Source organism: Saccostrea echinata, unplaced genomic scaffold (genome assembly GCF_033153115.1).
Source record: "Saccostrea echinata isolate AGI-Se365-2 ecotype Australia unplaced genomic scaffold, CSIRO_AGI_Sech_v1 ptg000046l, whole genome shotgun sequence".
Classification (NCBI taxonomy): domain Eukaryota; kingdom Metazoa; phylum Mollusca; class Bivalvia; order Ostreida; family Ostreidae; genus Saccostrea; species Saccostrea echinata.
In genome coordinates, this window is record NW_026889795.1 from 1382961 (window position 1) to 1436128 (window position 53168).

General features: G+C 32.2%; 2 protein-coding genes across 2 annotated transcripts; both read left to right on the forward strand.

Annotated features, from left to right (window-relative positions):
* Positions 1 to 11699: 11699 nt before the first annotated feature.
* On the forward strand, positions 11700 to 16000 carry LOC133202040 (uncharacterized). The gene is made up of 3 exons (XM_061337814.1): positions 11700 to 12337; positions 13460 to 13612; positions 14921 to 16000. Exons 1-3 carry the CDS (start codon positions 12115 to 12117, stop codon positions 15433 to 15435), a joined length of 891 nt encoding a protein of 296 aa, XP_061193798.1. The 5' UTR covers positions 11700 to 12114; the 3' UTR covers positions 15436 to 16000.
* Positions 16001 to 38876: 22876 nt separating this feature from the next.
* LOC133202249 (receptor-type tyrosine-protein phosphatase alpha-like) lies at positions 38877 to 48235 on the forward strand. Its single transcript, XM_061338045.1, has 11 exons — positions 38877 to 38903; positions 39271 to 39370; positions 40690 to 40957; positions 41045 to 41132; positions 41546 to 41622; positions 41893 to 41929; positions 44572 to 44672; positions 44825 to 44944; positions 45314 to 45462; positions 47687 to 47822; positions 47916 to 48235. Exons 1-11 carry the CDS (start codon positions 38888 to 38890, stop codon positions 48018 to 48020), a joined length of 1197 nt encoding a protein of 398 aa, XP_061194029.1. The 5' UTR covers positions 38877 to 38887; the 3' UTR covers positions 48021 to 48235.
* Positions 48236 to 53168: the final 4933 nt, after the last annotated feature.

Below are 53168 nucleotides of genomic sequence, written 5' to 3' on the forward strand. Positions count from 1 at the left end.
TAATTACTAAGGTCGAATGATAAAAGTAAAAGAAATAAACTTGAAATCAATTGAATTTACTCATGAATGATAGAAAATGCATAAATTAGATAATTTACAGAAAATATTAAATCAGATAATAAAATATAGAGTGCACTTACTATCTGTCAGTACATCTTTCAGGTCGGTCAGGATAATTCAAATATGGCAGACTTCACATAGATACAGTCACTACATAATTATATACTATAAGACCTTTCCTCTACGGAAACTAACTTTCTAATGAACAAAGGCAGTTCACCAAAAGCGGGAAAATATATAAAGTAAATCTATTGGTTCTTCAAACCACATGACATGTATCACATGTCTGAAAATGACCACATAGGTAAAATAACCATAGGCATTAAATACCAAAAAGTCATTAATTGAAGAAGTCAACTAATAATCAATGAATAGCACAATAAAAGAACCAAGGAAGGATAGGGCAATACAGGAATGTGTATCTAATTGTGTTTCAACTCAATATATACAAAGTGATGATGATGATGTAGATGATGATCAAGTGAAATAATCATAAAACAACAAGAAACACAATATACCTTTAGTATCATTTATTAATCATAATTATATTGAAAATGTCACCCTATTACATATGTAATATTTATGGTCCAAATAATGACACACTACTTTTCTTTGAAAACTTACAAAAATATATTGATGATATGCAGTGTAGTAATATTATTTTGTGTGGCGATTTCAACCTAGTTATAAATCCTGACTTGGACTATTATAATTACAAATCTATATATAATCCAAAGGCAAGAGATAAAGTTTTGGAAATAATAGAAAATAATGGTTATGTTGACTCTTTCAGACAGCTGCATGAAAATGAACGTAGATATTCAGGAGAAGGAAAACTCCATTGAAGCAAAGCCGTTTAGATTTCTTTTTAATATCTGAAACCCTCTTGTCAGGATTAGAAAAGTGCACTATAGATGCTAGTTATAGATCAGATCACTCCATAATATCCTTATCTATAGCTTTTAATGACTTTAAGAAAAGTAGGGGGTTATGGAAGTTTAATAATTCCTTACTTCATGACGAAAATTATCTAGATTGTATTAAAAATGCTATTTTAGAGGTTAAGAAACAATTCGCAATCCCAGTGTATAACTTTGACAACATAGATAATAATCCAGACAAAAATATTTCTTTCACTGTTAATGATCAGCTATTTTTAGAAACTCTGCTTTTAGAAATAAGAGGTAAGACTATTTCGTATGCATCATATATCAAAAAGAAAAGAGAAAACAAGGAGAGAGATTTCATAGAAAGTATTAAACTGTTGGAAGAAAATGTTTGTGAAAATAATATTGATGAATTATATAGTAAAAACAAGAATTAAAGAACATTAGAAAACATAAATTGCAAGGTACTTATATCAGAAGTAGAGCAAAATCGGTTGAGGAAGGTGAAAAACCATCACACTATTTTTGCACATCAGAATCTAGAAATTTTACTAGTAAGATTATACCTAGATTGGAGGATAATTATGGTAATGTTATTTATGACCGATCAGAAGTCTTAAAGGAAGCAAAATTATTTTATGAACAACTATATAAAAAAAGTGCAGTCAACCCAAATACTGATTTATTTAATGAGTTAGATAATGAAGAAATACCAAAGCTTTCAAGTAAAGAAGCAGTATCTATAGAAGGTGAAATTACTATGGAAGAAGCCTCAGATACACTTTACAGAATGAAATCTAATAAATCCCCAGGGTCTGATGGTTTTTCTGCTGAATTTTTGAAGATGTTTTGGAGATATATTGGCTCTTTTGTAGTTAGATCTATTAATTACAGTTATAAGAGTGGGAGTCTCTCTATCACACAAAGACATGGTATTATTACACTTTTACCAAAAGGTGATAAGCCAAGACAATACTTAAAGAATTGGAGACCAATCACTTTGTTAAATACCATCTACAAAATCGCATCTGGCACTATTGCAAATAGAATAAAAAGATACCTTGACAAAATTATCAACCAAGATCAAACAGATTTTATCTCTAATAGATACATAGGTGAAAATGCAAGGTTAATATATGATATAATGCATTATACGGAAGAAGAAAATATACCTGGGTTGTTATTACTTATTGATTTTGAAAAAGCCTTTGATACTTTGTCATAGAATTTTATTCAAGGAGCACTTAAATTTTTCGACTTTGGCCCCTCAATTAGGAATTGGGTATCGCTTTTTAATACAGACATTACATCTGCAATAAATCAAGGTGGTAATCTCTCATAGAATTAACATCCAGCGGGGTTGCAGACAGGGAGACCCATTGTCCCCTTATATATTCATTATATGTGCAGAAATATTAGCAATCCAAATTAGATTAAACAAAAATATTAAAGGCATAACTGTGAACAATATTGAAAAAAAGATTTCTCGATTAGCTGATGACACTTCTCTTATTCTTGATGGCAGTAAAGAATCCCTTACAGAAACATTGGAAACACTAAAGAGTTTTTCAAAAATATCTGGATTACACATTAATTATGCCAAAACTCATATAGTGTGGATAGGCTCCAAAAAGTTTAGCAATGAAATGTTACTGCCAAATTACAATCTTAACTGGGGAACTACTAGATTTACTCTTCTAGGAATACATTTTGAGGTGGAACTGGATAAGTTACAACAACTAAATCATGACCCCAAGCTAGTACAGATTAAATCAATTCTTAAACAATATGGGGAAAAAGGTATCTAACTCCAATAGTGAAAATTACAGTCATTAAGACATTAGTTTTACCTTTACTAAATCACATTTTAATGTCAATCCCAAACCCCTCTAAATCATACTGTAAAGAATTAGAAAAAACGTTCCTCTTATTTTTATGGAATAATTCAATTCACAGGGTTAAAAAAGAAGTTATTGTTAAAAACTATGAAGATGGGGGATTGAAAATGTTAAACCTTAAGTCTTTTATATCTTCTTTGAAATTATTTTGGATAAGACATCTCATTTTTACAAATAGGGGCATGGAACACCTCATCCCAAATTTTAACTTAGAGAAATTTATAAACTGTGGGACTGATTATGTCACAACTTTTCTGAAAACTTTGAAAAATAAATTTTGGATAGATGTTTTCAAATTCTGGTTATTATTACAAAATCATGAGAAAACGTCTGAGGTTACTGGTGACTCGCCTTTATTTTATAATCCAATGATTCATATCGGGAGAAAGCCTTTTTATAATAAAGAAATGTTTGACAGCAACATTAGACGGATTAATGATATCATTAATGAAGATGGCTCACTCTTAAGTTTTGAATCTTTTTGTAATAATCCAAAAATAAAGATTATTTTTTTAGAATATAGTAGTATTATTCATGCTACTAAATTTTGGATAAAAAATTCTGGTCTTGACAAACCTATCAAAAAGCTAGAAAATCCATTAGTTATGTCAAATATTTACAAGGTGATCTTCTGTGTCAACAGGTAAAACAAAGTGGAGTGAGATTTTATAAGTCGATGATAAAGAATGGAAAAAATTTCACAAAATACCCTTCAAAGTGACAAAAGACTGCAAACTCCAATTGTTTCAGTATAGAATTACAAACACGATTTAGCAACAAATTCAATTTTGTTTAAAATTGAAAAAAAATGACTCTGAGTACTGAAATTTTTGTCACTCGGAAGAAGAAACAATAGAACACCTTTTATGGGAATGTGATTATACATAATTACTTCTAGAGGAATTTGTAATGTTTCTTAAAGATAAGACTGGTCTAGTGATAAATATTACGAAGAAATCCTTTATTTTAGGTTATATAGAGAATTATACTGATATTCAAAATACTATTATCCTTTGGCTTAAGTATTATATTTATACAGCAAGATGTACTGAGAAACCTTTGAATTTATGTGCTGCAATATCACAAATGAATCTTCATTATGAAACACACAAATTTATTTCTTATACAAATGGTGGAAAGGAAAAGTTTGATGCCCAGTGGAACAGATGGAAGCAGCTTTTTTCATAACTCTCTCTCTCTCTTTTCTCTCTCTCCTTTATCTCTCTATTTATTCTTTTAAAAAAACACATATTGTATTAACTTCAATGTACCATTATGTAAAAGAGATGGGTGTGACCGGTTGGCAGGGGATGCTCACTCCTCCATTGCACCGGATCCCACTTCTGATGTTTTTAGAGGTTCTTCTTTGCTCTGCTCCCGATTTGTATTGTCTAAATGGACTTTGAGCTCAAATATTGTTCGTTATCACCATATTTAATCATACGATTATCGCCGAAAATCAGCACTTTCGAATTCATACATGGCCTTGATGTGAACATAATTCAGACTAAGCTTTACTTATCACCACAACTACCACTAAACCCACCGATTTCCAGAAATCCTTTGCTAAAATCAGTCTAAACATTTAAATATTTCAGCTTGTCTAATTTATATGATCTGTTAAAGATATACACGATATAACTTGCGCCAGTTAAAAATAAAGTTAGAAATTTATTTATTTTGTTTACCAAATAAAGTTACGAAAATATTGTAAATTACACAATTGAAAATGAACGCGTTATAAAGATGTCAAATTTATTGATTTTTGCCGTCACGGTAGCTCAGTCAATAGAGCGCTCGCTCCGTGATCGGAAGGTATTGTGTTCGTATCACGACTGCTACTGACCTAAGTCGATAAAAAAATAGGTAGCAACTATTCCTTCGCCAAGCGCTCGGCACTTTGAAGTGAAAGTTGTGGGTCCTTCGGATGAGACCTTAAAAACCGAGGCTCCGTGTCACAATAGGCGTTGGCACGATAAAGAACGGGACGTAAAACAACATACAATCAATCAATCAATCAATCATTTATTTATTTTCCTGCCAGGAAAGTAACGCCTCTGTTTAAATTAATGCATCACGTGACACCTCGCTACTCAAGAAAAGGGGGTAGGCCGTTTGGTTTACAAATAACTTTTGACACGGATGGCAAACGTCTAACACTTAACGATAATTATCCTTTAAAGCAACCAGTATTATCTATCTACTCTGTAATGACAGATATTAACCTTTTATTCATAATCGTAGTCAAAATGCAACGCACCTCGTCGTCTATAATTTCCCGCGGACATGCTTGTCTACATACTGTTTACGCACTTCCTTCATCAATATTCATGAAAAAAAATGAATTCTTAATTGCAGTTCTTGCTTAATTGTTTTTTAATTACAATGACTTATTAAGTACGGTAAAACTTTGTGAAAAGTATTATTTTTTAATTACACATCATGTTTCTCAAATCATTTAATCGTTTTGTTTCACGCATCTATGTAGCGTGTATATCTATTATTCCAAGGGGAGGGCATTCAGAGTCAAATCTCTAAAAAGCATAAATCTCATTTTAAGATAGAACATAAATATATTTCTTGTCTGTTGGATTCGTGAACATATCCTTACTAACAATTGAAACAATTTTAAAGCAGCAACATTGCAAAACATGTTTATTAGGTCACAGCTCGTCGCAACGTTTGATGGTTCGTTAGTGTTATATTTTATTCTGATTGATCGCCTCAAATGTAAATACAAAAAAAAATAAACAAATATTTAAAAAGCTCTCTGTGAAATGAATTTGGTCCGTACATGATCAAATCTACTGAGAAGCCCTTCGGTCTTCACAGGATTTGATCACGTGATCAACCAAATTCATTTCCCAGTTTCCCAGTAAACTTTTTAACATTGTTGATTATTTCTTGTTTATCTCTGACCAAGGAAGGCTATTAATAGCATTTTTTCCATAATGCAATACAATGTGCATTGGGCGGGCCTGTGGATAATTTTTTTTTATTTTACTACATTCAAAAAGTCTGCTCCATGTTTTAGCCCCCACGCAAATGCCCAACAATACCGTACATAATGTTTTGCAATTCCCAGTGTATGTATATTTATCATTTAAGTCGACTGAATTGTCCACGATTTTTTCCGTTTGCCCGATCATGACAAAGAGCAGGGTTGCTTACTCCTCCATGGGGTGTTGCTAAAACGCGGAACGGAAAGCGGAACAGAAAATTTGATGTCAAGTTTTCACTAAGCACAGGTATAATTCAGACTTAGGAAGCAATATTCTTTATCTAATACATGTAGATCATATCTACTTAAAAGTTATCGTAACAATGTAAATGTGATTTATTCATGATATTTTTTCCTCAAAACATATAGCATATATACATGCAATGGTCAATAAAATACACATTAATTAGACTCTTATCCCATTATCTATCAGAATGTCTCACTTCATGCGCGGATCTAGAGGGGGGGGGGGTCAGGGGGTCCGCCCCCCGGAATTGGCAGAGTTATTAAATGTACATGTATATACTGAACCAACTAAAAGTGAACTTGGACCCCCCCCCCCCCTCGAAAACGCGGATCTGTATAAAGTTGGTACGAAAAGTCATAAGTATTAAGCTTTAGAAGTCAACGACTACCCCCCCCCCCCCTCCCCGAAATAGGTTTTTCACATTATAAATTGGGAAAGGACTTTACGGGTTGTTTTTTTGTTGTTGTTTTTTTTTGCTTCAAGAATTTTCTAGGTTGGAATTTTTTTTTGACTCGGGTGGACCCCCCCCCCCCCCGGAAAAAATTCTGGATCCGTACATGCACTTATCACTCATCCAAATCTGAATTTAAAAAATGGCTTATTCGTCAAAGACAAAATCATCATTATTGATTATAAAAGGGGCAATGTTGTTTTGAAACAGGCGAAGGAGAAAGACAGTGTATATATACATTTGTGCTAGAGACAACGATCACTGGCATTAAGGAAGCAATTAATAAAAAAAAAAGTTTATAACAACTACAGGAGTGTTGATGCAGTCCACAGGGACCTGAAACGGATTTAAGAAAGATAGAATACATGTATATGACCAAATTGTGCAAAACAGCACAAACTGATTGCGCAGAATAACGTGAAGATGAAATTGATGGGGAAATGATATATTTTCGAGAAAATATAGAGTTGTTATTTATATTTTAGTGGGGGGAGGGGTTACAGAGATGTACGTTATCCAAACCTAAGGTGCATGGGTACATATGCATTGAAAATTATGGAATTTTTCGCTCAAAACATGTTACATGTATATATGTACGGCATTAGATATTTTCTGTTCCGTTTTCCGTACCCTGTGCTCTGTCTATGTTCAGACATCTTCATAAATAAGAGAATGAACATGACTAAATCAACTCGTATTTTAATAATTAAGGATTAAATATGAAAAAAAAAATATATGATATTTAATGTTTCTGGTATTATTTTTATATTTTAAGGGATTTAACCTGGAATCACGCTTTCCGTTCCGTTTTCCGTTCCGCGTTTTAGCAACACCCCTCCTCCATGGCACCTGGTCCCACCTCTGATGTTTTTAGAAGACCGTGTTTGCTCTTCTCTAAATTTGTATTGTTTCAATGGAATTGTGAGCTTGATTACTGTTTGTTATCTCCATATTTCATGTATTTCCACTTCAGTTTCTGAAGCTATTATAGTGCAGCACCGGAAATCACTTCACAGAAATCGTGATATTTCATTCCTGATAATGATTTTATCTTTCCGAAATAAAAATAATTGCCGAAAATCAACATATAGTCTTCTTTGCTCTACATGTACTAACTTATGTCTGCAAAATTTTTTGCCCCCCCCCCCCTCCCATCACAGTGAACATGGGAAATCATTTATAGTTTAAAAACTAAAATTGAATGATTCTGAGTTCGTGGTAATAAATGGCGTTGTTAAATAGCCTCTTTTAAAAGTTGACTCAATTTTTAATGTACCAGAACAATATTTCAAATTCAAATGTTTAAAATCCTGGGTCCGAATTTACCCTACTCGTTTTCAGTTTTCAGCGAGTTTCTTGTAAGCGTGGATGTCCTGCCGAACCCTTCCAGTGGTTTACTGAAACCTAAATATTTTCTTTGTTAACTGACACGATAGAATTTAGAAATCTGATATGATCACATATTTGTTATGTGTCAAGATTCCAAGTTTTACCGAAAGTTCAACTCGGGAGTTATAACCTTGAGCGACCTTTTAATAGGCCTCTTGGACCTAAAACCAAGTAGGGAAGTAAAAGTAAATATTAGAGAAAACTATAGGAAAAAATGAACACCGTATTTCAGGAGAAAAAAATTCATGCTTTTAAAATGTTAAACAATCAGACATAAACAGAGTAGAATGCTGATTTTAACTATCGCCGGTCTAGTGTTCAAATATATTTACTTGTTAGGGATGACTATATGGTACGTCTCTTCAAATTCATATCCTTGACACCTACAAGATATCCACGAGAAAACTGATTTCATAAAGTTTTATGGAGTAATTTCTTTTTTCATTTCTTTAAGTAAAGGTACATTCATTTACCTTATACTATGTATCTAGGATATATACATTTATTTACTCTTGACTGACTCGGACGTTAATGTGTTGAGGAGAAGGTTAACTGTAGTGTACATACAAGGTTAACGGTCATTACTTAGCGCGGCTGTAATGATGGTGTTAAGATGACCAGCCTACCGCGATGATGAATGTACCGGAGCGGAAAATAAGGTGTCTTTTGTATCACTTGACCCATCCCAGGAATTTTCAATGCATTTTTTTAAGGTTTGAATTAAAAAAGCGTAAAAGCAAACAGACCATGCTGATAATGATACACACACAATAAGGGAAGTTTGCTAGGGGTCACATTCCTTTATGATTAACTAGTAAAACTCCTATTTTCACAATCTACTTTTTCATAAAGAACCACAAAGTATAGAATTTCAGCATACGCGTTATTAAATACATGTAGAGAATATTCTGTAATATAATTAAACATTTTGTTGATATTTTATTGCGTGCAGAATGTTATTGTACAATGATTCACTATATCCATTTCTTCAAGCGCAGATGTAAATATTTATTTGTAGGTGTATTTTTTTAATATAAACAAATAATTGAAAAGAGTTAAAAGGGTAATCCCACGCGGAGTTAGTATTATAGTACTCATTACTTGGCTGACTGTATAGGAATATATATCGGTTAGGAACCAAAAAATTCAAATCGACTAAAATTCGTTCAATATTTAAGCGAATCAATCACCTGAATTCATGGAAGGGTCATAATACGTGCAGTGGTATTTAAAAGGAATTCAGTAGCGGTTTTACGTGCACGCACCTTCTGTGAGGAATTCAAGACCCCGCCCTGTTGGAATATAGTTCAATGTATCTGCGCATTTTGTGTAGACAAACGGTACCCAAGACAGAATAAAAATTGAGCTGTAATTATCTTTCATTTCAATCAAATACTAGCCCCAGGCGTGTTAACATGTTCCATCTTTCTACATATAGGCCGGGTATTTTTTTTATTTATACATAATTTCATTCACATAAAGTGAATGGGATTAGGCAGCAGGCATAGCCTATTTTAGCCCTCTCCCTACAGCAAGGTCAAGGTAAATACACTGCATAACATTAATAAAACATCTTTAAAAAATGCGAGGAAAAAAAACGGGAAAAAAACACAATGAAGTACCGGTTTGGAAAATATATACATTTACATGACAGTCTTCAAGTAAAACGTTTTGTTGCTGCTATATATGCATGTACTGCTTCAAAAATTTGTATATTAATATTGAGTCCATGATCAGGACTACCATATAATAATAATTTAAGTTCAGAAACCTGATTACAGTCAATAATATTTTGAATTCTTTGAAAAAGTATATCTCTATAAGATGCATATTTTGAACAAGGAAAAAGTAATGATAAGCATCTTCAACAGAATCAATACAGTGTTTATACATTGGTGTTTCTGATAAACATTGGCTATATAAGTCTGCCTTTAAATTACTTGCATTGTTCCTTAACTGACAATGTATTATATTGTATTTTCTTATTCCAATATGAAATAGTTCATTACTTTTTTTTTTTTTTTTTTTTTTTTTTTTTTTTTTTTACAAAAATAAGAATTCAAAAGACTTTTGAATGATGATATTCCAGAAGCATTTCTAATAGGCCGGGTATACATTGGACGGAATGTTTTCTAACCTGCTTCTTAATTCTTTTAACATTACAGTTGATTACATCATGAGGTGTATACATTACACATCAGCGGTTTAATTCCAGTAATTGAAATGGGTTTCATTTATTGTTATCATTCTTTAAATATTTACTAAGGATGTATGGTCAGAAATGTGTGTCAACTTGTAGGTGGCTGATTGACCAGCCTTGTACAGGTGTGTGGTTTTAACACTTTGATGTACCTGTAATTTATGACAAAAGCAGACACCTCAAGAATTTACCTGCCCCAGGTAAAAATTACCTGGTAATGTAGATACTGTTATCTCATAATGATAATTAGCTAGATTCTTTGTCACTTTTCTGATCCTGTTTTATACATACAGTACATTGTACATAGAAATGAGAAACACGAGATTTTAGAAAAAGAACGGCTTTAATATCTTAATGGCAGTTACGTATGAGGACTCCACACTCTTTATTTAACCTGCAAGTAGATAAATGTTATTGCATTTTAATTTTTTTTTTAAGATTAGATCTCTTCATCGTTTAAAAAAGAAGAGATCGACACCTACATGTACATGTGCAACTAATACTTTCGGAGAATTCTCGGTAAAAGTTCCACGATAATTATGTAAAATACATCAGATTTACATTTACTGTCTAATTCGTTAGTATATGTACATGTAATACCTTTTAAGAGAACGAAGAATAAAACCGAACATCCAAACCAACCAAAACACAATAAAATAAAAACGCTCAGAAATTAATTAATGTTTATCTTGATTAGGTTCCCCTGCCAGTCTCGATTTTGCTGTCAAAGAAAAGAGTCCTTACAATAGATAACATATTTAACAAGTTCCACCTGTTATAAAGAAGTGAATAGAAAACCAAAACCGATTGTAAAGTTAATATTCTCATCTTTATATATGAATGTCAACAAAGCATTTACAACCTCATTTATTTAAGATGTTAAGTGTTTACAGGAGCCTTTGTGAGTTTATACCTCCCTGGTGTTTATAAGAGTTTAAAATACAAATAAAAGTTAATGAATAAAATGAATTAAAATTCATGTTGATATTAATAATCAAGTATTCTTTTTATTCCTACTGTAAAATCTATATACCTTAAAAAAAAAAATACAACCTTATCCATGAATGATGAATGTCTTAAATTTCAGTATTTTGATGAACATTTGTTATCACCAAAAACTTAGTTTAAAGTAATCGAGTTTACAGGGCAGTTATACAACATTATATTTATCGGATTAGCTTAGATGTGTAAATATGACGTGATAATTTTGATAATCCATTGACGGGACAAACTCTCAGACACTTTGATTAAGGAACTGGCTTCTTAGGAAAGGGTATATTTGAATGGACGTACACTTTTGAATTCCAGCATTCCACACACATTATACCTGACGTTAAAAGTATGTATGCAAGCATTCATATATTAAAATAAAACACAATCAATTTACAAATTCCTTTAGTCTACAGGTGTACCATTCATATCGTAACGACGAGCCCAGTCTCGTGATATGTAGTACTACTTCTCACATGAATATTTCTTCACATCTTCATAACAAAATATTCCCTTAGAGTTCAGTTTCCAAAAATACGATTTCAATTCAGTTCCGGATTGCGAACAATGGTTTATTAAATCCGTTCTATTGTATTCACTCAGGTAAAAGCGACCCAGGCATTGACAGAATAATCGTTACGGTTGATGACCGCTTTTAATAAACCCGGTTCAATATGACGTGTTAGACTGGAGGCTGTTTAATTTATAAACAAGAAGGGCGTATACTTTCTTACACAGCCAGTGTACGTGTGTACAGAAGATAGGAGGGCAGATAACAAACCTAAAGGGCCCAGCAAATTATCTTCTGGTGTGCCAGGACCAGGCGACTGCTATTTTCGGATATTTTTCGTCGGCCATTGTGACAAATGATCGCTCAGGATTTTTAATTCCTACTTTTGATCAGTGGCTTGGTCTGTTTTATATGCATCCGTGACTCTGAAAAATTTGAATAATTTGAATAATTTTACGATCAGTTTTTGTAAGTGTCAAAATGGCCTGGCCTGGAGTGCTAAGAGTGGCATTCGCCCTAACGTTAATATCCTTGTTTTTCGTTCTTGTGGGGTATCTTTTACCATGGTGGTTTGTTGGAAAAGGTTTCTACATGGGCGTGTTTTACGGAATTATCTGTATCCCGGGGGATATTACGGATGGCAACTGTACTGTTTTCTCCTACTACGACATAAAGGCTGAAAACTCGAGTCTCGAACAAATTGGTATGTATATAAATATTTGTGAACGACGTTTGCCACATGTATCTACATTACACATGTTGTATTATTGTCTGATTGTAGTTATTTGATTATGATAAACTAACATATACTTTCTTAATTTCTTTATGCTCATCAACAGATTAGGTAGATGGGGCCATGACAAATCTTCACCCCAGCCCTTCCTTTGCTTTTTTTCAAACTGTTAAATTTACATTTCACATCGTTCGAAATATCCTCTTTCCCATTCCATCGATAATGATCTAGTGACCTGTCGATAAAAACAATTGATAAATATATGTATGTCGTGCAGCATTAATTTTTGGCGGTTGGGGTGGAGGTGTCAGGAATCATGAACTTTTGCCTAAAAAAGGAAGTTTAATGTTACGGATTTTAACCATATCTTCCAAATACATATTTCTCTTTCAAATTTGGGAATTGTCAAAGAAGAAATTTTGAGACTTTTCATTCACATGATGTATTCAAAATGTACTTTTAAATAGTTTTCAAAACGGTAGCTTCAGGTTTAGACAAAGGAGATTTAAAGCTTATTTTTTTGGCTAAATTCACAAGTTCTCCAACTCCACTGTCGGAGATGTTTACGGATCGAGAAACAATTCAAGCGTGTCATACATAAACTGACACATGTATAGGGGTACATAAATAAGAAAGGGAAGGGTAGATAGTAAATACAATGTATGGAGGAGGTTTGTAAAGGCTATATAACGAAGATGAAATAAGTCGTAAAAAAATGAAAATGTTGCGTATTTAAGGGACCATATCAGCTTTAAGCTTGATTTTAATCGGAAAACAAAATAGCATATAGAGGAAAGAAATATTTTATGCAGTTACTTGATAACTCATTAACAAATTAAAAAACAAAACAAATTATCCTCTAAAATTGAATAGATTTACTTTTTAAAAAGAATTTTACAGGGTCAAGTAAGGCCGATGGTGAAATTTGCTCTTTCTTAAAAGAATGAATTGTAATTTTGTAGGATACAATGCTGGTTACAAAATCGGAACAAATTTACTTTACTTTTTCAACCCCCCCCCCCCGACCCCAGCTCCACCCCACTGGTTTTTGGTAAACATAATACGTCATTATTGTCTTTTTAAATATTTCAGTTCAAAGTGTGCTTTTTGTCATCATACAAGTCGTGACGTCTGTGGCGGTTGGATTTACCCTCCTTGCCAGCCTTATTCTTATTATCGGCGCATGTGGGAACGTGAAGAGCAAAGGCCCTTACGTACTGGCGGCCATCTTTCAATTTTTTGGAGGTACATGTATGCTTTATCCATGTAAACAATGTAGTATAGTGGGAATAATAAAAAGAATAATTATCATTAAAATCATTTATCTTATCATTGTTTAAGGACACAGGTTACTGAAAAACATATGTTATAGAAATCTGCAAAATATTTTTTTTACATCCTCAATTATTACTAAAATGTAAATTCATCACAAAGTTTAGTTTAAAATATTTTTTATTCAAATCAATGAAATGGATTGAACAGCAGGCATAAATGCCTATGATCGTTCTCTCCATAGATCAAGGTACAATTACAAGCAGATATACATGTACATTTAAAAAATTGAAAAGAATATGTGAGGAGTAGATTATCAATTGGTACATATTAAGTATTCCATGTAAACATCGCCTCAATAAAAAATATTTGGAGCCTTGTCCAAGTTTAATTTTTGGGTTGGTATAATTCGCCTTATAAAGTTAATAAGATCTTGTGAAGTACAATCTTGCTAATTCCTAAACTGTACAGATTTGAATATGGTATAAAAGGCTGACCTCTTTGATGCCCTATAAATTTATGACAAACCTGTAACCGAAAGTAGACTAGATAAAATAACAATACAACGACTTTCAAAAGAATTGCGACTTTAAAAAAAAGTTTTTAACATAGCACCCTAGCACAAAAAAGTTTTAATGAGAGTAGCACTTTTATTCTCATATTTTAAGTGCAGGGATATAGATTAATTAAACTTAACGATACAGTGGTTTTAACCTTTTGACAAATGACATTGAGTCAAGACCGATAATTATTATACAAACAGGACGTTAACCTTTGGAATATGGATAGGAATCAATGTTAAGTAGTTCCAAAGCAACAACAATCATTTCTACTGCTTTGAAGTTTTATTATGTGATGATGATTTGAAAATACAATCTTTTAATTTTTCTTGATTATTGAAGTAAGCAGAAAAATACATGTAGTCAGAGACGCGGGATTTCATTGGACGACAAAAATAAACATAAGCAATCGTTTTCAATCTATATTTTGTCCATTGTAGAAAAAATCCAATGTTATCTTCACATGATCGCATAGCAAGTTAGGTGCTGTTAGATTTTATGATTTCTAGAGTGTTGGGATAGGTTGAACAGTATTACATCGATAGTAAATTTAATACTTTTCATAGGTAGATCTCATAACAGATTGAGAAAGGTAACAAAAACCCTGGACTCTATTTGATATATCGTCTATACAAGTGCAATATTTATGTGTAATAAATTATTACTAATAATCCATTCCAAGGAATATTGTTTGAAAGTATAATTTTGTTTTATATTTCAGCTTTGGTGGCAGGATTGACGGCCGGTTTATTTGCTGCCGTATACGTTGCTACTTTCGTCGGCTTAGAGGGCCATTTAGCGTTGGATGGGAAGAATTTCCCATATGCGATTCTTTCTTTAGGTATTGGTGGTTTCATATTATTCATCGCTTTCATTTGTCTTGCCATTGCAACGTGCACGTGGAGAAACATGGATGATGATGACGATGACGATTTGAACCCACCTTATCCAATGAGCGACTACAAGGGTGGCTATGGCAACCAGGGGTACACAAGCGACAGCAGGAGAAATGATTACATCGTTCCTAGTAGCTCCCACAAGTATGGCTACGAGTCTAGGAATGACAATAGTAACTCACGGTATGACTACAGTAGCTCTAGAAATGACTACACAAAGTACACAGGGTCCAGGAATGACTATTCCGGATCACGAAATGGTTATCCCGCCAAACAGGATAACCCTTATAGAAACGATAACATGTACCGACCATATAACAGTAGTTCCTCTCGGTATTAGGACAGCAAGAATCAAACCATTTGTCAAACACCACATCAAGTTCAAACCCAAGCAAATAAAAAAGCCAACTTGTGACGAAAGGTATGTGACATAGCCGTGGATATCTGCCATTTGTACACAATCTAACAATTTTCATTTTCTTATATCTCCCTCAGAAAGTGAAAGACATTGTGGCTAGTTTTTTTTTCAGTCATCTCGGAATTCGGATACCCACCGGGTGATGAGTAAACGACGAGATCACCCGGGGGTGTCCGATGATTCTTTGAATGTGAACGTTTTAACAAAATATAATATTCATGTCATCTATTTAGTGAAATTGACGGTCAAGAGATGTAAACATTTCCAAAATCCAGCATATATCAATCAGAGATCAAAAGCAGCCCTGAGCCATTGTGTGCAGGATACGAGACAAGAGAAGGAAAATTCTATTGTTATTGAGGGTGTGAATTTTCCCAGTATCATTATTATTATAATAAATGCAATTGATATTAAATGATATTTTCTTTATGTATATTGACATATTTTGTATGATTTAAGATATTCAAATTAAATAGCTAAAAGTATTATTAATAGTTATTTTTTTCTTTTTACTATAGGATTACCCTGAAAAAAAATATTAATAGTAAACTATAGTTTACAATAGTTAACTACAGTTTTCTATAGTATCATGGTAAATAAAAGTATCCTTTTTTTTTTTTTTACTTTGGATTTCAGATTGTTTTCGTTTGTTTTCATATATTCATACTTGCATATATTTAATATTAAATAGAAATACTTGTATATTAGCATATTATTTTCAAATTTTACGTCATTGGTATTGAATTTAAGAGATTTTAAAATTCAGAATTAAAAAAAAGTTCTACATTAACGTTTCATAGTAAAAGTATCAAAGTATTTACTATAGTAAACTATAGTTAACTATAATAAATTTTTGTTAGGGATATACTATAGTACTCGAACTTGTTTCAAAGTGCAGCGGTGTCTCTACAAATTTCTATACCGTAACAAAGTTTTTTTTAATAGATTGAAAGGTGAAAGGAAATATTTATAACCGATATATATATGTTACAGTAAATATTTGAAATCAGGAATTTCATGTATTTCCTAAACCGTTCAGTAAATACATGTAATTACTAGTTGTTTTAGGAAATACATGTAATTACTGAATATAGCGTGGAAATTCATGTATTTACTGAAAAGTTTAGCCAATTTTACAAGTTTTTACTAAACTAAGCTGGATGACTATACCGGTACTAGTATGTATGTTTTTAAAGCAGCATTTATAAGAATTGTTTCTACAAAGCTGACGTTATACATTAATTTCCGATTCTGGACAGGAGTCACAGGACTCAGTGCATTGTCTTTCTAAAATTCCACTTAAGGAAGAATGCTTTAAGCTATTTCCATCCTCCTGTGATGTCATATGTTTTTTTTTTTACAAAAACTTTTATCAATCTAAATTCATACCCAATAGAAAAATATCTTCTGGAAGAATGCTTTTCAGGTGTGAATTAAAATATTGTTAAGTAAAATAATTTTAAAAATGTATATTTTCTTCATTTAATCAATTATCAATCTTTAAAAAATATTGCTAAGGGCAATAACTCCTTCTTGTGTACCTTCATTCGGGCATTTTCTTTATTGTACTTCTGATGCAAAATGGATTCCCTGATATTCACAGTTCAAATATATTTATAAAGAAGCAGTTATTTTGGAGCTTTCAACATCAGAATGATGTATTTGAACTAGTTTTTACATAATTTTTATTATAAAATTTATCAAAAATGTACGATTTTTTAATGCTGATATATGTGGTACTTCTGTTTATTTGAGTCTTACATCTTTAAAAATATGGTTCAAAGTACATGTATATGGTGACATACATATATTTTGCAATTATTAGTTAATTCAAACTATAATAATTCAATTTTCCTTACTTCTATCACTTTGAAGTAATGTATTTCTACGGAGAATTTTTTCTGTTCATTTTCCGATGAATGTAATGTCAATTTTAGTAACCGAACTACTTTTTAGCTCACCTGATCCAAAGGCTCAAGTGAGCTTTTCTGATCAAAATTTGTCCGTTGTCTGTCGTCGTTGTCGTAAACTTTTCACATTTTCATCTTCTTCTCAAGAACCACTGGGCCAAATTCAACCAAACTTGCCACAAAGCATCCTTGGGTAAAGGGGATACAAGTTTGTTCAAATGAAGGGCCACGCCCTCTTTCAAGGGGAGATAATTAGGAATTAGTGAAAAAATAATGGCATCATTTAAAAATTTTCTTCTCAAGAACCACTGGGTCAGGAAAGATGAAACTTATGTGGAAACATCCTCAGGTAGTGTAGATTCAAATTTGTTCAAATCATGACCCCCGGGGGTATGGTGGGGCCACAATGGGGGATCAAAGTTTTACATAGATATATATATATATATATATATATATATATATATATATATATATATATATATATATATATATATATATATAGGAAAATATCTCTAAAAATCTTCTTCTTAAAAACAGTAAAGCCATGATTGGTCATATTTATATGGAAGCATCCTCAGGTAGTGTAGATTCAAGTTTGTTCAAATCATGACCCCGCGGGTAGGGTGGGGCCACAATGGGGGATCAAAGTTTTACATATATATATATATATATATATATATATATATATATATATATATATATATATATATATATATATATATATATATATATGTATAGGAAAATATCTCTAAAAATCTTCTTCTTAAAAACAGTAAAGCCATGATTGGTCATCCTCAGGTAGTGAAGATTCAAATTTTTTCAAATCATACCCCCGGGGGTAGGGTGGGGCCACAATGAGGGATCCAAGTTTTACATAGAAATATATAGGAAAATATCTCTAAAATCTTCTTCTTAAAAACAGTAAAGCCATGATTGGTCATGATTTATATATATATTTATATGATTGGTCATATTTATATGGAAGCATCCTCAGATAGTGAAGATTCAAGTTTGTTCAAATCATAACCCCGGGGATAGGTTGGGGCCACAATGGGTGATCAAAGTTTACAGAGGAATATATAGGAAAAAGTCTTTTTCTCAAGAAAAGAAAAGCCATGATTAGTCAAATTGATATGGAGGCATCTTTGGGTAGTGTAGAATGAAATTTTTTCAAATGAGGGCCCCTGGGGGTAGAGTGGGGCCACAACGGGGGATCAAATTTTTACAAATGAATATATGGGAAAAAAATCTGCTGCTCAAGAACAACAAAGCCATTTGTTATATTGATGTGAAAGCATCATCAGGTAGTTTAAAATTCAACACCCCCCTCCCTGTAAACTTTTCAATACTGTACTGATTTTTGCTTTTTTCCTAGCCAATGTGCTCAGGTGAGCGATGTGGCCCATGGGCCTCTTGTTATCAATTATTGTCAGTGTTTTTCATTCCAATAAATATAAGCACGCGACTTTGTTATAAACTTATACTCTCTAAAACGTATGACAATGTTCTTTTCATGATTTAAATTCAGCTTCTGTAATTTTTTTGTTTCTCTCCGCGTGCTTTAAAGGAAATATTTTAATCATATGTTTCTATTTTTAAATTACACAATAAAAATTCTTGTAGAGTAGAAAAAAGAAAAATATTCAAATAAATTATTAAGCGAGGTAACTGTTGTCAATGAGTAATGCCGGGGATGGCAAGGGACATAACTCTGTAAAGAAGCACGTGTTTTGCGTTTTTTATTTGTAAAGAAAGAATTTGCATTGATTTTGGTACAAAATGAAAACCAAACTAGAAAAAGTTATTATGTAGCCTAAGTTATAAAAATTAAATGATAAGAAGGACCTTAGACTAAGTTTTCCCGATGTGAGTGTTATTATCACATTCTCACGTAGGCCTATTTCGTCTGCACATCAACTTTATATAGGGTATTAACCATGTTAATTGTCAATCAAGTTGTACGTGTATTAAGGTGTATCGACAAGTAAGTTTATTTCTAGATATTTTTTTTTTAACCTGAAGATATTTCTTTCTAATATTCCATTGCACTCCACTCGACGTGTTACCGTTTGCTTACTGACAACAAAGCAAGTTTCTGCCTGCTTTATGTGTAATCGCTTTTAAAAATAGCAAGTGCAGATTTTCGTAACTTACGTAATCTATAACTTAGTAAATCATTATAAAGACAATAAAACATAACGGGAATTCTTTATTTTTATAACATTTAAAAAAAATTATACTCGCCTTGTGTACTACAGGCTTTTAGATCCGCTCCCAGGAATCGTGTAATTTTCCAATTGATATATTTCTACGCAGCTGTCGGCATGTAAATTTCGTGCACAATTTTTTGAGTTAGCCAAATAATGAGTATGTACATGAAAAGTAACATGTTTTCGCTGAAATTGAATTATAAGCATTGACTATATAAATGATTTTGTTCATCGAGAAATGAATCTAAAAAACGAATCGCACACTTTTTTATGAAAGCCTTCGGCTTTCATAAAGTGTGCGATTCGTTTTTTAGATTCATTTCTCGATGAACAAAATAATTTGAAGGCTTTCATAAAAAAGTGTGCGATTCGTTTTTTAGATTCATTTCTCGATGAACAAAATAATTTATATAGTCAATACTATATTCACTGAAAATAAATGCAGTTTTACTACTTTGAACCATTAAAATTGTGAGGGTGGAAAATGCCTTACAGTTTCATCATCGTATTTTATAAGATTTTTTGCATTTTTCAAGAGACCGCATAAGAATTGTTTATTTGCAAATAAGATGATTCGGGGTTTTAAATTTACTGTCAGTAAAGGCAAAGTAGCAATGTATGAATATCTAGTAAAATAAGGAATGTCAGTAAGCGATTTTAGTTTTTTAAATTAACTATACTGTTATCTGTTATATTTTATGATGCATATTATGAATTATCTCACCAAAACACAGTCAGTAAATATACATGTAAAACAGTCAGTAAATATACATGTAAAAAGTATTGAAAAATTCAGTAAATACGTGTATTTCCTAATCTGAAATCAGTAAATCCCCGTATTCCCTAAGCAGAATAGGAATTTCATGTATTTCCTAAAATGCAGGAAATACATGAAATTCCTAATTACGCATATTTACTGTAATATATATATATATATATATATATATATATATATATATATATATATATATATATATATATATATATATATATATATATATATATATATAATGTTTTATTAATTCTTGCATTACGATTAGTCGAGATATGCATTTTTGTTAATTCTCACGATTGAAAAAATTATTCCTTTTAATAAACATACTTCGTCCAGTCAGCTGATGAAACATCGATTTATCATAAAATCATAAAATCTGTTGCATTTGAAAGGTTTTCTGGTTTGATTTGATAATATTTTGTTGTATTTGAATTTTACAATTGGGATCGGGCAAAAGTTCTAAAAACTTGATATGCCCTTTCCCTACATGTGAATTATGATAAATATATTTACACATTTTCTCTCATTACATTTCAATAAAACTCGGTCTATGATTCAAGTAAACGATTTTATTTGTAATCAAGAAAGTGTAAATATTAAGTACACTTTAATTTGATAATAAAGCCTGCAAGATGTTTTTAATCTGTTTGCACTGTAAAGGTTTCTTTGTCCATATTGTCATAAGAGTGCAAAATATGACTTTAGGACATTATATGTTGTGTTTTCGACTATCCAAAAAACAGATGCCATCTGCACCTTCGCAAAAAAAAAAAAAAAAAAAAAAAAAAAAAAAAAATAAATAAATAAATAAATAAATAGAAAAAGAAAAAGATCTTAACAGGAAGGGAAGCTAGTCAGATTAGAAATATGTCTATAAGACATGAATGCCCCGCCCAGGGTTCATTAGTAATGCAACATGAAAATTTGTATTATAGTGTATAAGGTTTAATGAAAATACCTTGAATAGCTTCTTCAAAACTGAGCGTAATACACAATAAATAGTAAAGTAAAAGGTCATTGGGAAGGTCAAGGTAAAAAAGAATCAAATGATGTATTAGTGCATAAGCTTACATAAAAAAATTTCTGGAAAAGTTTCTTTAAAACTGAGCTAAACACTAATTTTAGAAAAGTGAGCTCAAGGTCAAAGGAATGATTGTTGTTTTACGTCCCATTCGAGAATTTTTCACTCCTATAGAGACGTCACATGTACCGGTGAAGGCTTCAAATTTTGACCTTTACTCGGCACTTAGGGCCATTGAGCAGTGAGGGATCTTTATCGTGCCAACGCCGGCCGTGACACGGGGCTTCGGTTTTTAAGGTCTCATCCGAAGGACCCGCTTTCACTTCAAGTGCCGAGCGCACGGCGTAGGAACAGTCGCTTCCCATTTTTTATCGACTTAGGTCAGTCGCGGCCGAGATTGGAACTCACGACCTCCCGATCACGGAGCGAACGCTTTACCGACTGTGCTACCCTGAACGGTCAAGGTCAAAGTAGAGTTCAAGGTAAAAAAATGTTGAGCACTTGAAAAGTTCTTCTCAATATGTATCAGCACAGGAAGTTTGATAAATTTTTTTTTTGTAATTAAATTAAACAAAAATTTGAAACAGTAAGGTCAAGGTAAATTGAAAGGTCAAGGTAAAAAATGTTGAAGCAATTGAACAACTGTCATCAGTATAAGTATATAAAGTTTGATAAAATATCTTGATTACTTTCCTTGAAATTAACCTACATGTTAACAAAAATTTGAGGTCAAAGTCAAAGGTCAAGGTAAAAAAAAATGTTGATGCACTTGGAATAGCTCTCAACAATATGTATCAGAATATGAAGTGTGATAAAAATATCTTGAATTCAAGTAGTTTCTTTGAAACTGAGCTAAACTCGAGATCAAAGTCAAAGGAAAGGTCATGGTCAAAAATGTGATGCAGTTGAATAGCTCTTATCAGTATGTACGAGGGGTTATCAAAAAGTTCGTGGACTGATGCGATAAAATTAATACTATGTAGTCTATGCTTACAAAATTTATGCGGAACATAAAACAACAAAAGTTTAAGAAATGTTAAAAATTTTAGCTTGATACGTTGATAATTTCCCAATTATTCTAAAATAAAAAAAACACATTATACGATCACCTGGCGCTGTCCCCGTTTAGCTTCATGACGTCCGACAAACGTCTTTTGTTTCTCAATGTCCTCTCTCTCTACCTCATACACTTATCTTGATGTGATTACCTGGAGTTAAGTAAGGACTTAAGCCCATCTTCTTTATATGACGTTACAATGTCATGAACAGCTGCTTTCAATGCATTTAATATTATAAATGGATCTATACACAGGAAAAGATCCTCACTTGATTATGCCAGAATACTTAGCTTGTTGGAGTTCAATTTCTACCACACATGATCAACGTCACTTTTCGACGTGACTGACTTTTGACACCCTGACTACATCTCTCTGAATCTTTTTGGGCATTTAAAAACAAGTACTCTGGATTCATTTTATTTTTCTGTAGTCCGTTTAAACATTCCTTAGGTCTATACCAGTTTTTCCATGAGCAAAACTTTATAGAATGTGGAAAAAGAAACCTCTCCCCCATTTTGACGTCATTTTCAAGCCCATAATTGTTTGGACACTCCATATAAAATTTACGATAAGATTTCATAGAACTTACAGAATGGGGTAAAAATTGCAAATTTTACGGAACAATTGTGTCGTACCACATGTCTGAATTAACAGGATTTTTTGATGACAAAAGCTCATATCTAAAGAGTTTTTCTCAGTTACACTCAGGTAGGAAAAACGTCATATTTGAAGTTGCTTCGCCTGGACATACCATTGCTTACAAAAACATCAACAATTTATTAAATGATAAAACTAATGATTTATGGTTTATTTTATAGATAGAAAAGATGATGCTAACTAAATGTCTAAAAATTCATTGATGTACCTAAAGCGGTTTTAATTTTATGGCGCTAGTCCACGAACTTTTTGATAACCCCTCGTATGTGCATATGGAGTTTGAAAAAAATATCTTGAATAGTTTCTTTGAAATTGATCTGAATGCAAATTTAAGAAAAATTAAGTAAAGATCAAAATTAATGAAAATTCAAGGTAATAAATGTTGATGATGTTGAAGAGTTCTCATCAGTATGTATTGGCATAAAACAGGTTGGAACAATTCCCTTGAAGAGGGATCATCTCGGAAAAGCGCTAATATCCCTCTCTAGCGGAAGAATAAACATTACCATAAATAGGTGTATTGTTGTTTTGATTATAAGATAATAAAAAAAAAAACTCGTGGTTTTTTTAAAATCCGGGAGATGGCTGCATTGAAGCGTGGATTTCCAACATAATACTGACAATACAGGCTAGAAATTTAAGACAATCATTGCTGCATCTAAGAATAGGAGGCTGGAATCCATAATAAATTGTTAATTTTTTTTTGGCAGAGGTTTCATAACTTTGCGATTATTTATGTTTTTGAAGCATATAAATTACAAATAGATATCCAAAATATATTCGTTAAGGTTTCAGTTTTTCATTCATGCACAGAATTTAATAATCATGTTCTCCGGAAACTAGGAATGTCAACGAGTACCTGGTAAACCGGGTATTCGATCGGAGTACCCGGTAAACCGGGTACTAGATCAAACGTCCGAGTATCGAATACTATAAAATCGGTACTCGGTGACTCGGATTTATTTTTTTTTTCATATTTCAAAGTGCATATATTTATTAAAAACTTATCCAAAAAAAAAAAAAAAAGATTTAAATATGCACTACCATGTCTATACAGTAATTTGCGTCATCTACACCAGTTATCGCTTGTGGCTGTGCACATGTATATACAGTTATTACCTTGTCCAATCACTGGACACCGTACACAGCTGTCTTACCTCCTGTGACTCGAATTTTTGGATGACTTTAATTATTTGTTTCCATTTAATATCGTTTAATTATGATCTATTACATGTAATTATCCTTAGATTATTTAATAAGCACACGATAGCGAAAATCGGACATACATAGAAATACCGCTACCAATTCAAATACAACCATATATTTAAGGAATCACCGTCTAGTTTGTTGGGTATGCCAGGGCATCAACGGCAGTTGAAACTTCGGATAATTTATTGCATAACGGGTGAAGTTGTAAATATCGAGAAATCAACATACTTAACTCAGAGTTATCACAAAGAAAACATTTGGAAATGTAAATTATATACGACTCGCGATCTCGACAGCGTGAAATATGTGGAGATAACGAACGGTATTCGAGCTCCAAAAGTCCAATGCATTAAACATTACAAAATAGGAGCAGAGCAAACACGGACCTCCAAACATCAGAGGTGGGATCAGGTGTGATGGAGGAGTGAGCATCCCCTGCCGACCGGTCACATCCGCCGTGTGCTCCTTGTCATGATCGGGAAATAACGGAAAAATCCGTTGACAATTCAGTGTGTAAATAATGGCCTAAGAATTAGTATGAAAAAAGTCAGTCAGCATTTTAGTGTTTATCATAAAGCTTTGTCGTTAGATTACTATTAACGTCTTTTTTCTAATAAAATATCCAAATATGAAACAGATGTGTCAGACTCTGTGGTATCTTTTATCTCAAGCTCACCGGGATATATAACGTGTCGACATAAGAATGGAAATAACCATTGTTAACTGACAATACGCCGTCGATATATCTAAATGTCGAGTTGAAGGCCACAGCATGTCTTTTCTTCTTTTCACGTAAAAGATTTTGGACAAATTCTGCTTCATATGAATACAAAAAGAGGTCTGCTAATAACAGGGCGCAATTTGTACCCATGGGAATTCCAAAAGACCTGTTGGAAGACCTGGTCTCCAAAAACCACATAGATATTGTCGATCAGAAACTCGAGCATCTTTTTAATGTCAACTTCAGAGTACTTATGTGTACAATCAGATTGTTTTTTTAACAAAGTAACAAAGTAATTTTGGAAATGACCAATGACAAGGTAAATAAATTTACGAGTCCCATTTTTATTGAAAAAGCAGCTGTCAACGATGTCAGAAAGTCTGGACTTTAATTTATCGTGGTGGGGAATAGTTGTATATAAAGTTGAAAAGTCGAAAGTTTTTATCTTGTAAAGTTTGGTAAAATTTTGTTATTTCAAATGTTCCAAAAGTTCCCTGGAATATTTTAAGATCCACATCTGATTTACACCACTTCTCGAATATATTGTTGCACAGTACTCTTGAATTTTCTCCTTCACTACTGTTAATATCTTAGTTGGAGTAAATAAAGAAGCTTGTTAGATCATTTACTGGAACCCGCTATGTATCTTTGTTTGTAAGGATTTTTATGAGGTTTCAAAATCCAATATAGATACGGTAATTTAAATTCAATTTGGATGTTGGGAATATTAAAAATATTCAAAACTGACATATGATTTTCCCAAAGATATTATATTTCACTAGTCTAATCATTAAAAAGTTCGTTCCTCTCTTCCGTTGATTAAATAGTCTTCCTAAACAATAACTGTAAAGCATTTATAATTATTGGTGTATTAATTGATCATGTCTTTTGTGTTTGTTTGATACATAAATTAAGTACCAAAAAATCGTTTTTGTTGGGCTCGATGTTTATATACATGCATTATAAACGAAAGAAAACATCGATGGGGTACACAGGTCTCAATAAAATCAACAAACTTTTACATGTATACACACTTTTTCCGAGTATCCGGTATACTCGATCGAGAAATCTTCCGAGTAACCGATTATCTAATATTGACCGATTTGACATCCCTACCAGAAACCCATGGTTATGGAACGCCTCAGCTGCAATACGCGGAGAACATTCATTATATGCTGATACATGTACTTTAAAATTATTTGATACTTTAACATTGTATGCTGATACTTTAACATTATATACTGAAACTTTGTCATTATATGCTGATACTTTGTCATTATATGCTGATACTTCAACATAATATACTGAAAATTTGTTATTAAATGCTGATACTTCAACATTATATGTTGATATTTTAACATTAAATGCTGATACTTTAACATTATTTAAGGAATGAATTTAATAGCTACCCAAATTATACTGGTATAACCTGGGTTGGGGAAGTTTACGCTTTATAAACCGCAAAGTGGTTTATAAAAAAGCGGTTAACTGTTCCAACCCAGGTTATACCAGTATAACTTGAGTAGCTATTAAATTCATTACATATGTATTTATAATTCAATTTTCCATCATTAAGTGTAAAAAATAAAACAATTTCTCCTTCGAAAATGCCTTCAAATTGTACGTATTTTAAATGTAACGTAAAGCGGATTGATATGTTTTTGACGTAAGTCATTGTGACGTAGGCAACCCAGGTTATACGATTTATTCTAATTTTTTTTATCCAATCAAATGATGCGTTACAACCAAAATTAAATTATATGCTGATACTTTAACATTACATGCTGATACTTCAACATTATATGCTGACACTTTACCATTATATGATGATACGTGTAGGATTAGGTGCTTAGGAGGAGTAAGCATCCCCGTCCACCTGTCACACCCGCCGTGATCCCTATGTATTATAATCAGGTAGACGGAATATTCCGTTGTCAAATGTTGTATTAAAAAAAGCCTTACGATTGGTATAAATTAAGTCGGTTAAAATACGACCCAATGATAAGTTACATTTGCTACATGTTACAAGGTCATTATAACGACCTTAGAATTTACAAAATGCTGACTTTAAACTAGGTTGCTGAAATCCTGTAACACCAGTTACCTTTCCGTAGTCTCAAGATAAATCGAAGTTCTTCCAAAATACAATTATAATTAAGGGCTTTACAAATACAATATTGTTAAAAGCCTTTTTGCTGGAACCATAAAATATTGTTCATGAAGTCTGTCTAATTCTTTTATCTCATACGATTTAGTGAAAACAGAAGTATAGATAAGATACAAATAAAAACAATACAAATAAAAAAAAATTACAATACAAATGTAAAAAGATCAAATATTGCAACGTTTGACATGCCAAAGTAAAATTTAACACGCAGATGTCTGAAAATCAGGAAGGAAACCCGTAAAAGCACAACTCCAACAAAAATAGCACACTGTCTTATAAGTCCGAAATCTGGTCAAATCTAGAAATATCACTGACTCTAATTCTGTTTATGGAATTATTTTTGGTTAATATGGTAAATTTCAGGGGTACTAGGTACACGGGTTAAAAATTGGACTATATTATTCAAAATGTCACATTTACATGGAAACATTGTGAGTAAAATTATCAGTAAGGATGTTGCAAGCGTTTGTGATGAGCGTGAAAGTGAGCTTGTATAGACACAGCTTAATCTCCAATCATAATGCATTTTCAAATCAGCAATCAACGCTAGCAACTTTCTAAAACTTCTAATAAATGCAAAATAATACAGAACTGTAAAACCAGATGCTTATTCCAGGGTTTAAAATTATCAAACAACTAAAGACAAAGGTCTACAAAGCCGTCGGAAAGGGACCTTTTAACAAAACACTAAAAAATATTTGCTATATTTTGTTTATTTTTTGTGTGAAAATATATTATTTCAAAAATGGCCCAGAACTAAGTAAAATTATGCCCAATTTCTAAAGATTTCCTGGCTCAGAGAAGGATATACCCCTTCCAGCCCTCTTTTGCATCCTCCTTTCCAGAAACCTGAGAGGACACTGGTTTCAGATGCAGAATTTATTCAAAAACTTGTACATTAGAAGAATTAAACACTTGCTGTGGCCTTCAGCTCTACATTTTGATATATCGAGGACGTACATGTATTATTAATTAACAATACATGTTGTTACTTCCATTCATATGACGACTCGATATATCCCAGTGAACTTGAAATAAGATACCACAGAGTCTGACACATCTGTTTCATATTTGGATATTGTACCAGAAAATGACGTGTATGGTAATCTTAAAACAAAACTTTATGATAAACGGAATAACTTCAACTTTTCTATCGTCAACTTCCCTTACTTAAGTGGCAATATACCCATATCACCTGCAAATGGGGTTCATGTCTCCCAGTTGATTCGATATGCAAAAGCATGCTCTATGCACAAACAGTTTCTAAAACAAGGTAAGCTATTGACAAACAAGTTGTTGAAACAAGAATATTAACAGTATCATTTAAAGTCATCATTTCGCAAGTCCTATGGTAGATACAATTACCTTGTCAGCAAAAACAATCTATCGTCAAGTCGAATGCTGACTGATTTCATACTAATTGTTAGGCCGTTATTTGCACATTGAATTTTCTAAAGATTTTTCCGTTTTCCCGATCTTAACAAGGAGAACACGACAGGTCTGACCGATCGGCAGGGAATGATTATTCTTCCATGGCACCTGCTCCCACCTCTGATATTTTTAGAAGTTCGTGTTTCCCCTGTGCCTGATTTGTATTTTTTGTATGGACTTTTGAGCCTGATGACTGTTCGTTTTCTCCATATTTGATTTAATGCAAAGACATACAGGCCCCAACATGAAGAGACCTGTGTCAAATAGAAGAACAGTGGCAGGAAATGTTAAATGCGGGTTATTAAAGCGTCTGAGAAACAACTGTCTAGTTCTGCGTAGAGACAACGGTAACACAGAACGAGTGAATGGAAACCAAGAAGTCACATACATGTAGTATATGGAGAATAGGAGGACGGGGACGACAAGGACACACGGCAGTAATCTGTTGAGCAATACTAATTAAGGCACTATACACTGTATAGATAAGTCAGCGGTATGGTTCATAGCGAATGTACATGGCTTAGATCTGTTGATTGATACAGATGTGTGAGATTTTTCTGTGATGGACAGTCCTATGATAGAACATTGCATGAAAAGAACATCGTTTAAGAGATGTCCTGAGTACTAATTCATGTAAGATGACACTAGGTTACAGCACAAGCTGCCTAAAGCAGACATAAAAGTAGGTGACGATTTTTTTTAGAATAAGACTATTAATTAGAGACCCTCTGTACCCTAGGGGAAAATATTTTTTGGACATTGAGAAAATTATAGTGTGTAATGGTGTAAGTTTGAGCTTATCTATCACATTTTCAACATAGGGTACCTTGCATTAACCCCCAGGAAAAATGTTCAAAGACAATGAAGTACTGTAGATTCCTAATTATACGATAGGAATTAATTATCGCGTAATTTCGCGAGAAGCACAACTCGCGATATAACATTTGTCGCTTTTATTTTTATGATGCTGAAATAAATGTAAATCTCTTGATGAACTGTCTACTTGCGAATTATTGTTCTCGCGATTTGACGCTCAAGAGGCATTTCGCGATAATATGTACTCGCGAAAAATAAGGAATCTACAGTACTGATGAACATAAATCACTGTTGTATACTAAAGTGGGCAAAATACCTGCAAATGAAGTGTTCTATCTATTCATCTTGACCTATTAAAGTGTTATGAATGCTTGATTTGATCACAAATTAAGTAATAAACTGTACATTTCAATTTATTTTATTCTTGATCAAAGGGCAGATCATTCAGAAAGCAGAACTCTCTAGCGTGCAGTGTACAGAGGACTCTTAAAGAAGCATGAGGTCGTCTATTAGAATACTAAGTAGTTCTTGCACCGATACATAGAGAAACTGTTACCAATTCCAGATATAGATATAAAAGGGAGGATAATTGATGGGTTTTATGAGACTAGAACTTTCATCAGACTTTATGAGTCTGATCTTTGTGTAATGGTCAAAGTATTGTCTGAAGCCTCATGAACATGACTTCATGCCGTAAAATAGTTCAGTAACGTTTTGTCAAGAGAAAATTATTTCCATTGGGGAAGGATCTTACTCTAGTGTCAGGACTATGTGTCTGAAGAGCATTTAAAAATGACTTGAATAAAGCTCACACATGTAATATTAAGGTAGTACACAATAGATAGACCAAATATTTCCTCAAATTCAATTTTGTTCCAACTTTGATGTTTTGTTCTTGGAAACAAAATCTCTCTTTATATATGATATGAAAGAAATTCAACTTTACATTTTTTGCCCACAATATGGCGTATCAGACCCCTGTAAGAAGATTCTGAAATTAGACAGCCGACCTGTGATTGTGCATTATTTAAAAATAACCAATTGATCTACTGCAAACTTGTGTGATGCTGTTTATAAGGGCAACCTTTTTGTACTAAAATTTGGTAAAATATTTTGATACCAGTATATTTGAGTAAAATGTGATGTAGAAATAGAACATACATAGTCCGGGAATTGAAAATTTACATGTAAAGAAAATGTACGATTTAATTTTTACAAAAAGTCAACAGAATAATTGAAATGAAACCCAGATTGAAATATGTCAAAATTAGGAAATTTGACCGGACCGTTTCAGATATTTTGGCGATTTTAAATAAATCAAGTGAAAAAAAATGTTGAGGTTCAGTAGATGACGTCACTATAATTGACTTTTAAGCTCTTACTATGACCTTGACCTTTATTGTACAAAATGAATGGAGACTCCTTATGAAAATTTCCAAATATCAGGTCTCTACTATAAATGGATCAAAAGTTACTTTCCATTTAATAACAGACAGTCATATTGCATGTCGATGGCATAAACAGGATCCAAAAACGTAGGCTCCCGAATGATGAATATATAGGGTTCTCTATTTTTTTTTCAAAATATGGCGAAAACATGTCCCAGCTTATTATTTTTCTTACAAAGATCCTTGATTATTGACATTACAGTGAAATTATTCTTTTTTTCTGATATAATTTAGAAAATATGCATTAAAACAGGGTTTTGTGTACTACCTTAAACACAAAAAAGACACGAGTACACTTGCGCGAATCTAATCTAACAAATCAATCACGTGCACCATGGCGCATTTCTACACGTCGGAAGGCATTTGAGAGCATGTATCACATGCTGCATACAGGTTATTGAATCAATCTCAGATTGCATATTGTATAAAGGAAGCATATCCATTTCCTTGTATGAATATTATAATTCGTTAAATATGAACAAATGGTTTGGTGCTCAGTCGTTCAGTAAGTTGGATAATGGCTGGCAAGGAAATCTGCACTTGTAAATCCTAATTGCTTGTATCAGTGGAATGAATAAGAAGCCTGCGCTGCTAAGATTGCAATAGCAGTGTGTCAAATCAGAATTTAAAAATAAAATTTTCGAGGAGATTAAATGATATAGAATCTAAAACAAGGATTTGAGAACTTTTAGTTAGCTGGACATGAGCTGAAGACAGTTGCCAGTCAAGTCAGGTACTCAGCCATATAATCCCAGAGAATGGGATCTACTTGGATAGCTCATTATCGCACAAGCTCATAAAATGTCTGATTCATTCGAGTGAATTGCTGAATGCCAGTCAGCACCAATCCTCTTCCATCCAGGACTTATTTGACTTTCAAACTGAACTTGCATACTAAAAAGTAGTTTATAAATTCAGCCTTATTTTAGATACAGGGCAACAGGGGAGAGTGTTTATATGTTTGATAGTAACGTTCTTAGTACGTAAAAGAGATGTTTGTCATTAAATTAACTCCTTGACCGAATCAATGAAGCATGAAATGTATGGATAAAACGAAAAGTATTCAAGCTCAAAAGTCCATTAAACAATACAAATTTTGGAGCAGAGCAAACACGGACTTCTAAAACATAAGAGGTGGGATCAGGTGCCATGAAGTAGTGAGCATCCCCTACCGACCGGTCACACTCGCCGTGTGCTCCTTGTCATGATCGGGAAATAACGGGAAAATCCGTCGACAATTCAGTGTATAAATAATGGCCTTACAATAAGTATGAAAAATTCAGTCAGAATTTGACTTAACGATAAATTGTATTTGCTGACAAGGGCAATGTATCGACCATAGTACTTACGATATGTCGACTTTAAACGAGACCGCTGATATTCTTGTTTCATCAACTTGTTTGTCAATAATTTACCTCGTTTTAGAAATTGTTCATACGTAGAGCATGCTCTTGCGTATTGAATCAACTGAGAGGTATAAACCCCGAATGCAGGTGATGAAGGTATATTGCTGCATAAGTAAGGGAAGTTGACGATTTAAAAGTTAAAGTCATCACGTTTATCATAAAGCTTGGTTGTTGGATTATCATTAACGTCTTCTATAAGTATCTATAGAAGCCAGATCATAGTTCTTTCAAGTGGTAATCAATGTTCTAAGATTCAGATAGCAAGTTAACTGAGTGGATACAGGTTACTAATATATCATCATATGGTATGAAATTTGAAAAAAAAACCTGCAAGGGGATGCTCAGGGACTCGTTCAATGCCATTTGACCAGTGTAGAAAAGAGTTTGTCAAATAAAGTGCTTGAGTGATAAATTGATATTTTAAGTTTTAGATCGAATACAGACACCTCACTGGTCATGAGAAAGCTTAAGAAAAGAAAAAAAAAACTGCAGAGGCATTAATTTAATTTTTATTATTTGGTGGGGCACATCTTAAGCTTAAAGAATTAAATATATCTCCTAAGAACTGCATGGATAACACATTTTTGGCCCAAGGATCGAACAGGCTGCAAGGGATAATGTGGAATTTGATATTTGTTCCATAGCTAAATGAAATTAGCCTTACTTAATAAAATGTAACGACCTCAGTTTAAAGGATGTCTAAACAACACCCACTATGAAGATTAGGGCAGTGGTCAAGCTTATCAAGAAAAACTACGGATTCGGGGTTGCAGGAACTTCAAAGTGTCTCCAAATTCGAAAGAAACGGACTAATGTCGTATTCAGTCCAGTGAGTGAGATGAGTTCAAAATACCATACCTAATATTGGTGCATACATGTACATGTATTCTTACGAGAAACCACATGGAGATGAGACGGAAGCATATCTTTTTTTGTGATGTTGCATACTGGACATCTCAGCATGATTCTGATATGCGTGGTAAAAAGAAGGCAAAAACTTTAGAAACAGAGTACTAAATGCAATCATCATGGTAAAGAGTTCCTTTACATGGATCCCAATGACTAATCAAAGTTAATGTTTTGATACACTTTTGAATGACGATACATGGAATGGATTATAGAAAATCGCGTTGTATGGACACACGTTTGAGTGAAACACCATATAGAAGGGGGGTGAAATTAGGAACTCAATAACTGACGTGAAAATCACATGAGCATTTAAGAAAAGAGAATAATTTTATGTATACTATCCTCAACGAAGACTTTATGATCACTAAGATCCTCCTTTTTATAAAAAGTCACTTTATGGAGAAAAAAAATTATTTGACAAGAACACTTTCACTGAAGCTTTCGGTAGATTTTTGAAAGACGAGGCACCAGGATCATGAAACAGTTTTAGAATTAAGTCAGAATTTGTACATTATCTGAAATTTTTATTTAAAAAACACATTAAATCTATGAAACGTTATTCGAAATTTTCTCCCTTTCATGTTCTAAATTTAAATTTTAAAGTATCAGTTTATAAGAAAAATTCATTTTATGAATTACGGAAATACTGACTTGAGATGTACGCACCTTTAAGTACTGTAATGTCAATTTTTCATGACATATATTTTTAATATTTACAATGATTAAATATAAAGATACTGAAGACAAATGAGGGTCTTGTTTCTAAGTGAGAACCAGTTAATATTGACCTTTTTACTCTTAAAAGTTTGAAATATTGATTGAATCTAATGATGTTTAAAAAGTACTATAACATGACAGTACCCTTATGTAAATAATTAGTCTAGGAAAATATTAATAGTTTTAGTAAAATAAAACACAATCCCCGAAGTCTAAAATATGATTCTTGGCCTTTTTGCTCTTAAAAGATAAGAAATTTAACTTTAACAAAGTATAGGTTTCTAGAAATCAAAAAGGAGTAATGTCATTAAAAAAAGTGTTTGCATGAATATTATCGTTTTTCTTCTAGATCTGTTTTGTATAGCTAAAACAAATTCATCGGATCACATTTCATTTTTTAAAATAAACTTTTTATAAATAAAAACTTAAACAAAAAATGAATTATTTTTAAAGAATGTAAACGTGTATTATACGGAAGCAAGTAGTGCACGTAATATTTTTTTTAAAGTTGATAATTCCAACTTTAAAGTTGGCTTTTCCAACTTCTAAAATCCAACTTTAATCTTGGCTTTTCCAACTTTAGAGTTGGCTTTTTCGACTTTAAAGTTGGTAATTCCAACTTTTAACTTCGCTTTTTCAGCTTTAATTTAAAGTTGGAAATTCCAACTCTTTAGTCTTGGCTTTTCCAACTTTAATGTTTGCTCTTCCAACTTTAAAGTTGGTATTTCCAACTTTAATTTTGGCTTTTCCATCTTTGTACGGCTTTATGCTTCATATTCAGATACTCTGTACTTGGACTCGTGTTGCCGTTTTATACATGTAATTACATTGGAAAGAAACGATTTAATTATGAAATTATAACGAAAGAAGGAATTATTTCATTGTGTTTTCATATACAGAATTGATACATTCAGTTATGTTTTTTAGCACGTTATATACATGTAATGATGATTCATCCTATATATCAAACACCTAATAATGGTCTCATTCGTTTAAGCTTATTCTCTCATACAAAAAAAATATATGTCTGATCTCTTAAATAGGTTTGGTTGAAATCCTGTCATGTACGGGGTTGCATAAAGTTATTCTCTATAAAATTATATAAGATGGACCAAAAGAAATATAAGAGTTTTTAATCAAAAGTTGGAAGTTATAAGTAAGGTCATAAGGAAGGTCAAGGTAAAAAATAATAATTGACACAGATCCATTGCTCACCAAATTACTTCAGTGAATTAATTTTGCGTAAATAACGTTGGTAATAATTTAAAAATTAGGGGGAAAAGTTAAGGAAAAGGGCTAGAAAAGCTCAACTAAAAGTTGGAAAAGCCAAGATTAAAGTTGGAATTACCAACTTTAAAGTTGAAAAAGCCAATTTTAAAGTAACTTTAAATTTGTAGAAGTCAAGATTAAAATTGGAAAAGCCAACTTTAAGGTTGGAATTACCAACTTTAAAGTTGAAGAAACCAAGATTAAAGTTGGAAAAGCCAACTTTAATGTTGGAAAAGCCAAGATTAAAGTTGGAATTACCAACATTAAAGTTGGAAAAGCCAAGATTAAAGTTAGAATTACCAACTTTAAAGTTGGACTTACCAACTATAAATTTGGAAAAAGCCAGCTTTAAAGTTAGAAAGCGTTAGTAATTCCAACTTTAATCTTGGCTTTCCCAACATTAATGTTGGAATGCCAACATTAAAGTTGGAAAAGCCCAATTTAAAGTTGGAATTACCAAATTTGATGTTGGAAAAGCCAACTTTGAAGTTGAAAAAGCCAAGATTAAAGTTGGAATTATCAACTTTAGAGTTGGAAAAGCCAACTTTAAAGACAATATTACGTGACACTAATACGCTTCCGTAGTATTATTATAAAACATAGAATGACTTATTAATAAGAGTTAAGTCTCTACTGTTTGTTTGATATCTGATTAATAGCTTTACGTGCATGAAATGCGGGTTCTTAATTAAAAGCCACCATCTACTATAAGATTAAGACAATCGTAGGCATTTTTAGTATGAAATCCTTTCGCAAGAAAAAAAAGTTCCCAAGAAAACTCCTTTTAAATGCCTTTGGATTTCTGTCTTTTAATAATATTATGTTAGGTTGTATACACACAATTTTTTTCATGAATATGAAGATAAATATCAAACACACATTTTTAAAAATATTAATCATGTAACTGGAATCTAAATGCTTATAATTAAGAGCGTACTTTCTTAGGTCTAAGACTAATTCATGATTCCGGGACCTGTTCCCAGGATCATGAAACAGTCAGACCTAAGTAAAAATTCCAGTCATTCATTAAATGAATATTAATTATCAAGTAACACTTGAAAGAGAAACAATTTGTAGTCACATTCCAAATTGTATGTGCTTTTTATGATAAAACTTTAAGGTATATTTAAATTCTGCCATTAGTCTAAAATTGCTTCAGGATCAACGGTCCTGTTTTTTTCTGTATACAGTATTTTGTTTTTATGACGAGGTTTTTATCGTGCTTACTAAGTAGGTGAAATATACAGATATAAACTTATCATTTATCATTGCACCTATCTTACACTCTTGATCAATTATTTCAAAGGTTAACTTTCTTGCTTTGTTTTTATTATGCAGAATACATGAGTCACTGTAGTGAGATAGTACCAGAAATGATCGGACTTGAGCTGTTGCTTAAGAATTCTGATTGTGAATTTAATCTTTCTAATATGGTAGATTCTGTGGGTTATCTGGGTATCGATCCTTGAGATAAAATCTCCGCTCTAGGGCGAATCAGGCGTCAGCTAGCTCTTCCTAAGCATTTCGTACAACTACGATGTATGCTTTATTCAGTTAAATTTATACAACTTATATTATGTGCAAGGAATTGTTCTTACATGTATTCCCTAGATTAGAGTACTCAGTATAATGTGTCTGGGTTTAATTAAACATTCAGACAGTCCCTGTAATCAAATCGATTGAGGAAATAATCATAATACATTAATTTTTTTGATGATAATAATAAACCATTCAATATATATACAAATTTGTTGTAAGGGATTCAGATCCCAACATACGAAAAAACTTATTTTCAAAAATCGAAGTAAAAATAAGTACTTATGACCCTCATGCACCTTTCAGAGACACATCGGGCTACATTCTTATAATTAGGCGTGTCCAGCAGATAACACAAAAAATTGCTCTCTACCTCATGTATTTTGTTTAGCTGATTTTATACAAAATTACAAAGGATTGCATCATACAAGTCATTGCACACAGATACCACTTTGTGAAAATACGTCAACACTGACCGGGTTTTGTGATCTTGACCTTACAACACAACTTTTCCAATTTTCTTCACAGAGATTATATCTTGAATAAGGGATACATTTACATATTTTCTGACTGAGGATATCATTTTAATGTTTGTTAACCACATAAAAATCTTACAACCTTGACCTTTCTAATGATGTAATTTTTATGCCCCCGTATTGAAGATTCGGGGGTATATCGTTTTTGCGCTGCCCTTCCGTCTGTCTGTCTATTTGTCTGTTTAGTATCTGTTTGTCCGCAAAAACTTTAACATTGCCCATAACTTTTGATTGGTTGAAACTAATACTTCATATTTCACATATGTATTCCTTTGGGTACCAACATATTTGACCTTTTGACCTTAAATGTAACCTTGGAGTTTGATCCAGTTTTGCAAAATTTTACCCAACTTTAACCTTGGCCATAACTTTAGAACGGTTGGTGCTAGGGCTTTCATATTTCAAATATGTAATACTTGTTACAAGACCTTTCCTTGGATACCAACAATTTTGACCCTTTGACCTTGAGTTTGAGCTACTTTTGGAAAACTTTAACCTTGGCCATAACTTTTAAACAGTTGGTGCTAGGGCTTTCATATTTATATGTCTATTCCTTGTGCCAAGACCTTCCTTTGGATTTCAACAATTGTAATCCATTGGCCTTGATCTTGGAGTTTGACCTACTTTTGAAAAAAACTTTGACCTTGGCTATAACTTTTGAACGATATTTGTGCTACACCTTTCATATTTCACATGGGTATTTCTTGTGAAAAGGTCTTTCCTTGGGCACCATTAATTTTGACCACTTGGCCCTGACCTTGATGTTTGACTTACTTTTGAAAAACTTTAACTTTTTTCATATCTATTCAAAGGCTAGGGCTTGCATATTTCACAGGTATACTTCTCGAGACAAGACCTTACTTTTGGTACCAACATATTTGATTTGAATTTGAGAAAGTTTAACCTTCGCTATAAGTTGCCATACGGGGACATCAGTGTTTCACAAACACATATTGTTCTGAAATGCAGAAAGCAGGGAATTTAAGTCCCAGTCACTTTTATATTCGTTAGAAAAGGAACATTTGCAACATAAAATAATTACTCAAATAAGAATTGATATTTTAAGTGCAAATAAACACTACAATTTAAATCTCAATACATTTTAAATGTATATCATACAGGAAATTTATTTACAGAGTTTATATATCTCACTTCCTGTTTCCACGATGTATTGGAAAAGGCAATCCTTCCTTGTCTGTTATTTCCATCAAACTGGAGCTGTTGTGGCTCTCTTTATGTCGGATTACATGATTCAAATAAACAAGTAAGAACAAAAATGTAAGTCATGAAATGATTTTTTTTTTATTTTTTAAAGGTTGTTTCTTCAATTTTTTGTTTGGTTGATTGATCAGCTCGTAGCTTGGCTAGACTACATAAACAGGAACGATTAGGTTTCAGAGAAAACGAGCAGACTGTACATACATGTATAAGGCTGGTTTATTATTTATTACTTTTCATCAGTGAAAATGGGTTATACATTTATTTTTCAATTGGTGAAAAATGGTAAATCTTTGCTGGCTTATGTAGTCTACATATTTAACAGACTTTGTGTTGATTAATTTTACAGATCAAAAGAATATGGATGGACGCCCCGGTATGCCTTTCCTAAGAAATACAACTTTATAAGATGAAGAGAAGTCAAATTTATTATATACGCATACTTCTGCGTAACATATCAAACAAACATCTATTTGAAATAAAAATAAAAATTTTAAAGATGTACTAACACATGCTACACAGATTCATGACAATTTGTTTAATTTGCATGTCTGCAGCTGGAAATTTCAAACAAACACATTGACAAATTAAGGTGTTTTACTGTAAATAACGCAGCACTTTATGTTACATGCCTATAAAACAATTTTGCTATATTTTAAAGGGCATATCATCTTAATTCTAACATTTAAACAAGGACGACTAAATATTCCTGATGTCACTTTTTAAAACAATTTTTTTGATAGATAGTACTCCTGATGAGGAGGATCCAGACCCAATGCTCCTGGCGGCTTTGTTTGCCATTATTATTCTGCTGTTGATTCTCATCATTCTCTTCATCAGAAGGTTAGTCTTGTTAAGTCATGTCATCATGAAATTTAGTCATGAAACTTAAGGCAAATAAATCAGACTTAGAACATGCTAAATATAATGCACGAGGGTCATTCAAAAATACGAAGACAATGTAGCTCTTCATCATATGAGTGTTTTTTTTTCTTTTTCTTTTTCTTTTTTTTTTTTTTTTTAGGAATTCAAGACCAATATCTCATCTGTAAAAAAAACATTTATTTTGTTGTGTGTGAAGTTTCATTCATTTTGATCAAAAGAAACTTATATTACTAGTACTAAACATTAAAAACAGGTGTTTTGAACACAGAGCACGTTTAGCATCACTGTAATGGCAAACGCATAATATCCTGGTAGTTTCTCAGAAATACTTCTCTTCACTTCATACACAGTCTATGCGCTTTACCCACTTAATAAAACATTCCTATACCACTTAACACCTTGTCTGTAAACAACTGTTTAAGTAGCATAAGTTAGTTCGTCCTTATTTTCAAAATTTTTATCTCGTAGCTCAAATTGCGCAATAGTAAAGCGCCCATTGCTTTCTATAGCGTTACATGTACTATAAATCTTACTGATAATCCGTTTCCTCTTAGGTCGTCTGTTGTACGATACAGGGTCTCTTTCAATCAAAAACTGCTTTAACTATTGAAACAGAAATGCACGGTTTATTTTTGATATATTTTATGCTTCCTCTAGCATTTTCAGAGTTACATTTAATTTGGACTTTCCAGAGTGCAACACAAAATTGCATTGCTACTCCTGCTCCGTGACGTCCTTTAACGTATTTTTAGCCTTTTTCAAATATGACTGTCTGTCTTTTGCAATTGATTTCTGCTCAACGAAGCAATATACAGTGTATTAAGTTGCAATTTGGTATGTGAAATGATGTAACTCTGTACAATAGCAACATTTAAATTTCATTTCTTTTCGCGCCATTTTACAGAGATATGACAATATACATCATAAGATTTATTGTTAGTAAATTGATAAATTCTGACTCCGTGATTCTTTTTTATGGTTGTAATTTTTTAAATATAATTTTGAATTTCATCATGATATATTTGAATTTTTTACATTCAAATTCTTTAGATTTGATAAAATATGTTTACCAAATTTGGTCATAATATGACCATATAATAATAATTATATAAGTTAATAAAAAGTTATAACAAAAGTCTACATATTTTTTAAATGACCCTCGTACAATTCAGAATTTGCCCAAAAATAAAATGGGTTGATACATATACTTTATTTATCATATGACATATTAGATAGACAACATCATTTTCTGATTCTGAATAGACCATTTCTTTTAGATGCATGAAATGTCGACAGAAAAGCGCCTCTGTGGTTAGATATGTAAACCCTGTGTTAACGGTTTCCGAGACCCAGGCACCATTGATTGATGATCGTGTCACCATTGTACTGGAGGAAATTGATCATAGCGTCGCCCCTCAACAAGACGAGACACCGGAAGTCGTGGTAGAATACTGCAATCTCAAGTCGTACCGAGTTTCACTCGAACAGTTCATCAGGGAGGTAGATGAAAAGCGAGACAAGGATGCATTCCGTGAAGAATTTAAAGTAAGAATCTGCAAAAACTAAATTTATTGATCTAACTACATAATAAAGGTTTTAAAATCGTTAAATTTTGAAATGCAACTTATTTAGGAAATTCCGAATGGTTTATTAGAACTTCACTCAGCAGCACTGAAAAAGGAAAACAAATCCAGAAATAGATACAAAAAAGTTTACCCATGTAAGTTTTCTCATCATAATTTAAATCTTTATTTGCGAAACTCAAATGTTAGGATGACAGTTTTACTACGCATCATCTATTTTTAATATGGAAATGTTGCAGAACTGTTTGGTCATTTGCTTCATTAGGATATGACTTACCGGTAATGAATATTGATCAAGGAGCAAACCCCTCTATTTGAGAATTTTGAAAACTGAACGAATTTACAAGAGTCTCATGCCTCGATATTTTTATCTACCGGTAGTCATTTTATCTGAATAATAGAGAGTAAATCTGAAAATTTCTAAGTTCACCACATCTTTTGGTGAATGTTTTTAAAATTTAAACTTCCTCTTAAAATTAACCTTCCTCTTAGTTACAAATATTGACAACATTCCCTAATTAATAAGAGCAATATATGTTCTCTTTTGAAGATGACTATTGCCGTGTTATTCTGGATACAAACGACAATACCGGAAGTACTGACTATGCGAATGCCTGTTTCGTACACGTGAGTACTTGTTACCAGAAAAGTTCCTTATTGTGCTCTCATCCAAATGTTTATTTAATTGTAAACAGGAAATATTTCGCTAATGATAACGATAACAAATGTTAGATCATCATTGCACAAAATCATTTCAGGACCGGTTATTTTTAAAAAAAAAAAAACAGAAAAAAAAACCTTAAACTAGTACTAACTTTAAGATAAAGATAATTCCATTTAAAAAATGAACAGTTTTCTTTGCATTAAAGCTTATTATTATATTTGTTTTGCAAAAAGGGCTTTAACCACGATAAAGAATACATTGCTGCTCAAGGTAACAGAATGCATACTTTCAATAAAACTATAAATTTTATCCAAGTTTTCTTGTCTTGTTCTAGAATAAATAGTAGTAGGTTCCTCAAAACCACATGTTATTATATTTTTATTAGAAGAGGAAGAAATAAAAAAAGATTTTAAAAATATAAACGGAAATAGCGCAATTATACACAATGCTAACAAACAGCTGTTACAGTATTTAAACATCAAGTACAAGTACAACGAACAATTTCGTGACAGTATTTTTGAAGTACATCAATTAATAAAATAAAATAATTTTCATTGTAAAGTACATTGTTACACATATAAATAATCAATTCATTGCATGAAATTAAGTGTAAATCTTTTTGATAAAATATAGTTCTCTTATTTGATGATACTTTCCTTCTTCATTTTTTTTTATCATTGTTTTAAAATTATATAAAGGTGCAGATAGTAACAGACATCATTTTCGTTTTTCCTTTTCTATCAAAATCCAGAGTAAATAATAAAATCATAGTTATTGACTTCCAACACTTTTTTCGAGACAGCGCCGGCTACTCCTACCATCGACACATTTACAATTCATTTAAAAGAAAAAATAAAATATTTCTTAAATATCTCTTGGGTTTATGTATTGTTAGTGTATGTTAAACATATATATAATTTTCACCGAAAAAAACATTAATCAGAAAGAAGGATGATCATAATCTCTTGATAATTTCCGAACAGCCCTCGTAAATTAAAATTTCATTATGAAACAAACCTTACTTCAGAGGTCATTTTTACAGATGAAAAAGGCAGAGACAACAAACAGTGATCGATCTAAAAAAAATCCAAAAACATTTCAAATCTGTACACATAGCATAAAACACGAAAAAAATGTATTTGTTCCATAAAATTTAGTTTTTGCTACAATACAAACTATTCACTACAATATTTTCCCCCTTTATTTTTTTTCAACAATACAATATATAAACTTATCCGATTTTTAAGTACTCAACATTTTATAAAACAAAACCATTTCTTACCACTTAAAGACCACATCAAACAAACTTAAAATTTATTATTCTCCAATCGATCTAACTGCCACTAACTTTCCTAGGTTTCGATTTTATAACTATCATTTATAAACTTACCTGTTAACCCTGATTTTTCTCTGAAATTTGCTTATCCTCATAAAAAATATTCCTCTATACCATTGTATGAGAGTAAAATAAAATATTATACACCAACCACTTAATATATATATATATATATATATATATATATATATATATATATATATATATATATATATATATATATATATATATATATATATATATATATATATATATTTTACAAATGACATCTTCTTTAAAGTGATATTGTTTTTGTGTACTGTTGTGCCATGTTGTATGTGACAGATATTAGTGACAAATATGGTCCAAGGCTGTTAAAATGACAATTTCCAGAGAATTCTCAAAATTTCTGCATATTTTCATGAAGATATAAAACACTCTACAAGTACAATGGTAAACAAAAATATTTCATGAATATTTATCAACGGATTAGCTGCAATGACCAGACGTTACCATTTTTTAAAAACAAATCCATGAAACTTATTGAGCAACCACGCTTTTTATCGCAGAAAATCTCTCGTAAATTCTATTTATACCAGATTTATTGATGTAAATCCTGTTCCACTCGTGAAAAACTCTTGGCCACACACTGCTTTAATTCTGTATTTAATTAGAGGTCTCGTTGTGTGAACCTTGTTCTGCTTGTGACCCTCAATATTTTGATTCTGTATTTAACTAGAGGTCTCGTCGTGTGAACCTTGTTCTACTCGTGGTATCACAATGTTTTCATTCTGTATTTTACTTGAGGTCTCGTTGTGTGAACCTTGTATGCGTAACCACACAATATTTTATTCTATATAAAACTTGAGGTCTCGTTGTGTGAACGTCGTTCTACTCGTGGCCACACACTATTTTGATTCTCTATTTGATTAGAGGTCTCGTTGTGTGAACCTTATTTTACCCGTGACCACACGATATTTTGATTCTGTATTAAACTTGAGGTCTCCTTGTGTAAAACTTGTTCTACTCGTGACCTCACAATGTTCGATTCTGAATTTAACTTGAGGTCTCGTTGTGTGAACCTTGTTTTACTCCTGGTCACACAATATTTTAATTCTGTATTAAACTTCAGGTCTCCTTGTGTGAACCTTGTTCTACTCATGGTCACACATTGTTTTCATTCTGTATTAAACTTAAGGTTTCGAAATTGACAAATTGCTTTAACTTGTTTTTATTATAATATTTCTTTTCTTCTCTTGAGATCAGCTGTTTTTAAGCTTGTGATTATCAAAGTCGCCATCAACTCTCTTAAAATATTTTAAAAAAAACTTTCGCTTTCCTATTATGTTTCTCTATCGAAATATATGCAAAGTTACGGGCAATATCACTTCAGATATCAGTTAATTTTCTTTCCATAACTAACAGGCTTTTTAAAAGAAGCATGAGGCACTAGTATATTGAAGGAGTACATGTGAATATATTCTTAACTCTATATAAAACTATATTAGCTCATATTTTTATTCTGAAAAGATATTACCTTTCCAAACTGACAGTAGTTGTCCCTTGATATTAAAGTTGTCGTTTTTCTATCTTTCAGGTCCCTTTACCAATGAAACTCTATTGGATTTTTGGCGGCTTATCTGGCAGAACCGATGCGCCCGGATCGTCATGCTGACAAATCTATTTGAAGGAGATCGAGTTCGTTACATAAATATAGTTTTAATTTATTTCAGCTCAATTTTTTTTAAAACACAGTAAAAGAAAACGATAACATATTAAAAATGTGTAAGATCTAATTAAATTTTTGTATTTGTACGTTTATTATCGCTGTATTGTTTTTACAATTACAGATGAAGTGTTTGCAGTACTGGCCGGAAGCAGAAGACATGCACTTTGGACCTTTCCTGGTTAGGGCAGAATCCCAGGACGTCTTTGAGCAGTACATCATCAGACGGATCATCGTTGAAAAAGTAGCTTTAAAATTCTGGAATCTCATAATGCTTATAATTTTTTTTTATTCATTCGAACTGAGTACCTGTAATATTGATTGAACCAAATTCCTCTTGAAGGAATTTAAAAATTGACTGTCAGGAATAAAGTCATTTTTCAGTTAGAGATAAATATAACTCGTCTCGACCCCGTAACATAGACAGTACGATGGCGTCAGAGCTTTTTTAATCATGGACAAAATGTATTGAAGTTTGAATTAATTAGTGAAGGCTTTTATTTGGGATACAATTTACACCAGAAGCTCGGGATTATAGCATTTATTTTCAGTATCATTATATGTAAGACATAAATTTTGATTAGGTTATGAGATTTATTCTTTATTTGTGTAGGGAGGTGAGAAAAAACGAGTCACCCAGTATCACTTCACTGCTTGGCCTGATTGCCGAGTTCCAGACGACATCGAAACGTTACTGGAATTCCGAAACCTCATCATTCACGGTATCCTGCCTGAGGAGGGACCAATTGTAGTCCACTGCAGGTAAAACTTCTGAACAAGTTAAATTAAGTCTGTTTCAACTTATCTAATTAAATTTTCTAATCTTTTATTTTTTTAATTATCTATTTATGTTTTATTTTTAGGTCACCTGAGTCACTCAGGTTACCTATTGCTATCAGTTTTTTGTCTGTCGTCGTGCGTTGTGCGTCGTCCGTTAACATTTGAACATTTTCATCTTCTTCTCTGAAACCGCTGAACCAATTTTGGCATATAGCATCTATAGGTGAAAGGGAACAAAAATTGTAAATTTCATAATCCCTGCCCCCTGGGGCCTGAGGGGTGGGGCTAAAACCACCAGAATTATGCAATCTTTAAAAATCTTTTTTCTTTACTCCTGGACATTAAGCAGTCAATCTGTTGGCATGATTAGAATAAGTATAGAACCCTTAACCAAAATTGTGAAATTCATGCCCCCAGGATCAGGGGTTCTGGAGTTAGGGCGGGGCTCTATTGATTATATAGTGAAAATGCATTAATTCTTTAAAAATCTTCTCCTCTGCTCCTGGGTATCAAATAAACTAACTAAGTACATAGTTATGATGAGCAAGAATGCCTCTAACAAAACTGTGAATTTAATGGCCCCATCTGGGTCATGGGTTCTGGTGTTAGGACGGGTCTGTATTAATCATGTAGTGAAAATGCATTAATTCTGTTAAATAATCTTATATGCTCCTTAGTGCTGAGCAGATAAACAAAGTGCATAGTTATGATGAACAATTGTGCTTCTTAGGATATTTTTAAAACTTGGTTGTCCCAGGGCGAGGGGTTTTTGTTTTTCTCATGGGTGGGGGGGGGGTCTATTGATAATGCAGTGAAAATGTGTTAATTCTTGAAAATCTTCAACTGAGTGCAGAATTATGATGGTGAGGATACCTTTTCCTTATTCCAGGGTGAGGGGTTTTTGTTTTTCTCATGGGGGGGGGGGGTCTATTGATAATGCAGTAAAAATGTGTTAATTCTTGAAAATCTTCAACTGATTGCAGAGTTATGATGGTGAGGATACCTCTTCCTTATTTGTGAAATTGATTACCCTGGGTCATGGATTTTGGTGTTATGTTAGGACTGTGTTGAATCTGTAGTGAAAATGCATTATTTCTTGAAAATCTTCTCTGCTTCTTGGCATATCGAAGGAAAACAGAGTAAAAGTTTTAATAAGCAAGGATATTTTTACCAGATTTTTAAACATCTGGACCATTTGGTCAAGTGTTCTGGTCCTGGTCAGAGCTCTAATATGATACATGTAAATTCTACTGAGAAAAGTTATTCCTTTTTGCAATTCCCTTTTGATAATTAGTCACTAATAGTAATTTATTTAAAAAGTTAATAGAATAAGAGAATTTTGCAAAAAAAAAAAAAAAAAAAAAAACAACAACAAACAAACAAACATAACCAAAAAAACAAACAAACAAAAAACAAAAACAAAACAAAACAAAAAAAAAACAACAACAAACAAACAAACAAACAAACAAAAAACAAAAACAAAAAACTATTATATAATACAAAAAATACTTTCATAGTTTAAATGATCAGATAGACTTGTAAGTAATAGATAAATAAAAATGGAACAAAAATAACTTATCTAATGTTCTTCAAAGACCAAGACAGGCCAATGTGAGAGGTTACAATTTGGGGGTAAAAATAATACAGAAACACTTAAATTTTGTTAATAGTCTGCATGGTGATAGTGATGGTGATAAATGGGGGGACAGATTAGAACTTAATTTATGTGTTGTTACTGAATACCAGAATAATTGTTTCATTGATACTGATCATCCTATTTCTCTTGCTTTTAGGCAACAAAACTTCATCTATCAGTTTATTTTATATCTATGGATTCTCTAAATTGCAGTATTAAACTAAGGTGACCGTTAAGGCCCTTGGGCCTCTTGATTAATTATGTTTTATTCTATCCTATTATGTTTTATCAAATCGTACTTTATCTTATCTAATTGTGTTTTATCTGATCTAATTATGTTTATCTTATTATGCTTTACCATTTCTAATTATGTTTTATCATAATTATCTAATTATGTTTTATCATAATTATCTAATTATGTTTTATCATAATTATCTAATTATGTTTTATCTTTTCTAGTTATGATAGAACATATCTAATTATATGAAAGCTTATCTTATTAAGTTTGAAATTATCTAATGATGTTTGAACTTATCTAATCATGTTTGAAGTTATTTAACTTCTTAACAGCGCTGGGATTGGTCGCACGGGGACATTCATCGCTCTCGACTCACTTCTGAAGGAAGCAGCGGCAATGGACAGCATTGACGTTATCAATTGCGTCTCTAAGCTACGTCAACAGAGGGCGTTTTCAATCCAGACAGATGTATACAAATTTCTTCTTTTATTAAGTTGAATCAAACAATACTGAGATTAATGTATCTTCTACAAATCATGCCGTTTTTTTCTCTCCGATTAGATGCAGTATGCATTCCTGCATGATGCAATCGTACATGCAGTCACTCACCACAATCTACCAGCCCCCTTTCCTATAGTGGACGGGATGAACCCCAGTTGTGGATAAAATTCAAGCATGTGTACAAGAAAGGATTTCAAGGACTCCAATAACATTATTGATTTTTTTTGTTTTGGAGGTTGGTCAGAAGATTTAGTGCTGATTGCTAAAATTGTGATGATTATGATGTTTATGTAAATAATTTCCCTTATTGCTGCTTCAAAGACATTTTTATAATCTTTTAAATCTATTACAAATAAATTTTTTTCAGTTGTGTGTGCCTTGTGAAAAAAGTATTCTTGGGTTTGTTTAATTTTTGTTTGTTTACTTAAAATATCAATGTTTATTAAAATTGCTATGTTTTGGTTGTACATACATGTATTTGCTATGGTGCAGTAAGCACTGATCTTTAAAGAGAATTTTGAAATGAGTATGAAAATGTAATTGTTTGATGCTTCAATGTGTATATATTCTATTTCTATTTACGTGTAAATAAATTCAACAAGCATATATTTATAGAATTCGTATTTCAATTTTTTAAAAAATTGACAAAAAGATTGTTAATAACCCGAGGCGATGTGTGGTAATATGTAAAATTGTTTGTGGATTTTTATATGTATATATCATAAGTGTACAATTGTTTTATAACTATAAGTTTTGAATGGAATATGTGTACATATCCTTTTTTTTGTCATCTTGACCTTCCTTTTAAAATAAAACTCTGTTTTTTTTAAGTAAAACAGTAGGAAAACTTTATATGAATTTTAATAAGAAATTCAAATCACTGTATATATCGTTACTTCAATGTGTTTAATTATTTTTAAGGTGATATGGTTCATGGTGCAATTTTCCCCCGAAAATATTAAGCTGCATATTTAGCACTTTGAATTTCTCTTTTTCCCATTTACTGGACTTTTTATACATTACAATTTTCAAAACTATCACTCTTTCGATAAAAAGGTCAAGTGTATTTTTCTTCAAAAGGTTAAATCTCAACAGTTTTGAAAAATAAATAAATATAAAGCATACTGTTCTTTTCACTTTAAATGCAACTTTACAATTGAATGAATTAATAAAAGCAAGAAACATGTAGGCACTCTTTTAGGTTTTTCAAGATATGTTTCAGCCTCTCTAATCGAAGTGTCTGGCAACCGTCATCTACCCATCTGTCTGTGTTGTTTTGTCTGAAAGTTTTTCGTGTTTTCAACAACTTCTCTAAAATTGGCCTAATTTCAACTTAACTTTTTTCACCAAGCATCCTTTGGAAGAGGGGATTTAAGTTCGTGCAGACTAACGATCCCGTCTTTTTCCTAAAAAAGAGATAAAATAGAAGAAAAAGCAAATTATGGTGTGGTCAATTAAAAATACTTTTGGGAACCACATATCCGGAAAAAAGGATGAAAACTTTCTTATATCGTGTAAATCTTAGTCTTAAATGGGAATATCTTTAAAAATCTTCTTCTCAAGAACAACATGGCATTAGTAATATTGATTAAAAAAACATACTCTTGAAGTATTGAATAATTTCTGTTCAAATCAAGCTCCCAGGATACACAGATTGAAAAACAATATTAAAAAAATAATAAAATTTGCTCAAGAGAAATAGGTTCCCATTAGCTATCTAAAAAATAAGTATATTCCTGGTGTGTAGCTTCAAATGTGTTCATGTTGTATTCCCCGCAGGAACGATGAGAAAGGTGATGATAAGGAACAGTAATTGATCTTTAAAAAATACTCCTACTAAGCACCTGATCTTTCCTCTGGAATTTTCGGAGGTCCATGTTGTCTGCTTTGTTCACAAATTTGCATTGCTTTTAGATTTTTTTTTAGGTTGATCACTCTTCGTTATCTTAAACTTTTTCATCAGAATCATTTAGAATGTGTTAAAATAAAACTAGAAGCACATGTACATTTAAATCCTAAATTCCTATTTTTGGAAGCTATACTGTATAATAAATGCAAAACTAGAGGAACTGTGAGCACTGAGCTCACCAAATGATACCCCCGCCTCCCATATGTTTATAATGGCAAAGTCCATGTTTTGCTTTGGGAAATCCGAAATAAGTGTCCGATCAGAAAGTAAAATAGATGGAGCAGAATGATACTACGTAATAAAGATTCTGTAAAATTATCATTAAATTATATTCAGTGGTATAGGAGGAGTTTCGGATAAGAGATGGGTACCCCTCAATATTTTAAAGGAAAAAAATTGCAGTGTTCTATGTTGTGCTATTGGAAACCCGAAATATGTGTCCAATCAAAAAGTAAAATAGGAGGTGCACATTGGCACAATGTAACAATCTGAAGGTATCATTAAATTTTATTTAGTAGCATAGAAGGAGTTGCGGATAAGAGATGGGTTCCCCTCGATATTGCAGATTTGTATAATCTGCAGATTAAGAGATTTGTACCCCAAAGCGTAACAGACGAACGGACGTTCAGACAGACGGACGGACACCCCCATCACTATACACCCCCGCTTTTCAAGCGGGGTATGGGGGTGGGGAATAATAAAGATATTCCACATAAGACAACAAAATTTTGATTACTATCCAGTTAATTGCACCTTGAATTTTAAATTGAAGTGTATGACAAGAGCAGGTTTTATTAAGATATTGTAAAAAGTAATTTGGATTTCATACAAAACTTTTGGTAAAAATATGCATAAATTCTTTATTGATTGATTGATTGGTTATTTGTTGTTCAAGCCCCATTCGAAAATTTTTCCACTCATATAGAGACGTCACCGTATGCCAGTGAAGGGCTTCAAATTTAGACCTATTCTCGACACTCAGGGCCATTGAGCAGTGAGGGTTCTTTATCGTGCCAACGCCTACCGTGACACGGGACCTCGGTTTTTAAGGTCATATCCGAAAGACCCGTGACTTTCACTTCCAGTGCCGGGCGCTTGGCGAAGGAACACTACCTTCCCTAACAAAAAAATACTATAGTAAACTATAGTTTACTATAGTTAACTATAGTACCAAAGTAAAAACTTTGGAACTTTGATTTACTATAGTAAAAACTTTGGAACTTTGATTTACTATAGTGAAAACTTTGGAACTTTGATTTACTATAGTAAAAACTTTGGAACTTTGATTAACTATGGTAAAAACTTTGGAACTTTGATTTACTATAGTGAAAACTTTAGAACTTTGATTTACTATAGTGAAAACTTTGGAACTTTGATTTACTATAGTAAAAACTTTGAAACTTTGATTAAGTACGATAAATCCCGTGGAAGTATGTTTTTGATTCCTATTCTTTACATTTTATGATATTTGAAGTTTAAGATTTATGAAAGCGTTAGAGAACATTTTAAAATCCTGACCCCTCCCCTAAAAGAATAATGTTCAAGATATGAATTTTAATGTAAAGGTTGTCGCTTGCGCCGATAAATAAGCAATATTTATTTCAATGTATTTAATTTTAATGTTATGCAGACGTAACGGAAGTCTTATTTATTGAGAAAAAATAATATATTATAGAAAAAAAAGTGTGTCATTTAGAATTAAAATATCTGCTTCATCAACTTCAGTCAACATTTTTGTTTTTAAATTTATTATTGTAAACATTGCATTCGAATTAACTACTTTGTATATTTAAATTAAGATGTACAACAAAAACCAGCCTCAACCAACCCCATAAACACCCCCTCCTCTGAAAACTTTGGAACTTTGATTTACTCTAGTGAAAACTTTGGAACTTTGATTTACTCTAGTGAAAACTTTGGAACTTTGATTTACTATAGTGAAAACTTTGGAACTTTGATTTACTATAGTGAAAACTTTGGAACTTTGATTTACTATAGTTAACTATAGTAAACTATAGTTAACTATAGTTTACTACAGTATTTGTTTGTTAGGGTTAGGTTTGACACGGGGCGGCGAACGAAAATCGAACCCGGGCTCCCAATCACGAAGCGAGCGCCCTACCACTAGGCTACCGTGACCGGTTTAAAATCTCTAAAAAATATGAAATAAAATGAATCATTTATCGCACATATTTCGAGAAATTTGAATTTTTATTTTCATTATGGGTAGATAAATTTTCAAAACCGTTTAAGGTGCAAACTGGCTTGTTGGTTTTTTTTAATATGTAACCAGTCATGTGGATGAGGATTTGTTTCATTTCACTTTCATCGATTTTTAGCAATACTTATTTAACAAGTTTAAAATTATTCAAAATTGTTCAATATACCTTCGTTATAGCTTGCATATATTAATGAAAATTTACAATATGACAATGAATGAAAAATCTGTAAAATCTTGTCAATGACAGAAGTGACTGGGATAGTCATACATTTCCCCCATTGGTTGATCGTCCAAATCAAGGTCACTTTTTGATGTCAAGACACTGATATTGAATTGTGTGTAATAAGAAGTACAATTCTTTCATTAAAAAAATAACAAAAAAGATGCTTACTCCTCCTAAACACCTGATCAAACCTCTGAAATTTCCAGGGGTCCGTGTTTTATGCCCTTTTCACAGAATTGTATTGATATTAGTAGATTTTTGGAGATCGTCCACTGTTCGTTATCTTCACCTTTTTCATTTGTTAATATTTTTTAAAGAGTATGTTTATGGGTATATAAAATTTGTGCATATTTTTATCGCAATTCGCATTTTTATTTTGGTTGAAACACCAAGTAACATTATAATAAGTCTCGTTGCTTGGTTACATAATATTTTGAACATTGTGTTACCAAGAATTAAAGTTATACAATGTAATAACTGCCTGCATTCTGCATAAGTAAGTATGGTGTATTTTTCTTTAATTTGTAAGTTAAGAGCCACTCTCTATAAGCGCCAAAATTTGATGGAAAGCAATAGTCCTCAATTTGAATAAAACTTTGGTAAATTAATATTTACTACAAGTTAAGTGCACTGGTATATACAAAATGATTCCATGGAAACCAGCATGTCATATTTATGTCACATTTACTATATTTTCTTTATAGCTGATGTTTCTCTTGAACGTATCGACACAATTCAACAAGACTAACCCTGTATAGAGGTTTTAGTTTTACCAGGTAATATTCCAAAAATTAGAGTTTTGTTATATTAAATAAAGAAAATACGGCCTTGTTTAATTTCCGTATTCCAAGGGGAAAGTATCAATTTTTATCAATAGTTATTTTTCTTTTGTACTTCCTGTGAAAAATTGGAATATATATGGAAGCAGAAGACAATGGTTTGCCGCTTCATTTTCCCTAC

Bases quoted from the DNA above. Each gene is read 5' to 3' on its own strand.
- LOC133202040 (XM_061337814.1), top strand. From the start codon at position 12,115: ATGGCCTGGCCTGGAGTGCTAAGAGTGGCATTCGCCCTAACGTTAATA. The intron at 12,338-13,459 runs GTATGTATATAA...TAAATATTTCAG, and splicing joins CTCGAGTCTCGAACAAATTG to TTCAAAGTGTGCTTTTTGTC. The intron at 13,613-14,920 runs GTACATGTATGC...TTTATATTTCAG, and splicing joins CATCTTTCAATTTTTTGGAG to CTTTGGTGGCAGGATTGACG.
- LOC133202249 (XM_061338045.1), top strand. The intron at 40,958-41,044 runs GTAAGAATCTGC...CAACTTATTTAG, and splicing joins CATTCCGTGAAGAATTTAAA to GAAATTCCGAATGGTTTATT. The intron at 45,463-47,686 runs GTAAAACTTCTG...ACTTCTTAACAG, and splicing joins CCAATTGTAGTCCACTGCAG to CGCTGGGATTGGTCGCACGG.